Source organism: Perna viridis, chromosome 7 (genome assembly GCF_037379345.1).
Source record: "Perna viridis isolate PV_CMFRI_1.1 ecotype Kerala chromosome 7, ASM3737934v1, whole genome shotgun sequence".
Classification (NCBI taxonomy): Eukaryota; Metazoa; Mollusca; class Bivalvia; order Mytilida; family Mytilidae; genus Perna; species Perna viridis.
In genome coordinates this window covers 1,133,358-1,205,446 of record NC_142451.1, presented here as the reverse complement: position 1 = coordinate 1,205,446, position 72,089 = coordinate 1,133,358, and the positions used below count along the sequence as shown (strand labels likewise).

Below are 72,089 nucleotides of genomic sequence, written 5' to 3'. Positions count from 1 at the left end.
ATTTTTTTAGAGTAAAATGTTGATTTAAATACAAAAGTGTTTGAATATAATCAATATCAGTCAATGTACTCTTTTATATATGTGTGTGTGTGTGTGTTTTCAAGTCATGTGAATATCTTCTATCTGCATGTGTATATGTTGCCTTGTATAGAGAGGATATATATAGGCCTTGCCAATCCTACTCAATTTATTTATTGAATAAAATATGTTTAAATCATCAAATCAGAGCTAACAAAAATTTTCAAACTAAGTTGTTTTTTTTATTAATGTTTCTTCGGGAGCGTTAAAAGGTTTCACCTTCGATTATGGTTGTATTATCAACTTGGTTCTGTATACTTATGGCAAGAAAAAACATCAATATCCGGTTTGTACCTGCATTTTCAGTAGCTGAAAAACAGCATAATGGCAGCTTCATTTGCGTATACTTGCATGTGTGCGATTGAGAACCAAACCAGTCTCGGAAAATATTTGCTAGTTTCGATAATTAAATACAAATCGAATCATAGCTTTTCCAAGATAGGGTTGACCTTATAGTATGCAGTATGGCGCCCAGATGATTACGAAAATTATATAATCAATATTACCCATAATTCTCGGGTCATAAAAATTGCGAAACGAAAACGAACCAAAACGAAACGAAAGTAATCGATAAAAGAAAGAATCGAAACGAATCAATTCGATAAAATAAATGAAATCGTAATAAAAACATAATTACACGATATAAATCGAAACAGAATGAAGCGAAACTAAATTGAATAAAAGAAATATTTTAAATTACAAGAACCATAATGTTTATCCGTGCCGGACAATGCGACCCAAAGACATTTCGGACCATGAAAACCAATACTTCCTTATGAATGCCGGACATTTCGGCCAATAGACATATCAGATCATGACAATAAGTATAATGCGTTAGGACATATATAATTGCAAAAATTACCATATTTGAAGGTTATAAATATAATATATCAAATCTGAGGACAGAGCTGACAAAAAATATCTAAGTTGTTTTTAATTAATGTTTCTTCGGGAGCGTTAAAAGGTTTCACATTCATCATATCATGATTATGAAACTAAATATTATTGCTTACAATTGAGGTGGGGATTAAATTTTCGATAATTTCGTATGATAATTTTGTTTACAAACAAAACTTAAAGTAAAGGAAACCCACCATCATACATAGTTGTTTATTTGTTTTGACTTTGTCATTTATTAATGACGTAATTGTAAACGTGCTCGTTGTGGTTGAGTTAGCGTAAAAATGCCAGGAATTTGGCTGAGAGTGTTCCCACCAATAGGAAGGAATGTGCGACGCCTGGATGCTAATCCTGGACCAAAACACAAGCCTCCAGTTCGGGCTATTAGTAAGCCAATCGTTTATTTTATGTTGATGTTCACACTTGATCTAATGAAGAAATGTGTTAAAGAAACAAATAGGTACGTTTACATATTGATGACCTTTTAGTAAATATATATTTTGGGAATTGATAGTCCCAAGTAGGCTTAAAATCTCATTCCAGTTCCAAGATGGACTAATGGACCTTGGTCCCAGCCACCGACTTTAAAGTTGGTAAAGAAATGACAGTTTTTTTTATAATTTTTGTAAGTATTTAAATCGGACTCGATCATTATTATTTCTTGTCCGAAAGAGACTGAAATCACATTGTCGTCTATGGGTAAAAAGTACCGTTTTAACCAGCTACCAGTGCCCCTTGTTTTTTTCTATTTTTCTACAAATGCTTAGACGCATACATTTAACAAGCCATTTAATTGAAATAAATTAAAAATAGTAATCAATTTGGTTACAAATTGCCTAATATCCACTTCACACACATACGTATTTTTCTTACGAATACTTATGAATATCGATTCGTAGTTATTCCCAAGCGTTCGTATTCAATTATCCGTATAAGCTGGGAACAAATCGTAACGATACGTACAATGTATTCCGGCCATAATAATCTTTCGAAAACTCTTATGCATTCGCAAATCGCAATGAAACGTAAACTAATTATCGAAAATAGGTTGCAATCATTCAAAAGTGATAGTTATATTCGTTACCAATTGTAAAACAGTCGCAAATCACTCTCACAAACCACTCACAAGAGTGGCTTTTTCGGAGAAATGCGTGTTCAACTAGTTTTACGAATCTTGTAAATTTTTTAGATTCATAAATTTCGTGTATGATTGATTTCCTTACACATATTTTCCTTTAAAAGGTGGAGATTTAAGACAACATAAACAAGCATAAATACAATACAAATCACTTCAACACGCCCTTCATACAATCAAGTGAGTGAAATGATCGTGAACAGATCGATAATGTATGTCAAGTATTGCAACATGATCGTGAATGGAGCAGGTTAAGGATCGTGAACACCCATTGATTTTTTCTTTTTCTATAGTTTTATAAAAGTCAAAAATGTATGTCAAAATGAAAATTAGTTGCAAACTCATTTAAAAAATCGAACATGCTATATATTACTTCGGAATGTTGGCTTTGCATTTTCTGAAAAGTGGTTTATAAAAAAAATAATGACGCATTACTCTATGCTTTGCAAATTGTAATAATTTGACAGATAGTAATTTCTTCTAATTTAATTTAATTTAATTTTTTTTTTTTTGGGGGGGGGGGTGTGGTAATTCCGCGGTTTATGCTGAAATTATCGAAAATGCAACAACGTTTGTGAGCACGATCCTTGACTTGCTCCCATCAGCTACGACCTTGACACATATCATCGATTTATTCACGACAATTTCTCGCGTTTGAAGTGTGCCGATTTTCTTCATACCGTGTAGAAAATATAACATAAACTAGCATAAAAAGTATGTTATATTTAAGGATTTTTTGTTCAATAAGACAAAAACAAAATCGTTTACCAAACGTCTGGATTATTAATTATCCACGTACATGCACTTATTTTAGGTATGTTTCCTTTGATTACCGCTATAACCTTGGTTCCCTTGATTACTCTTTCACAACTCATCAAAAGTAAAATAGGACATATAGGTCAACACTCGAGACTCATCTATGGACAAAAGAAGGCCCAGTCACAGTACGCGAGTTCAAGGGTTTCTTAGCTGTTATTTTGAATATGGGGTAAATTAAAAAGCCATCCATTGAACAATATTGGCGGGAAGGAATAAAGAGTCAATGTACACCTTGGTTTCGGTAAATGTTCACAAGAAACCGCTTTCAGCTGTCTTTTAATTTTTTTCATCCAGCTGAAAAAAAAATCTAAAGGTCAAAATGGATGTAACCCGGCAGGAAAATTCCAACCATTAATAGAACATTTCAATATGCGTTCGAAATATTTGTACACACCCGATCAAAAGCTATCTGTTGATGAATCTCTGGTTGCAACTAAAGCCCGGTCTGTCATGACACAATACATTCCAACCAAGCACTCTAAATTTAGAATCAAACTATGGATGTTAGTTGAAGCGGTGACGGGGTACATTATAAGAATCCTAGTGTATAGAGGAAACAATATGACCCTGTCCCTGCAGGGCATCATCAAGGAACAGATGTCGTAAATAATCTTTGGGCAGATTGTGATTTTTTTTTCGTCCCTAAATCTGGCCGGACATCTATTGTCCGTTGGCACCTATCTGACAGGCACACAGCGGAAAAACAGACCAGTGCCCGGTATAATAAAAAATCCGACTCTCAACGCTGACGAATCGGTATTCGCCAGAAGTGGCAAAGAAGGAAACAAGAAACCCGTGAGACTGATAAGCACATTTCATTCGGCTAAAATAAAAGATGGCAAACCAAAACTCATAACTAAGTACAACAAATACATGGGAGGATATGGAACGCCTAAACTGTCTGATGAGATACACATTTGTTTATGTGTTGTCAATTTTATATTACTTGCTGTGGTTTTATAATTACATGCGGCCATTTTGTATTTACGTTATGTAGGAACATCTTTACATGTGTCGTTTTGTATTTACGTTCTGCCATTTCATCTTTACGTCCCGTCATTTCGTCTTTACGTTCTGTAATTTTGTCTTTACGTTCTGCCATTTTATGATTACGTTATGTCAACATATATTTACGTTATGTGGATTTATCTTTACGTGCAGTGGTTTTCTTATAACGTGAGGTCGTTTCATCTTTACGTTATGTCGATCTCTAAATACTTTATGTGCATTTTCTTTTCTTTATGTGCAGTGATTTCTTCTTTACGTGCAATGATTTCTTCTTTACGTGATGTGGTTTCTTCTTTACGTGATGTGGACAAAAATTTCATGATGACGTGTGACCCCGGAACTTTTCGATCGTGTAAACTTAAAATCAGTCCGTAAAAGGCAAGATAGACGTCACAACGCCGATTAGAAAAATGCCGGACGAAATATACTTGGGTAGTCTATCCAGTCACCCCAGAGTATTTATTCTATAGTAAAAACAATTGCTTATTTGTTATTTACGTTCAATATTATCACAATTGATACACCTGGGACTCTGTTGATGACTTGTGGCGATTTTCGTAGTCAGAATATTTTTTTTTAATTCCAAAAACATGGGAATTTCGACTCCCGCGAAAAGTTGCATAAATTCGACTCTACAAGTTATTACATGACTAAATTTAATTTTCTGCATTAATAAACCTCCAAAACTAATTTTCAAGAAAGAATTTTCAAAAATGTTAAAAATATTACCCCTACCCCTAGAAAACTGGTTTCAGTATCAAACATAATTCTCATTCACAGCATACCGACACCGTGAAACTCATATTTTAGGCATTCATAATTAAGATAATGATTTACGCAACATATCTGATCAATTCAAAACCAAACTTTTTTGTATTTTTTGCTACTTTTTATACCTCGTCGAGGCAACAATCATTTTTAGCTCAGCTGTCCGAAGACCATGTGAGCTATTGCCATCACTTGGCGTCCGTCGCCGTCCGTCGTCGTTAACAATTATACAAAACTCTTCTCCTCTGAAACTGCTTAGTCAATTAGAACCAAACTTGGTATGAATGTTTCATGTGGTATCCTACATGGAACTGAAACGGGGATTTTTGTTTCGGGGAAAACATGGCCGCCGTTACTAATAATAGAACATAGGGGTCATACCGTATTTTTTCGCATAGATCTCCATAACCGTTAGATTTAGCCACATTTTGTCAGGCTAAAAGTATTTTGCATCTATCTGTGGTCAAATTTTCGTTGTAATCTGTTAAGCCATGATGGAGTTATTGCCATTTTTCCGTATTTTTTTTTGCTATTTTTAATGTATAAATTATTTTTTTTCAAAATTTTCTCCTCTGACACTACTTGACCAACTGCAACCAAACTTGGTATAAATGTTCCTTGTGGTGTCTTCCATAAAACTGATGTAGGGAGTTTTGATTTGTTGAAAAACATGACCGCCGTTACTAAAAATAGAACATAGGGGTCAGACAATCGTTTTTTTTTTTTGCATATATCTATAAAACCGTTAGGTTTTGCCAAATTCTTTTCATTGCTGAAATGATCCTTATTATAAGGCTTACTAAAGTCTCCAGGGAGAAAAAGTTGTCAGACGTTTCCTTGTAAGAGTTATTGCACTTGAAAGGTGAAAAATGATTATTTTTTTTTACAGATTTTAGCCAATATCTTGAAAATTATGATAGAATAAAACTTTGAATTGTAGAAATGATCCTTATGATACGACCTACAAATGTTTGTGGGGTTCAAACTTTTTGGATGAACTCTTGTTACATTTTTTGCCCTTGAAAACAAAAAAAAAATATTGTTTTAGCAGTTTTCAGCCAATATCTTGAAAACTATAATAGATAGAATGAAACTTTCAATTGATATAAGAATCCTTCTGATAAGTCCTACCAAAGTGTTCATTGAGTGAAAACTGTTGGACAGCTCCTTTTTAGAGTTGTTGTCCTTGAAAAAAATTTTTTTTTTAAAATAACTAGGTGAGCTATTTGGGGTCCTTGGAGCATTTTGTTTACGTTTTTTATACTTCTAACTTCTTTTTTTTCTGCCATACGAAGTAAATTCACATACTTATGTATCCATATGCTGCCAAATGTCTCAGCTTTACAATGATACCAAGAAAGTTGCGGTAACACTTGGGTTTTGTATCAAAATGAATACAATGGAACTCTGTCTCATAGAAATCGCTTAAGTTGACATATTTCAATGTCAAAACCCCTAGAATATTTATTCTTCAGTAAAAATGGCTTACTAGTATTTGTTATTTATGTTCGGGATATTCACAACTGATACTTCTTGGATTCTGTTGGTGACTTGTGGCGATTGTCGTAGTCAGAATTTATATAACAAGAAAAAAAAAATAATAAAAATAAACAATTCAAAAATGGGAATTTCAATTTTACCGTAAAAAGTCGCATAACTTCGACTCTACAAGATATTACTCGACTAAAAAGTCTCAAGTTTCGATAGAAATTAAATTTCCTGAATTAATAAACCACCATTAACTGATTTTCAAGAAAGATTTTTTTTTAATGTTTAAAAATTTAGCCCCTTCCCCGAGAAAACTGGTCTCGGTATCAAACGTATTTCTCATTCACAGCATACCGACACTGTGAAACTCATATTTTAGGCATTCATAATTTAAAAGATAATTATTTACCCAAAATATCTGAACAATTCAGGCGCGTGATTTTTTTATAGAGTTACAATTACTATAAAATCGTAAAAAGTGGAATTTACAGAATTTCGGAATTTCTTCTATGTCACCCGTTATTAACTTTTTTTCAGAATACCGTAGTTTAAATAAGCTTTTGTGTGATACAGCAGATTTGTATATTGCCAAACTTTCAAATTGTCCAGGTAATTAATATTTGAACTTTTCCAAGTAAAGTTCGTGCAAAAATTACCACCCCCACCCATGAAAAAAATACCTAAAAAAGAACCAAAATGTTAATTTTTAACATATAAACGGCGTACACTGGGCATGTTGCGGGCGATTGCTTTCATTATCGATGCATCCAACGTATTTGCTAATTTCAGGAGCGTAGGCGACAATAATGTGTTTTTTCATAAAAAGGGAAAATTCCGGAATTTCATTTTTCTTCCATTTCACCGTTAATTGGCGTATTTTTTTTCAAATACCGTAATTCAAAAGAGCTTTTGTATATTAAAATACAACTATACACTGTAGTAGCTTTGTAATGAGCCCAATATATATAAGTACTTGAACTTTTCCAAGTCAAGTCAGTGCAAAAATTGCCCCTACCCATGATAAAAAATATCTTAATACGGCCCATCTCCTATTGTATCTCCAAAGGCATGTTTGAAGTACGGTACTTAAAAAAATTGCACACAACAGGTTTTAAAATGAAAGAAAATATGAAATTAAAAAAAAAATCCCCTCTTTACTATGAAAAACACAATATTTGCACATTGAAACTGGAAACAAAACGCCTCTGAAATGAGTAGAAATGTTGAATACGTCGATAATTAAAACACTAGTACCCATCATGTCTTTTTATCATCGATATTATGCTAAATAAAACATTTTGGTTCATGTTGAGGTAATTTTTTCATGGGTAGGGGGTACTAACTTGACTTGGAAAAATTCAAATATTTATAACTTGGGCTCACAAGAATGCTACTAAACTATAAAGTAGTATTTATTTACAAAAGCTTTTTTGAAGTACGGTATTTTAAAAAATATGCCAATTAAAAGTGAAATGGAAGAAAAGTGAAATTCCGAAAATTCCTCTTTTTACGAAAACACATTATTGTCGCCTTGAAACTAAAATAATACGCTCATAAAATGAGCAGTAATGTTGGATATATCAATGATGAAAACAATAGCGCCAAGCATGCCTATTGCACACCGTTAATAAACTTAAAACTAACATTTTGGTTCTTGTTGAGGTATTTTTGTTCATGGGTAGGGGTAATAATTTCTTACCTTATTTGACTTGGAAAAGTTAAATTATTAATTACTTTGGCTCATTTGAAAGCTTAGGCACTATATACGTGCACTGTATCACACAAACACTTGTTTAAACTACAGTATTCTGTAGAAAGATAATAACGGGTGATAAAGAAATTCTGTAAATTCCCCTTTTCTTGATTTTATAGTAAATGCAATCCTATAAAGAAATTCAAACGCCTGAATTGATCAGATATGTTGAGTAAATCATTATCGTAATTATGAATGCCTAAAATGTGAGTTTCACAGTGTCGGTATGCTGTGAATGAGAATTATGTTTGATACTGAGACCAGTTTTCTAGGGGTAGGGGTAATATTTTTAACATTTTTAAAAATTCTTTCTTAAAAATTAGTTGTAGTGGTTTAAATTAATGTAGAAAATTAAATTTAGTCACGCAATAACTTGTAGAGTCGAATTTATGTAAATTTTCGCGGGAGTCGAAATTCCCATGTTTTTGGAATTAAAAAAAAATATATTCTGACTACGAAAATCGCCATAAGTCATCAATAGAGTCCCAGGTGTATCAATTCTGATAATATTGAACGTAAATAACAAATAAGCTATTTTTTACTATAGAATAAATACTCTGGGGTGTCTGGATAGACTACCCAAGTGTATTTCGTTCAGCATTTTTCTAATCGGCGTTTTTCACACGATCAAAGAGTTCCGGGGTCACACGTCATCATGAAATTTTTGTCCACATCACGTAAAGAAGAAACCACATCACGTAAAGAAGAAATCACTGCACGTAAAGAAAAGAAAATGCGCATAAAGTATTTAGAGATCGACATAACGTAAAGATGAAACGACCTCACGTTATAAGAAAACCACTGCACGTAAAGATAAATCTACATAACGTAAATATATGTTGACATAACGTAATCATAAAACGACATAACGTGAAGACAAAACGACATACTGTAAAGATGTTCCTATATAACGTAAATACAAAATGACCACATGTAATTATAAAACCACAGCAAGTAATATAAAATTGACAATACATAAACAAATGTGTATCACATCAGACAGTTTAGGCGTTCCATAGGAGGAGTTGACTTGAACGATATGATGACAAGTTTTTATGGAGATAATGGAAAGAGTGTAAAGATGTGGAAAAAAGTTGTTTTTAATCTATTGCAACGTTTTCTCATAAACTTGTATATTCTTCATACCAAAAACACAACCGATACCCCTGTGACGTCAAGACTTCGATTCACCGAAAGTGTGATAGAAAGTTTATCGGAGGAACGTCTACAGCATCAAGGGAAAGTCGATCGAAATGTTCGTAGATTAAAACCAAATTTAGCCAGAGCAACCAAACCGAAGGAATGTATTGTGTGTTCAGACAGGAAACGAGATACACGCAAGAGAACAATTTACATTTGCTCACAATGTAGACATGGAGTGCACCCTTTATGTGCCAAAAACATAAATGCTATGGTTCCGAGCAATAAACAATCACTTGGGAAAATAATATGTTTTAAAACTTTTTGTAATTTGTAGTTGAATTAATTTGAAAATATAATTGTATATGTTCCAAACGCTTCGTTTTAGGTATCTGTGTAAGCGGAAACCAGAAAATTATCCAAGTTTACATAAAGGCGCGTTGCCGCTAACATGCTTTAAAAAACTAAGGTTTTTTTGTAGGTAGACATTTTTTTTTACTTTTTCGAAAGTGTTTGACGAAAAATTACCAAAAGCTTTAGGGTAGATACAAAAGTGGTCGGTAGTAACAATGGTATTCTTTTAGGCCTCATGTACAGTCTACGATATACACAGCAAGTGAAAATGACAAAATAAAAACGTTACAATTAAAAGTGAACTAGTTTTGACGTAAGTAAATACTAACAAAATAAAGCTGGGTACAGTATTAGCGAAACCGGATCACACTGTTTACAGAGCAATATGATCTTACGTGGAAAAGCATGCAAAACGTAATACACGCGGCGCATTTTTAAATGTTCCCTTTCATAAATCTGTTCATCTTTCATAAATGTATCTTTCCTAAACAATTTTTTTTTTCTGAAGTTGGATAGCATTCATTTGATCTCGACATGTTCGTTAATTTTCGATAAAAAGCGAGGATCGAATGAGAAGTAAAATTCCACCAAAAAAAGTATTTATTGAAAGCATGCATTAGTGTCGTACATTTTCTTAGATATTCTATTGAATTCAAGATAAATCTAACCTTTTGCTCTTAGAATGCTTACAGCAAACTGTCCGTAACCGGATTTAAATTGAAGATCGAGTGAATACCCAATTTTGCCAGATTAGTGGAGACACGGTAGGTGTATACAAGTTGAAACAAGTACTATCTTTAATAATAAAAAAGATAGCCGACGCAGTAAAATTTTACTCTTTTTACTTCTAAGTGTCTACATTTCTTTCAAGAAAATAACACATTGCATGTAATTCAAATTTTCGACACAGTTTTTTTGAACACCGCCGCAGTATTTGGCCAATCGGGAAACAGAATTGCGATCGGGTGACCTGCGTTTCCATAGAAGAGCGTCCTTAAGGTCAAAGGGTAAAAGGGGAAACTATACCGACTGCGTCGTAAAAACAAGCGGGCACGGACTACATCTACGAATTCGGCGACGTATTGTAACGTTATTTTCTTTGTTAACGTCATAAAATACCCGATTGAAAACTTTTTAAAAACAACTCGGCCTGGCAGTGAAAGGTAGTGTATTCCAAAATATGCCATGGCAGTAAAAGGGTTAATAGCGTTGTAGAGAATTGTTTGATATAAAGTGTTCTATATGCTATTGGTCCTTACTTTGTAATGTATACTCCTTTTTATATACAATTTTTTGTTGGGATAAAAAATAGTATGGTCAAATAAACGGTTTAAATAGTATAGTAATGAAGAAAAAACTGATTGTTTTTTTAGTTTGAACATGCAGGGGTTCTTCTTCTTGTCGTTCGCCGTTACACTTGAGTGCCAGCCTCCTCAACAAATCTGGCCGTCTTCTGTAGGTTTTCCACAGGTCCATACAGTTTCTCTGTAATAGGGGTTGGTTTATCCCATATCTTCTCTCTCTCTGCCTGGTTCAACTTGCACGTCTGCAGAAGGTGTTCTGTATTCTGCTCTGCTTCTCCACAGGGACACATTGGTGATGGTATGACCTTCAAATCTCTGTACAGATGTTGGTTGAGTCTGATGTGTCCTGTCCTGAGCCTGAAGATTGTAGTTTGCTCAATTTTTTGTTGTTGATGGTAGCTATCTTGCTTCTGAGGGGTATTGTGTAGAAACTTGATGATGGTCTTCATCTCTGTGTAGCAGACAGGATTTTCCTCTTGCTGATGTTGAGCGCCTTCCTTTGCTAGCTTATCTGCTTTTTCATTTCCATTGATTCCACAATGTGAAGGTATTTACTGTATGGCAGTTTTAAGGCTCTTGATGGAATAAATAGCTCTTTCAAGTTGAGGTAGTTTGTTGTTGGTCAGTGCTTGTATTACGGAGAGGGCATCTGTTAGGAATACTACTTGCATATTTTCTGCACTTTCCTTGATGTACTTTGCCGCATGGGTGAGTGCTTCTTCTTCTTCAGCCTTGTAGTTGGAGCAATGTAATCCTGTTGGTATTGCCATTGACTGTTGTACTCCATTTGTGTATTCCATGTAGATACCGGCCCCTCCCTTTGTTGTCGCATTTGTGGCTGAACTCTTGTCCACAATTCTGATGGATAATCTTCTTCCAACATGCTCATTGTTACGGTTTTTCTGACGATGTTTGATTGTTCATCTTTGGCACTGAGTAACGGAACTGTTGTCTGAATGGTTACATTGTCCTCCTTTTCTGCATATAGTTTGTCATTCATTTTAAAATCTATAGGTTTGACATGCTTAGGTAGATGTTCTTGGTGTTTTCCTTGCAATGCTCTTGTTTCTAGAGTGAAGCTGGGTCTTTTGAGTCGGCCTGATGATAGTTGTTTCAGTCTCTCATTCATGGGGTAGTTTGGTAAGCATTGATATTTGGTGGCCTGTATCATAGCTTTACATTCTCTTCTCTTACTTAATGGTTGTATGTTTGTAATTTCCTCCATACTAGCAATAGGTGTTGATTTCATGGCTCCTGTGATGATGCGGAGTGCCTGATTCTGGACTTTATCTAGAGTCTGATGGTGAGACTTAGCTGCTCTCATCCAAGCACTAGAGCCATATTCTAGATGTGGGCGTACATTTCCTTCGTAGACAGATTTCAAAACTTTCTCATTAGCACCCAGTTTGTACCAGCAAGTTTTCTCATGATGTTTAGTTTTCGTCTGGCTTTGGCTTCTGCTATCATTATATGCTGTTTCCATGTAAGTCTTTTATCGAAGGTTACACCAAGGTATGTTTGCTGTTCTTCCATTGTGATATCGATTTCATCCATGGTCAGTTTGACAGATTGGGTTTTAGGTGAGAGTGTAAAGAGGGTTGCTGTTGTTTTCTCTCTATTGATGGTAACACACCACTCATTGGCCCATTTGACTACCATATCTAATGCTGTTTGTATACTGTACCTTGCAGTAGTTACATACTCTTCAGAGCAGCAGAGGACAAGATCATCTGCGTAGAGTGCTGATTGTACACCATTTGGTAGCTCTGGAACTAGATCATTCATATAGAGTATGAAGAGAGTTGGTGGCAATACTCCTCCCTATGGTACACCCTGTTTTAGAAGTATTTTTCGGCCATGCTTCCCATCTACGAGTACCCTTGCCCTTCTATTGTACAGATATGAGTTGGTCCATTTGTACATTCTTCCACTTACTCCAAATGTAAGAAGTTTCACAAGAAGGCCATCTTTCCAAACTTTGTCAAATGATCCCTTAAGATCTACAAAGACTGCTAGCGTTACTTTCTTTGATTGAAATGCATCCTCGGCTACTTGAGATAAATGTGTTGTCTGATCTTCTGTGCTCTTGTACTGTCTAAAACCAGCTTGTTCATGACCAAGAATGTTCTCCGATTCCAAGTATGTCTGTAGGCGCTTGTTGATTGTACGCTTCATTATTTTTTTTGCAGCAACTGCTTGTTAGGCTAATTGGGTGGTAGCTTGAGGCTTTCGACTTGTTTTCCCCTCTTCAGTATTGGCATCATTATGGCTTCTTTCCGACATTGAGGGATTTGACCTTGTCTCCAGCTCAGGTTGAGAATTTCTAGCAAAGTTGTTAATGCTAAGGTGCCAAGGTGTTGAAGCATTTCATTGGTGATGTTATCTGGACCTAGTGCCTTTTTCATTTTCATTTTTCTGATGGCTGCCTTCATCTCAAACATGGTGATATCTCTCTGCATAACTTCATGTGTTGGCACCTTTGATCTTTCTCTCAATTGAGTTCTTACTTCTTTTTTCCGTGATGGTGGTATATCAGTGTTGCTTTCTTTCTCATAGCCTTTGGCAAATTCATTTGCTGCCCCTTTCCCTATGGTTGTTTCTCCTTCAACTTCTAGCGTGATCTTTTCACCGTTGCTTTCCTCATCACTCAGTGCTTTTGTCAAGTTCCAAAGCTTTTTGTATCTTTTTCCATATCCATAGATGATGTTTTCTCTCTCCACCCTTTCCTTTGACATTCAATCTTTGTTCTTAGATGTTTGTCCTTGCTCTTTTGGAGTTTGATGTTATATTCCTGACTGGGATTTAATTTTGCATCATCCCTTGCCCTTGTGAGTGTCTCGTGTGTTGCCTTTATCTCACTGGACCACCATGGCTTGTAGTCCTTTCTTACACCTCTTGGTATACTTTCCTTTGCTGCCTTTAATACAACAGTGTTAAATGCTTTCACCACATTGTTAATATTCTTTCCCTCTATTTCTATGTCCCTTGTAAATTCATCTGTTCTAGCTTGAAACATACTCCAATTTGCCTTCTTGTAATTCCATCTTGGTAGCTGAGCATACTCAGATGTTGTTGTTTCTACAATGGATATCATGACAGGTCGATGATCACTGCCTCCTAGCTGGTCACATACCTTTCTACTGATTTTTGGTGTATATTGTCAGTACAGAAAGCTAGATCTGGTGTGGTGGTTGTATGCCATCGACAAGAATAAAAAGTAGGCGCGTAAGTGTCGTCGTTGACAAGGGTTGACACGCAGGGGTGTCCCATGCCACAGCACATTTTTCATTATTTTCTCTTCAGTGCCATGGCTTGTTTTTTCACTTTCAAATGTCTGTTCAGTGACGTTGACAATGAACTAACGTCACAGAGCGATATCAGGGAAATGGCGTTTTCACCACAGGTGCTTACTCCCTTTCACATATTTAGCCCAAATATACGTGATATATTCTAGTCAGGCTACATATTTGAGAGTGGGAGCAAATATCTGCGTTTTCACACAGAACGCACTTATCGATTGTACAAGGCACTTGTAAAAAAAATGCAAGGTATGGTAGCAAAAAGATATTTTCATTGTTACTGGTTTCCGGTAATCGCATTTTATTGGTTGAAGTCCAAGAAAAGGAGCCATACACACGACTAGAATGATTAACATAAAACCGACAGACAAGAAAAAAAAGACGAAGAAGGTACACAGTTTTCCGCTAAAATGAACGTGGAGCCAGTGTAAATAAAATCCTCGGTTAGAAATTCCGTTTCTCCATACAGGCACTGAGTCTTGAAATAGCTTTCGAGACAGTTTTCAGCCTCCAGCACTGCTGGAGTAAGGTAGCCTGTAATACATGATTTTTATTTATTTTCAAAATTATACACATATTAGTAAAAAAAAAACACACAATAAACAATACAAGAAGATAATATTATGTATCTAGATGTATAGGAGAACTCTTGACAGACATGGACTTCATTTCCGAAATCATATAGCTAACTTTACAAAGTTGCTTATTTCAGACAAAAGTTTGGGTTTAAACGTATTTTAGTTTATTGAATGGTTGGTCAGTACCAAATGAAATAACAATGCCACTTATCTTAGAAAAAAGGTAACATTTTGATTGCTTCTAATAACTGAGTCTTCAAAATCGCTAATCGTCAAATATTCTCTGCCACTGATTTTGGCTTACTTCCAACATCCGAAATGACACAAATGCGATATGCTATAAAATCGGATCCTCCGCTAAAATCATCGTTCCCTTGATATAATTGCGTACTCTCTCGTAATCGTGATGACCTGAATGTTTTCAATTAAAAACTTTTAACTGGTTACCCGGAACCAGATTAAACAACTGGCGCTATATACATGTATGTATATTGGGGTCCAGATGATGTATAATGTAATGACCTAAATTGCCCGAACCTACCCACATCTCCCTATTTCCAGTGGCAATCAAAATTTGTCGACCTCATCATCCTTGTGTCCCATAGTTCATCATCATCATCATCATTTCATGTTCATTTTATCATCCATTTCATGTTCATCGCCTGAATATAGCTGAAATATTGTGCTCGGGCGTTAAAACCCAACAATCACCTATATAGTCAATTTTAATGAGCCCCTGTGTTTGAATCGGAAAATGGGTAATATTACATAAATTCAATGCTAACCGATCATTTCAACTTTTAATGTAAGCCTCCCATCCTCATACAAGCAAAACAAAAACCCACATAGACATGTGTATGATATTATCTAAAAGAGGTACATTAATTTTAGCGAACTTCGGGTCGCTTATTGACCAGGAAACCAGATTAGGAACCAAATAAAAAAAAACCGGCAATGAATATTCATAGATATCGGGCCCTGCTAATATATGTGGCCTATAAAATACCATGAAAACTGATTTATTCAACGGGTGTTTTCCTTTCCCCGTTTGTCTACCTCGGACTTGACTTTTTATGAGCAACTCGGCGGTGCTTCTAGAAAAGCAGAAGACGCTTACCCTACCGGTGCACCTGTTCCATGCTTCCAGTTTTTAGTGGAGTTCGAGTTGCTCATTTACTTTTGTTACTTTGTTTTAATGATTTTAGTTACTTTATGTTCTTTGTTGTGTATGTCTGTTTTCCATGTCTGGTCTTTGTCCCTGAATTACATTCTTTTGATTACCGCTATAACCTTTGTTCCCTTGATTACTCTTTGTAACGAGACCCTGTGTCTGTTACACTGTCGAGCAAGAGATATGGATGTGAACAGTCGGGTACTTGATCGTGAATGGAGGATGTTAAGGATCGTGAATAACAAATAATCGATGAATCACACGTCAGATCAGTCATGTTTTACTAATATTGTATTTTAATTTATGTTATTGAAAAAAGAACGTCTGTCAAAATGATGTTATATACACATGTACACTATAATTCCAAGTAATAGCCAACGTCCAAAACCAAATAGTTTTCACATACTAGCTTTAGGCATGGGACACCCCTGCGTGTTCATACTCCAAAACAATGTAAACAAATCACGTATTTTTTTTTAATGAAAACGAAACAAAGATTTATTTACTTGGTAATCAGCATGAATATATACATATTCACTTTGACTTGACCCTAGCTCTCGTTTCAGATTACAAGTTCCAAATGTCCATTTACCAAAATCATTTGTTCATTAATAAGACAAAAGAGCACTTTTGTGATCGTGAAGAAGGAGGCAAAGCAACGTCAAGTTCGTAAATGTGATCGTGAACAAATTTCAAAACCTTTTGTCAGTACTAACAGAATGTTTTACTTATCTACAACGACTGATTTCATTTCATAAATGAATATAAAAATGTCAGAATTTTTACTAACTACAATCAAATATATATATAAGCTAATTAAAAAAAACCTCCTACATTCTGAATACAATTTGTCTGAGCATATACAAGGAAAATACCGAATGAAAGTAAAGAAAATCAAATGAAAATTGCGATTGAATGTTGTCATGGAAATGTTCTTGGGCAATGACGTCAGCTAGCGGACACCAAGCGTAAATGACCAGTTGACTATGAGTGATTCTGAAGGAGACGATTTGTCCGACACAAACAGAAATGGAGGGGACAATGATTTGAAGACCGAGGTTGACAGCAGCGACGAATTAAGACAAAGAATGATATTCCCGTTGTGGAACCTCTACAACCATAGTTCCGAGTTCTCCCACCAGTATTGGACATGAGAACTTCGCTGAAGAAACAGGACCAAAAAATAAATAAGTTCATTATGTTGCGGTCATATTATACTGCGCCCGGTGAAGCTCTTTTTGTTCTTTTTTTTTCTGTTTTTAATAATATCCATTGTAGAATTGCATAATTGCGTTTTAAGCAGCTTCTTATAGGATTTACACATTTGAAAATTTCACATTATTTGGTATAAGTAATTTACGCAAAAAATCAACTATAGATTTCTTTTCTACTTAAAATTTATTCCGAGCAATTAATATATTAAAGTGTGTTGCATCTATTAGAACGCCGCATCTACATGTACTATTTACAGAAACTATTTCTAACTCAAAATAAAACCCAGGCTATCGTAATCTGCTACATATTTTTTTTGAATATGGAAATTTATCATATTCATTCATTAAACATGTCATAATCTGCTTTCCTTTTACACTGATTCTCATAATTACGCTTCCTCTACATAAAATTCTGGATCCGCCCCTGCGATCGGTTAATAAGTTAGCCTGAAAATTATTTTTGGTATTGAGAAAAATATTTTATGGGGCTTGCACCTATTGTTAATCAAGTTGACACACCTATTGATTCCAAGAATTCAAGCAATCATTATTCGTTATAATTAAACTATATCAAATAATCCATATACATAGTCTATTCCTTATTTGGCGCGATTTTCGTTCCACAAGGAAGCACTAACAATGACGTTACGTCACAATATATACTAAAACATCAAATAAAAAAAGCAAGTGGCACTGAACGCAGTATGAAAAAAGTGTCCCAAAAGTGGCCCATGTCACAGTGATGGTTAACTTCGTAAAGATTACCAAGCAGAAAATGTATTTCGTTTTCTACAAAATTTTTACAAAGGGGACATATTTATTTCAGGTTCAGGATTGTCTTCCTTTTTCAATTACCAGTTGATTTTTGCAAATCATGGATCTACAAGTATATCAGTCAATATTAAGTTTATTGGTTTATCCAGTACCGAAGTCAGAAATTATGAATTATGAAACGGGATGCACTTTTTCACGGTTTCATCTTTCAACGTCAGTGCACATCCAATTTTAGATGATTTTCTCTAGGAATTCAAAATATTTTAGGCAAAGGATGGTGCACTTGCACCCATGCCATGGCACCCATCTAGCTACGGCTATGTTATCCATGATCTACATATTTTTTTTGTAAACTCCCAAGAAAGCTATCTTATATTAAAATGTTCCATTCATGACATGTAAAACGAGACACATTATTGATAAGATAGAAAGTTCAATTTTATATCATCCTTTACTTCTGAGAATTTACTTTCACTTTCGATTTATTCTAGAATTTGTTCTTTGTGAGGTTGCTAATGACTCAGTCGAAAGAAGGAATGTCATTGGTCAAGATAGAAAGAATCTTTCTCGAATATTCTAAATTACGTCACTTTCTTTTCGGGTATAAAATTGCCGCAGCGTCACGCGGAATTCACTTGAAAGAAAAAAAGAGGGCGTACAAGAACAAGAAAGAGCAAAGCCCACAAAACAGGTAATTATACATTTTTTAAGTAACATTATACAATTCAATGTTAATTTATCTTAGCGAAGTAAATGAATTTTCATAGAAACTTGATCTGTGTTCACCCGGCATTCATGGCCAGCAGTGATATCAGCGCGTTTTATACTCGGCGTCACATAAATAACATACTGTTAAAATTTGAATAAAAATATTTTCTACGACTTTATTGACACCAACCGTCGTTTAAATTGTCTTAAATGACTTGCTCATTCGTTTAGCCAAACAGCTTCTCAAAAACAAGTCGCTGATTAGCTTAAATCATGCGTAACAAATCCTTACGGGAAAATCCCATACTAATATCCGCCATGTTGGTTTTTACGGGACGATTTGTTTACAAACGAAGTGCGTAAGTTCCCGTCGAACTCCGGTGACAATCGTCTGCTTGATCAACTTCTCGGTATTATACGTTGTTCGCGTAAAATAAATCCGAGATATCCGAAATAACGCCGAATTGCATTCTGGGTTCTTCGGTTTTTGGACAAACCATTTAAACGTAAACAACATCTCCTAGCAACCCGATCACTGTAAACATGGCCGACTTTTTGCAATGTAAATATTGCCACCTAGAATTAAAATCTGACCGGAATTTAACGATTCAATGTTTAGGGAGAAGCCGTTTGGCTAAACGAATGAGCAAGTCATTTAAGACAATTTAAACGACGGTAGGTGTCAATAAAGTCGTAGAAAATATTTTTATTCAAATTTTAACAGTATGTTATTTATGTGACGCCGACTATAGTAATAGATCTATAGCCTAACATTTCTGTAAAAAAATATCAACTGATTTTATGGGTTCTTGGTGATATTCATAGAACAATTCCTTCAGTGGTTCTTAAGTATCCAAGCTGTTTTGTAAGATGTACCAGTTAGACAATTGATGATCCGTGATTGAGAGGGCACGGACCACGTGGAAAGGGAGTGACCGCACTGGGCTCCGGCATGCATACGCAGGTTGCTTTACGAATCCACCATGTCTTTAAAACTAAAACTATCTGAATCACAGCTTTCCTTAATAAGATAGCAAATTCTGTAGTTTCGTCATTAGCTGAAAATATGCCGGAGGGCTAGTAGTAGCACTGAATGAATTTTTTTACAAGCTTTTTTATCGAGTTGCCATGTGTTACTTCATGAAAAGGTTGGAGGTGGAGTTGTACACATGTATTGTTTGGTAAAGTTGAGTTCCTTGTTTCAATAAAGAAGATCTGTACACCTTAAATCCAGGGGATATTTCATAATAGTGAAATGTTTTCTATGACTAATATATCATTTCCATACTCAACCTTATGATTATTAAACATACAAATTGTTGAAATTCATTTATTAAGGGGTAATATAAAAAAAAGTGGGGCTTGGTTATTTTGTGGTGTAAATAAAGAGTTTATGGTGTTACAGTTGTTCATGATTGGGATAGTTTTTGATAGGAGTCCAGGATTTGTTTAGATAGTAATGTTCATCCGGGATGTTTTCAGGTATTAAGCATCCTGAATGATATTTCGTGGGATGTTTTACACACAGTTTTTTGTTCAGGATATTATTTAATTGATAAATATCAATTTTATTAAGAGTGAATTCTGTCCACTCTTCATGTGTGAATTCTGTTTAGGATATATTTAATACTGTAGTATGAAACAATATCGTGTACAATTAGGAATAACTCTTTCTTTTTCATAATAAAGTAAATATTGTTCAAGTAGTGGAAACAATATAATTGTTGTGGAAAAAAAGAGCAATAATTTTCACAGGTTAAGATTTTGTGCGGATAGAATTATATTTTGCAGAGTCCCTATTTGAATTAAAGGATAGGCCAATATTCCTTTTTCATTCAAATAATTGCAGGAACATGGCTAAAGCACCAGCAGTTGGAATTGATCTTGGAACCACATACTCCTGTGTTGGAGTATTTCAGCATGGTAAAGTTGAAATTATTGCCAATGACCAAGGAAACAGAACAACACCGTCATATGTTGCTTTCACAGACACAGAACGTCTTATTGGTGACGCTGCAAAGAATCAAGTGGCCATGAACCCAGTTAACACAGTTTTTGGTAAGATAATAAAGCAAGACTAATAGAGTAGACACTTGAAAAATCCAATTATAACATTCAATATGATATGGTGAACACAAATCTTGTGACAAGAATGAAAGTTTTAATTGCATGAAAATGAACATAACTTAAATCATGATGATAAGCCAGTGAAAGTAACCATACCAGTTTGATGATTAACTGATTTTTTTTGTATGTGTTCGTGTAGATGCCAAAAGATTAATAGGAAGAAAGTTTGATGATGCATCAGTACAGTCCGACATGAAACACTGGCCATTCACTGTTATCAATGATTCTTCAAAACCAAAAATCCGAGTTGAATATAAAGGTGAACAGAAGACCTTCTTCCCAGAAGAAATTTCCTCTATGGTGTTAGTTAAAATGAAAGAAACAGCTGAATCATACTTGGGAAAGGTAATTTACTGTTTCAGATTGGCCATGCAACCTGTAAAGAGTACATACCTGATGTATTCCTTCTGTTAAGATTTGAAACCTCAGACTATAGGTAATACAAATTTGATCTGTCTGGACAATGGCAGATTTGACTTTTATCCCTCCCCCCACCAAAAAAATGTGAAAAGTTGCGGTGGATTGAATGAAATTTGATTCAATTTTAAGGTGAGACATTTGTTGGACCTTTAATACTTGCGTACAAATGTACTTCTAGAGGTAGTTACTGTGACATCAATGTAGATTTCAAGATAAAAATATTAGCAAGTCTTCTCAAAGAAATTAAATTGTTAACCATAGTCAATACCATGCCATTAACTTTTATCAAGTAAAAAAGTATATTTAGGAAATGATTTATTCCATTGAAAAAAATTTTTCTAGACAATCACCAACAGTGTAGTCACAGTACCAGCTTATTTCAATGACTCGCAAAGACAGGCAACAAAAGATGCTGGAACCATCTCTGGAATGAATGTGCTGCGTATCATCAATGAACCTACAGCTGCAGCTATTGCCTATGGTTTAGACAAAAAGGTATGATTTCTTAGCAGTGCGTTCATGTTACTTGATGATTGTAAAAAAAAAAAATAGGTAGGATTTAAATTTACTTATGATTTTGTGAATTTTTTCTTCCCTGTATTTAGTATTCTGTCCCAGGAAGTAGTCTTATTTTCATTTTGAGCACAATTATTTTTTCTTGTTTCAATAAGATCACACTTTTGAATTTGTGTAATTTTCAACTGTCAGAATAATGTTTTTTTTTTCTGTTTTCAGGCTACAGGTGAAAGAAATGTTCTCATTTTTGATCTTGGAGGAGGAACTTTTGATGTATCCATTCTGACAATTGAAGATAGTATCTTTGAAGTCAAGTCCACCTCTGGAGACACTCACTTAGGTGGGGAAGATTTTGACAACAGAATGGTGAATCACTTCATCCAAGAATTCAAACGCAAACACAAGAAAGACATTAGTGAAAACAAGAGAGCTGTTCGTCGTCTGAGAACAGCCTGTGAAAGAGCAAAGAGAACACTTTCTTCAAGCACACAGGCCAGTGTAGAGATTGATTCTTTGTTTGAGGGTATAGATTTCTACACCAGCATTACAAGAGCCAGATTTGAAGAGTTGAATGCTGATCTCTTCAGAGGTACTTTGGAACCAGTAGAAAAGTCGTTGAGGGATGCCAAAATGGACAAAGCTTCAATTCATGACATTGTACTTGTTGGTGGTTCTACAAGAATTCCCAAAATCCAGAAACTTCTGCAAGACTTCTTCAATGGAAAGGATCTGAACAAATCCATTAACCCAGATGAAGCTGTTGCTTATGGAGCAGGTAAGAATTCTAAATAGATACTTATTGACTACACATGTGTCATAAGTTGCCTTAATACAATTTCCAAAACGAATGTTGCTATGGCTAGAAATGAAAGTGAATATGAGATGCATCTGTTGATTAAAATGTGATTTTCATGTACATTATATTTTATTTCAGCTGTGCAAGCTGCCATCTTGTCTGGAGACAAGTCAGAGGAAGTACAAGATTTGTTACTGTTAGATGTTGCACCACTTTCTCTTGGTATTGAGACCGCTGGTGGTGTGATGACCTCGCTTATCAAACGTAACACAACCATTCCAACTAAACAGACCCAAACTTTTACCACATACTCTGACAACCAGCCTGGTGTGTTGATTCAGGTTTATGAAGGAGAAAGAGCTATGACCAAGGATAACAACTTGCTTGGGAAGTTTGAGTTGACAGGAATTCCTCCAGCACCAAGAGGTGTACCACAAATTGAAGTCACCTTTGACATTGATGCCAATGGTATTCTCAATGTATCAGCTGTCGACAAGAGCACTGGCAAAGAAAACAAGATTACTATTACCAATGACAAAGGTAATTATAAATTAGAACGGAGTTCAGAAAATTTATGCAAGATGCAGACATTGGAAACAAGTCTTAGTACAAATAGTTTTTCACAATTAAAAAAAAAAAATTAAAAAACCCGAACTGACCATGTATGATAATGATGAAATATACTCCTTTCATTTGCGGTTTCCACCAGGAGACAAGGCATTTTGTCTAGTGATGGTTGTTAGTCCTTCCTTTAAATTCTGAGCTATCATGGTCGTCAGTTGTGAAAATAATAGAAAACAGAATATTCATTTTCAGTACATTACTTAAGGGATTTTTAAAAAAAATGTAATTCGATATTGTAGGACGATTGAGCAAAGAAGAAATTGAACGTATGGTCAATGATGCAGAGAAATACAAGGATGAAGATGAGAAACAGAAAGATAGAATAGGTGCAAAGAACTCGCTAGAGAGCTATGCTTTCAACATGAAATCAACTGTAGAAGATGAGAAACTGAAGGATAAAATCAGTAAAGACGACAAGAAAGTTATCATGGACAAATGTGATGAAATCATCAAATGGTTAGATGCTAACACACTGGCAGAAAAGGAGGAGTTCGAAGACAAACAAAAGGAGTTGGAAAAAACATGCAATCCTATTATCACCAAACTCTACCAGGCTGCTGGTGGTGCACCAGGTGGGGCAGGAGGTATGCCGGGTGGTATGCCTAATTTCGGTGGAGCTGGTGGACCAACTGGTGGTGCTGGAAGTGGTGGTAGTGGTGGACCAACCATGATGGAAGTTGACTAAATCACTCATCACTAAGAACTCTGATGTATCAGACTTAGTACATCTAATCTGTCAATTTGCTTGTTAGTTAATTTTGATTATCAGTGTTGCAGATGTTAATTTGTGATTATCATTGTTCCAGATACAAATTAAGATCTTGGATCAATATCTTACAAAATCAAGTCCTAGACTTACATAATTTCCCCATCAAATGAAAGCTTTTGTTTTGATAACATTATGAGATTAGTTGTTGGGAAACAATTTTAACTTTTTGTCTGTGATAAGACACCTCAGAACTTACATTTCACTTGTCATGCATTTTTTTGTAACATCATGTCTTCATATTTGTTACTTGTTTGGTACATCAGTGCTGTATAAAACATGGAAAAAACTTACTCTTGACTTAATTTTCACTAGACACAATTACTGTTATTGGAATAGTTTCATTAGCTAAAAATTTTTACTCAGTGGGGTAACATACTGAATAAAGAAATTCCTTCAGTATGCTGTACTGCATACCTTGGATTCTTGATATGCTGTTAAAAACATTTTAGACTATCACAATAGGAAAGTCTTGGAGAGCATTCGTGCATTGTTAATAATACAAAATTTTAGTGTTGCGAGATAATACCGTCCTAACTAGAACTAGATGATAGTATGCATCCTTTGCTACTGAAGGATCAGTTTCAATTAAACTCCATTTATTAGCTGTTGCCATCACTTGGTGTCCGTCGTTGTCGTCTTCAATAATTTTCAAAAAAACTTCTCTGAAACTACCTGAACAATTTGAACCGAACTTGGTATGAATGTTCCTTGAGGTATCCTGCATAGAACTGATGTGGGGATTTTTGATTGGTTGAAGAACAAGGCCACCGTTACTAAAAATAGAAGAGGGGTCAGACAGCAGATTTTTGCATATATCTCCAAAACCGTTAGGTTAAGCCGAATTTTGACGTCGAAAAAGTGTTCAGCAGGATGAGATCTATCTAGTGAAAATTTGTCGACCCATGTTGTGAGTTATTCCCCTTTTGAACGTTTTTTGCTGTTTTTAATGTTACTATTTTAAAAAATCTCAGAAACTACAGAATTAAATGAAAGTTGGTATCTTTGTTTTAAAGGGCATCCTTAACAACATGCTTATTTGGATTTTTGATCTGTTGTAAAGCATGGCTGCTGTTACTAAAAATTGTAGGGGTTGGACAGATTTTTGCATATATCTCCAAAACGGTTAGGTTTATCCAAAATCTGACATGGGCTTAAATTATTGAGCATGAAGAGATCTATCTGGTCAAATTGTAGTGAAAATTTGTTTACCCATGTTGGAGTTATTGCCCTTTTTTGGGCGTTTTTTTTTTTTTTCTGTTTATGTTATTACTTTAAAAAATCTCAAACTGCTCTACAGAATTAAATGAAAGTTAACATTTTTGTTTTATAGGGTGTCCTTAACGAAATGACAGGTTTTTTGTCGCGGAAAAAAACACAGCTGCCGTTTCTAAAAATAGAACTATGGGGTCAGACAGCAGATATTGCATTCATCTCCAAATCTGTTAGGTTTAGCCAATAGCTTTCAATTGCTGAAATGATCTTGTAAGGCTTATAAAGTGCCCAATGAATCAAATGGAGTCAAAATTGTCTGACAACTCCTTGTTAAGTTATTCCCCTTAAAAGGCAAAAATTTAACCATGTGAGCGATCCAGGCCCCTAGGCGCCTCTTGTTAAGTCTACTAATTCTTTCCTGATGATCATTGCCCTGGTCAACAGTTTCCATGTTGAGCATTTGCTCTTGGATATAGTGTACTAATCTGTTGTGAAAGAGTAATCAAGGGAACCAAGGTTGTAGCGGCATTCAAAAGAATAATCCAGGGACAAAAACCAGACATGCACATCAAAGAACAGAGTAACCGAAATCACATACAAAGCAACAAAAGCAATTGAGCAACTCGGACTCCACCAAAAATTGGGAGCATGGACCAAGTGCACCGGTAGAGTAAGCGTCCTCTGTTTTTCTAGAAACACCCGCCGAGTTGCTCATAAAAAGTCAAGTCCGGGGTATACGAAAGAGGAAAGGAAAACTGACAAGTTGAACAAATCAGTTTTTACAATGCGCAGATGGATACACCATAACGATCCACGAGTTCATGATGACGGCCATAAAACGTTTGTAGTGATGACTTCAATCTTGTAGCAACATAACCCTGTTCCAGAAGCCTATTTGAATTCTAGGGATACAATAAGTGTACGCTCAGGCATAACGTATGAGTTGTGATATGAACACTCCATTCGCAAATAAACCAATGAAGATGCTAACAGTAAAAGCATTTAAAATCCTTGTTGAGACTACCCTAGGAACAGCTATGCCTAAACTTGAAGAAAAAAGGCAAGTGCAAGCTTCAACTTCAATATTTCTCTGCTTATTTTGAACACAATTACGACTTTACTGACATGTTTTAACTTTCACTTTAGATGGCCATTTGAGGCTATAGAAGGTTTTGATTAGCCATTTCTGTGATCAAATCCTGAGGTTTTTGACCTCAATACCCTTGACAAATTATTTACATACAGTTGCGTGAATGCGACCCTCAGTCCATTAAACTAAGGGATAATAAATTTTGGCCTACATCTTAATGAGCGAGAATGTATACACCAAATGTGGCCACATTCAAAATTTGATGGATGTAGGTGTAAGGCACCGACCATTTTTATATTGAGGGGGAACCTGGGATATTTTTGAAAAAAATATTAATTTCACTATGAAGAAAAATAAAAAAAATATTTTTGCTGTGGCAAGAAAAAAAAATGAAGTTCCTTAATGGTGAAAAAAAATAATGTATTCTGTTTTTCATAAAAAAAAGTTAAGGTGGAAAAAGAAAATTTAAAAAAAAGAAAAAGTAAGGAGAGGAGAGGAATGTAATGTACACATAGTGAATATACCATAAACTGCCATTCAACATGTTAAATTATGTATGAAGAAGTATGTAACAAATGTCTTTAATATTAACATTTTACGGTTTATAGTCGAAAAATTAATTATGTTATAATGAGCAACTAAATGGATATGAATATCCAGAGATATTTTGTGTTATATTAATCCAGTATGTTAAACAATTACTACCTATAGTTAAAGACAAAGGAACTTTTGCAGTTTCTAAATGATAAGAAATTTTCTATGTACTTGCGACATGACAAGCATGTATACAAGCATGTTCAGTAATGAACTAATTAAGGCGGCTGAAAATGTTCACTTTAAAACTGAAAAAGGAAGTCTATGCTATACTTTTGAGCATTGAGAACTTACTTCTAATATTATAATTTGTTCTATTAGAATTAGTTCTTAATGCGATGTGCAATGATGACAGTCCCTAGCCCTGTCATATGTGACATACAATAGTAAGAACGTATTAACTTTATTTTAAAAAGTTCCCAAACAATCACAACATAATCAGCTCCGAGATGATGGGTTTATGGTCTTTAATGGGTTTGATCAACTTTAAATGTTATTTAACATTGCTAATAAGAACCTGAACTACTCAAATTTACTTATACGTTATCTAAGTCCTCAGTAAATTTCTTAGAGAGAGTGCAATTAAATCCTAATGGAATAAGGTGAAACCTTACGACACTTAGGACTTAATAGTAGTCTAATGTGCCTAATGCACAATCTTAAAAGTTTTAATTCATTAAAAAGTTACTCGACTCAAAATATACAGCTTGTGCTGCCCACTAGCAGAGCGTATGCTCCAAGACTTAGTCAATAAAAAAAATAATAAAAAGTTATTAACATTTGTAACAAAATACTATCCAACAATACACATAATCTCGTATTTGTTACGAAAACGCTGGTCTTATATAATTAATGACCCTGAATTCTCTCAACTTTTAGAACCACCACTAAAGCAGACTCTGGTCAAACCTTTATAATGCACGTCTTTCATGAACAATTAAACTATAAATATTACTCCATATTACTTTTTTTATCTGTTGAAGATAAAATCATCACATGTATATACCATTTTTTCATATATGCATCCTTTACATAGTACATATAATTACGAAACTAATTTTACACTGATCAAGTCAAAAGTTGATATGTTATTTGACCATGAGGTCAAGGGTCAAGTTCAAATGTCAACCAATCTAGTACGAGGGGCCTCGCCTTGAGAAAACATAACCCCATACAAATATCAGATGTCTAAGTGAAAAGACGAAAGAAAATTATAGCCCGGACAAAATTTTGTATGATATTTGGCCAAAATTTTGTATGTCATTTGACCTTGGAGTCAAAAGCCAAGGTCAAAAGTCATCCAATCTAGAACATTACACTATAACTTGATGTGATTTAATTAAATGTCAAACAAGTCAGATATCTAAGTAAAAGAACCAAAACGTAATGGCACAGACAAAATTGTGTGTCATATTTTGCCAAAATTTGTATGTATGTTATTTGACCTTGAGGTTAAATGTCAAGGTCAAAGGTAACCCACTCTGGTACGTAACACTCTGCCCCGAGAGGATATACCAACATACCAAATATTAGAAGTCTAGGTCAAAAGACAAAAAAGTTATGGTCTGGACAAAGTTTGTATGAAAAACGTTAAGAAGAAGAAAAGTCTTTATGGGGGTGATTTAAGGTCCAAATGAGCAAAAAACAAATATATGCTACTTATTTTTATTTTTGATATGTTTCAGTGGAGAGCATCTACTACACATCCATGCATACATTTAATTAATATCTTCTTGCTCTTGTTAGCAAAACAGGTCTGAACATGGCCTATTTTTGTATATATCAAATTGTCAAAAATTAAGAATTTGGTTGCTACGGTAACCAGAGCTAAACCAACCAGATTGCTTTGTACTTTATTGTAAATTGTTTTCTATAAGACACACTTCATTAATATTATTTAGTTTGGTAAATTTCCACCATTTGATATAAAAAAATACATTCAAATTGTGATATTTTTGTGATTATTAGGCCCTAAATTGGTGGTTGCTAAGGAGTGGTTGTTGCTATGGTAACGGTGAAAACATTTTCATTTTCTCATTTTATTCATTGTTTTTCTTATATATCCAACTGATTTACAGTCTATTTGGATAAAATATCTGACATCAATAAATCACTTTCATTGAAAATTGCATGATTCTTAGGCGGACTGGTACTTAATATTTTCACTTTATGATCTGAAGCCAATGCAACATTCGTGAAATTTACTTGTGATATGAGTATATGTATTACAAATTACATTCGATTTCACTGAACTATAATTTTTCATCCACCGATGAAACTCTCCTCCCTTAAGACTCTCTCAATGATTGCAAACTGGAGCGTGGAGACATTATACGAAACCGAAAACCTGTCAAGGCTGATAGAAATGGAGCGCTACAACCTTGATATTTTGGGACGAAGTTAGATGGGCATCTTCTGGGGCAGTCATGCTATCTTCAGGGCAAACTCTTTTTTATTTTTAATTTTTTATTTGTTTTCAAGAATAGTCAGGATTTTACAAATACCCTCTACAAAACCACCTGACTAAGGTTTATGAGGGTTTTACAAATATAAATACATAGGTAGTTTATGAAAGCTAACAGATTATATACACTATTTCTTATATTTTGGCTATATATACTGTTTTCATTTTATATAAAAAATATATTTATAATCTATTAGGGTACCTGTTGTCATACATCTATCACTCACACATTTATTCTTGTTTATCTTTGTGTCTTGATAAAACTATACCAGGCATAATAAAAAAATACCCGAAATTAAATTATTGTGGGTGGGGAAAAATATGATGTAGCGGGGTCCAGAAATCATTGAATTTATGTATAGTGTGTTTTTTTTCTCTATGTATTCCTCAAAGGAATGATATTTCTTAATTCTATTTATCAGTTCTCTGATAGTGGGCATTCTTAAATCAAATTTACATTTGTATATATGGTTTCTGGCTATGATGAACAATAAATTTAAAAATCTATCATCAGTATATTCAAGAATCACTTGTTCTTTCTTTAAAGTAAAATCTTCATAATACAATTGAAGATGAAATGTAAAAGATACCCAATAAGAATGGATAATATGACAATCAAAAAATAAATGTTCAATGGTTTCTTCATTTGTTTTAAAAAAATCGCAAAACTTGCTATTGACAAGTTTAATTATGCATAACCATGAGTTTGTGGCAACAACTCTATGAAGAAGTTTAAACAGAAAGTTATTCAGATAAGGATATCTACATGATTTATGCAATACCTTGTAATATTGAGACCAGTCTATGATCTCAACTTCCAAAGTTCGCTCCCACTTCAAAAAAAATTTGTGAGGGCAAGTTTACTATATTTTGAACCTGTTTGTACAAAAAATTTAACTTTTTGTGTTTCTTGATATTTTCAAGAAAAACATCGCATGGTTCAAAAGTGTCAGAATTAAAACATGTCAATCCTTGCGATAGTCCTTTCATCCATGTTGGAATGTTGGATAGCAGACTCTAATAATATAAAAAGTTGTTTGTATGTGTTAAATGCTTGATTGCAGGATATGTAAGAAAACTCTTATCTTGGAAATTGAAGATACCCTTAATATGTTGAACACCATAGCTCTTCCAGTTAAGAAAATCTTTGAACTGATCTATAATAACAAAATTGAAAATATCTAATGAGAGTACATCTTTTGGGTTCTCTTTTACCAATGGTTTTACTTTTGACAAATTGTCAAGTACATCTCTCCAAAAAGGATTTTACACAGAATGCAACTTCTTTTAATTTATTTTTTTGGAAATGTAGAACACGGTCTCCTTCAAATGTTTTAAGTTCAAACAGTAAAATATATTTGCCAGTCTCCATTTGGATTTTCCATAAATTTTTTAATCCAACTTATCTTTAGATAAGTTATGAATGACTAGAGGTGAACCATCTTTAAACTACCTTGAGAGTATTCACCTATTAAAGTATTTCGCTTAATTTTCTCAGCTTTACCACCCCACGTGAAATTATAAAATAGAGTGTGAATCTTGTTGAGTTTTAACTCTGACAGATTTGGTAAAGCAGTGAATAAATGAATGAGTTTTGACAACGCCAAACTTTTGATTACTGTAATCTTTCCTAACATAGTGAGCTTCCTATGGTGCCAACTCTTAAGGATGGATGATACCTGTTTTATTTTTTTTAGTAAAATTTATGTCTAATATTTTGCTTAGATCAAGTGAAAAATCTATGCCTAATAGTTTATAGTTAGAATATGACCATTGAAGATTGATCTCTGGACATATTATTTGATCGGAATATTTTTTATTACCTGTCCATACAGCTCTAGTCTTGGATGCATTCATTTTCAACCCAGAGACTTTATAGAAAGAATCAAAACATTGTAATGTAGATTTTAATGAATGTGAACCTCCATTCAAGATCAGAAATGTATCATCAGTGTACTGAACTCTTTTTGACTCTTTGTTATTGACCGTAATGCCTTTAATACTAGGGTCAGATTTCATCTTTATGGATAAAAGTTCTACAATAATAAATAAGTAGGGGGACAATGGATCCCCCTGTCTACAACCCCGCTGAAGCTTGAAGTAACTAGAAATATGTCCATTCTTTATAACACTGCTATATGCATTACGATAAAAAAGTCTCAAACCATTTACGAAAGGAGTTACCAAAATTAAAGCTGTTGAAAGCATTAAGCAAAAAATCCCATTCTATGGAATCAAAAGCTTTTTTCGAAGTCAACTAAAAGTAGTAAACCAGTTATATCATGTTGTTCTATATAATGCATTAAGTCATATAACAACCGAGTATTTTCATCCATAAATCTGCCTTTCATAAAACATTTCTGGGTATCACTAATAACGCTTGGTAAGACCAACTTCATTCAATTTGCAATTGCTGCTGATGCTGTTTTTGTATCTATATTAAGGAGACTTATTGGTCTCCAATTAGCTATAAATCTTCTATCTTTACCTTCTTTTGGAATACATGTAATGATACTTTGGTACTGGAATTGTGAAAGATTTCCAGTTTCATAGCAAAATGTAATGATCTATATACAAAAGATCCAATATTTTTCCCCCCAAAAAAATATAAAAATCAACTGTATATCCATCCGAACCTGGACTTTTGCCATTGGTCATGTTTTTTAAAGCTTCAGCACACTCAGCATAAGTTATGTTTCCCTCACATAAATCCCGTTGATCATCAGTGAGTTTGACATTGTGATTAAAAAATGTTTCATCCTTAGCATTTATATTTTTCTTTTGATACAAAGTTTTATAAAAGTTTCGCTGCTGTTTCAAAATTTCATTCTGATCAGTTATCAGCTCTCCATTATCATTGATAATCTCTGAAATAGATTTTAACACAATTTTTCTTTTCTAATTTGCAAAAGTATTGTGAACATTTCTCTCCATGCTCGTGCCAAGTGGCTCTTTGATCTAAGTAATAACCCATCCACCATCTTTTCCCTTTTTCTCTCGTTTATTGTTCAACAACGTGCTAGTTTGCTCCGAGGGGTTAGAATTCATATTTTCTAAATTAAAAATATCTCTCTCAATTTGATTGTGCTCCAATTTTTCTTTTTTTTTTTTTTTTTTTGATTTTGATATACTGTAAGATATTGAAGAACTCCTTATCTTCATTTTTAAAACTTCAAAAAATGATTGGTCATTACAATTAAGCTTCACAGTAAGGTAGTCATCAATATTTCCAGACATAATATTCTGATACCGTATCAGTTATACAAGACTTTACTAATTGAACATATTCAGTAATTGAGAATTAAATTTCCAATACCCTCTACCCCTTTTTGAAAGACTTGCAGAGAAGGTGAAACAAATGGCAGAATGATCTTTTCGATAACCTGGTATTATTTTTGTATTTTTCATCAAAGCAAAAATATCCTCACTTATTAAAAAATAATCAAGTCTACTTTGCTTTATAGGATGTGTTTTGCCGCGTGTTTTGCCGCCAAGTGAACTTTTTCATCAAAATAACAAGTTCTCCATGGGTCAATCAATTCAAGAGATTCAGACAACTCTTCTATCTTTTCCTTCGAATTAGAATTAGGATTTCTGTTATGAAGTAAATTATAAGTATCTAAGCTATAATATTGGGCAGTATTCCAATCAACGCATACAATGATTGAAGTATTCATTATTGACAATATGTTTTGATGAATTTCAACAAAAAAGTCAGGCTTATCTATATTATAACCATATAAACAAACAAGTGTTGTATGTTGGTCATATAAACTAATATCAAGTAATAAAAGCCGACCATTACTATCAATTACAGATTTATGTACTTTAAAATCAAGACCCTATTTAAATAAGAGACAAATACCAGCACATCCACTATTAGGTACCAGTATCGTATTGCATATCCCTGAGCAGGTGTACGTCAAAACATGGATGCTATAAAAATATAGTGCATTTTCTTTTTGCCACTCTACAAACTAATATTTTGTCAAAAGATATGAACAATGACTTATAAAATAGAGCAAACATCACACTGTAAAATGAAGAACTTTTTTTAAAAGAAAATCTAACATAATATCATAAAAATGTTCCACTGAAAAGGTTGGTTTGGTGAGTGCAAAACGAAAGTGAAAGTAGGGAAAATGGCTATTTATAGTTCGAGACTACTTTTCTGTCCGATCTTCGTGGACTCACCCTATTTTCTTTGCGGGAAATTATTTTTTCACATGTCCTTAGAAATGCTACATAAGTGAAAGTTTTATTGAATCAATTTACATATTTTTTAAAAAATCCTAAAATTATGCACTTCACTATAGAAGTCTATGGGAAAATTAATACGATACTGAGACCATTACAGCGACTATAATAACAATTATCTCCCCATTCATCTCCCCATAATTTTTCAACTTCACTAGTGCTATGTGTCTCTTGTAAACAAGATATAGATGCATTTTTGCTTTTAACCCAGTTAAAAATATCTATTCTCTTTTTAGGGATTGACATTATACCCCTAACAGTCATAGATAAAATTGTAAAATTATCACCCATATTTATAGATTATAGGTAACAAAGTACACACATTTGCAAAAGCATTTTCTACAGTATTATATGTTAACAAAAAACCCAAACATATAACTTACAAAGACAAACACACATATTAACACACACACTAAAAAATCATAAACTCACAAAAGATGGTCACATATGGTAACTCGCACAACTCTACCATATGACTGTTTGTTATATCGACTCAGTTTATTTACTTATGTAGGCATTTCACTTCTTGGATGAAGAATTAAAAGCGTTGTTTTCATTTTTCTTTAATTCAACCATTCAACCCTTGACCATGAGGTAAAGACCATTTCTCATTAAAATAAGAAAATAAATTGAACAGAAGGAAACACTGATATTGGTTGTTGAAAAAAAATTAAGAAAACAGTTATCGATATGATTATCTCCCTTTGACTTAGACCTCCACAAATAAATGTGGCTTTATCACATATCAGTTGATTCTTAAAATATAGAAGATAATAATAGCAATTTTTTTTTATCATAAATGTATTAACATAAATTACTTTCTTTGACAATAACCATTCACCTGTTATTTTAAATTCATCTGTAAAGCTGGTGTTAATTTAAGTTAATTTAAATAGAAATATTGAATAGTTAATGACTTATCCTAAAGGCATTTAAACATTTCACTTTCTAATATAAAGTAACTAAAAAGATAATATATTTAAAAAAAAAACCCAAAAAACATTACTTACATTTGATTAAACACATAGTTAGAATTAATTTTTTATAAAGTTTTAAACTTTTCTCAACTTCTCCTCAATATTGTCTAACAAGTCATATCTTTTTCCTCTCCCTTCTTCAGTCTTAGCGTAAACACTGCAGTTATAAAATCATACATTTTCGAATTTTTCAGTGTTCTCTAGTCTTGTCATCAGTCCCAAGTTCTTTAGAGTTACATCATCATGGAATTGAACTCCCTTCTGAAGTCCTTTTTTAGCTCCCATTACTTTCACCATGACTTCGGTATTTCTCATCTTAACAAAGACAGGTCTATTGTCATTGTCTTTTCCTGGAATTCTATGTATTGCTAGTATATCCTGAGGTTCGATGTCGACTTTCAATCGCCCTACGAATAAGGACCGGAAAAGTCCCAGGACCGAACCAAATTTCCACCTTAGGTCTTGAAGATCAAAACGAAAAAAAAAACTACAACATCTCGAATGATTGATTGATTGTTGGGGTTAAACACCCGAGCAGCAATATTAAATGATATTACTAATATCATTTTATAAACGATATTTTATAAAAGTAATCATATAAAATAATTAAATGTTCTATTTCGAAAGTAAATCAATGAAAAATTAAATGAAAAAAGAATAATTCAAGGGTATAAACTAATGTTAAAATCACAAGATAAAATCAATGAATCAATCTACAAAATCAAGTCTGAAAACTACTATCTAATTTTATTATTTAATCAGGGTAATTTGTTCCAAATTAAGAAATAATAAGCAAAATCAGACCAATAAGTACTGTTGCATAGTTCATCTTCTACATGTATTTTGAAGAGGAACATAGTAGCATTAGCCCAAAAAGAGGGTGGCGTAAATGAGAACCTGGTCCCTCAACCCTCTGTACAATTTCTGTTGCTTTTTTCTCTAACAAATAAATGGTCTTATTACACGAGAGATGTGTAACATAAGTGTAAACTTAACAGTTTAAAGATTCACTGTCTGCATGAATGACATGACATGGCTCCAGTCTAGTATAAAATAAGATTCACTGTCTGCAAGAATGACATGACATGGCTCCAGTCTAGTGTAAAATAATAGGCTCGTTGATTTTGTCTTAAATAACTTTAAAACTTGAAAAATTCAATTGAGTGAGCAGTAGTGTATAAAACTATTTTATTGATTGAATATGTCTTTGTTTTTAAATGGTTGATAGTATTTCCTTTCTATTTTTAGCTCCAAGTAGTCGAGGTGGTGATGATGAAACAGATTTTGCCCGTCCAACTTCTACCAAAGTACTTCAGGCCAAACGTGTTAATTCATCAACTTCTGGTTCTAGTTCAACATTCAGAAAGAGTAGTCTCCCTGCAAAGTCTTCTTCAGGTATGGAGGAACATACTGTTATTATTATTGTAGATGGTCTTTGTCTGTGAATTAAATTTGAAGTTCTAAGAGTAAGTTGGTTCCTGTTTAACATAGTACCTGCTACACATTTTAAAATTTATGAATTCAAATGAGGAATCCTTATTTTTTTTTTTTAAATAAACAATTGATACATGTAATGCTCATAAAATTATTTAATAAAATGCATAGCATAGTTGTGTTTGGCTTTATCCCATTGGTAGATCCATGGTAGAAACATTAGGCAGTTTCATGACTTCCTTATCATTTCTCATTAAAGCACCTAACAGCTTCTCATATTACTAACAACATGTTTCATTAAAGGGAGCTCACTCCAACGTCGTCGTTCCATTTCTGGACCAGGTAACTATGTGTGCACCTGTCTCTCTGTGTTTGGTCACCTTTACCATGTGTTTACTGTCTATTTTGTCCAAGTAGTTGATAGATTACATCGGGAAGTTTTGCTATAATTAAAATAATAATTTTATTGACTATTCATTAATATTGATTAATAATTGGTACTATTTAGTATGTAAGTAAATTTATAATGTTCTTGTTTTAAGAAGTAATTGACATAAAGATGTTCTTTTTAGATATGAGCAGATCAGCGATTCTCAAATTTTAAAGAAAATTTTAAATCATGATTTTTTTTGATCAATTTTACCATAGTTAGTAATTCGGAATCTTCTTCCTGTTTTCCTCCCCCTAGTGGTAGTTTTAGAGGGTGGTGCATGGAATCCTTCACACTTGCTGTTGTCTTATCATCAGTTTTATTACAAAGTTCTAGACTTCCTGAAATGAATTTGATAACATTTTATCTGTTAACTTTAAGTTCTAATACTGATTCATAGCTTCACTTGAAATAATTCAAAATGGTATACTGTTAGACCTGTCTAAACTAAACCCTTTCCAGACTAAAGGAATGTTTAGTAAGATAAGAGTTCGATTTACAAAGGTTCTGAATGCAATAAAACTGATTGTTGTCTGGTTTACACAGAATTTCATTATTCAAAATTCAAACAAGCTTCGCTGTGATTTAGCCCATTGAAAAGAGACAAGTGAAACTAATAGCAACAACCATGATGGAAGCTAATACATGTATATCACCTTTTGATGCAATATTCTAGATTTGTTTGTTAAACAGTAATAAAGCTTTTGTGTTTTTATTTCAGTGTCTTCAGGCTCAGGTGCAGTGGATGAGGAGACCTTCATTAAATCATTTGAAGATGTTCCTTAAGTACAGGTAACTATTTCACAAGGTTGACAAGAAAGTCTCGTTTTATTCTCTGTAATTCCTTTTATTAACCTTATTCTACTCAACATGTGGTTAATAACTGACTCATATCACTACAATGTTGGAAGTTAAGCATTTAAATTTTTCAGCATTACCTGAAAATTATTAAAGTTTAACTGTTGATTGTAGGAATCAGCTGCTTGTAGATTAAGGTTCTATTTTTATCAGCACTATTAATTATAAAATTAAAAAGGAAATTCTCTTTACAACCAAAAACAAATTTAAATTGATAATTAGCTGTAATAAGTCCACTTTACATGCATTTTTATAGCATTTATAGAACATCAATCTCTAAACTGCCTTAAAACCATGTGGTAGCAGTGTGGGAAACCATTTTTTTCCCAACTTGCCATTCTGGCTAATGGAATATTGATCTTGCTAGCCAGATATAAATTCAACTAGCCAAATTATTTCCATTCATTCAAAAAATGTCTATGCTCTTCACATTTTTTTGTTTTTTCTCTACTACCATCTGTTTTCTCTTGGATTTGACTATCTTCTGCCTTTCCTTTTCTTTCTTCAACTATCTTTTTATTTGTTTTTAAATTTATCAAAAACTTTTCCATTTTCAAATATTCCCTCCTATTGAATTTTTTCATGTACTTTACAGTATTAAAATAAGTACTCCATTTCTGAACTCATATTTTAAAAATAAAATTATATTACAACAGATTCATCATTTGCTTCTTGTTCATTTTTATTTTGACAATAAACAACGAATTTGCAAGGTAACATTTTATAAAATACCCAGATAATCTCATTTGAATACTAATATGAGATCGGAACCGTTTACCGGAAATTAAAATGGCAGATCGTAAACAATGCTTTACAAGTCAATAAAATTGTGCATATCATGCCAAAATTCACTTAACATATTCAAGCTAAACTTCTTAAAATGTAGGGAACATATTTTTAATGTAATACTATGATGTTAACGGATGTTTTACTAAATAACCGGTTGGCTAGTTAACTTTCCTTGGAACTCGCCAATCAAATGATGGTCGCCAAATTGACGAGTGTAAGCTAATGAGAACTCACCAAATTACACATCTACTCGTATTTGGCAAGCTGGCGAGCGGTGGTTTCCCACACTGTGATAGAAGTGATTGTTACTTTATATTGAAGATTCTATTAGATTTTAACTGGAAAAGTAACATAAAACAAAGGATAAAGTTGAGGAACTGATATTGAGAAGTATTTATTATAACTCCACTTCACCAGTGGACGATATATTAGAATCACCCTATACATCCATACTAATTTTGTTGCTGTCATCTTGGCTTTCAATGGATGGATTTATTTCAAATTTGGTGTGTGACTTTATATAGATGGGGCTTGTGTTGTTAGCCATTTTGGGCTCTCTGGTATCAAATTCCTGTACAAGTGGGAGTATACCTAGTACGACGTGCAACTTCATATTAATATGTAACATCACTGTTTAAGATTTATTATCTCCATCTGATGATTACAGTGATATTTTAGTTAATAGATTTATTATGACGTTGTTTTATAGATATTTTCTGTACGGGACCTAACAGATGTAATGAATAAAAACAAAGAAATTCTCTCTGATGATAAAAAGGATTGGGAGAAAAGAAATGAAGCTGTAAGAACTATCTTTATATTTATAGCCCTTATAAAGTTTATAATAATTTCTTATAGAAAGTATTGGTTCTCATTTGCACCAAATTAACAGTTTCTTGCTTCAGATTAGCATACAGGATTGTTACATCAGATGTGTTATGTAAAATTGATTGAAACTTGTAATTTTTTTGCCTTGAATTTTTTTCCACATTAATTAAGGATTCTTGCAAAAATTTCAAATAATTTATGACATTTCTGTTGCATTTCTATAATAGATATTAATGGTAGAGAAAATCAGATATAGAAAGTTTAAAGTTTTAAAAAAAAGTTCTTTTACCCATGAAACTAAATGTAATAGATGATATTATTTTGGTAAGTTTCCAATAATATACTTATTATTGAATGTTTTTCTTTAACAGATAAAACAAATACGGTCTGTGATAGTACAAGGAGGGTATCAGTATGATGAGTTCTACCATTTGTTACGGAGTCTTGAACCTGCATTTGCAGTTTGTACCCGTGATCTTCGCTCTCAGATTTGCAGAGAAGCTTGTATTACCATAGCGTAAGTACTTTTAATGTTATATTGAGATCAGAAATTCACAATTTGCTGTGCATATTGAAACATTCCAAACTGAGAACATCTTTTATAATTATCATGAATTATCACATTACCAAAATTTTGGATTTTAGGAAGGTCTTTTGATCAATAATCAAAGTAAATAAAATGGTAGGATGGAATGTTGTCGTTTTCATGAAGGAGTTTATGTAAATGTCATGAAATGCAGGTATAGCGTGAAACATAAAGTCTTTGTATAGCAGAATTTTTGACAAGTCAATCCTGGGTGACTAGGTGCAGTTCTAATATTAAAGTTTGTTCTATAGTAAATATGTATTTCAAGTTTATTCTGCTTGTAATGAAAGACATTGTTAATTTTCAGGTATATGTCTCAACAGTTGGGGAGTAAATTTGATCACTTCGCTGAATCTCAAATGAACCATCTGATCAACTTGATACCAAACAGTGCTAAAGTTATGGCTACATCAGGCATTGTATCCATACGATTCATTTTACAGGTAAGTCAGGCATTGTCTCAACAGGATTTATGATACAAGTAAATCAGGCATTGTCTCAACAGGATTCATTATACAGGTAAGTCAGGCATTGTCTCAACAGGATTCATTATACAGGTAAGTCAGGCATTGTCTCAACAGGATTCATTATACAGGTAAGTCAGGCATTGTCTCAACAGGATTCATTATACAGGTAAGTCAAGCATTGTCTTAACAGGATTCATTATACAGGTAAGTCGGGCATTGTCTCAACAGGATTCATTATACAGGTAAGTCAGGCATTGTCTCAATACGGTTCATTATATAGTGAAACCATTCCAAACCAGACCCTCAGAAAACCGGTCTTCCCTTCAAACTGGCCATTTCAAAAGTCCCTGCTGATATACCTTAAAACCTGTGTGTTTTGTCTTCAATAGACTGGCCGCTCCCTAAAGCTGTACATCAGCCAATTTTCAGAGTTTTAGCTACGTCTTTTAAATGAAAACAACCTCTCAATTACGGCCGCCCGGTTATTGTTCACCTGTAATAAATGTGTCAACAAAATTGTAAATGATTACATAATTTAAGTAATTAATAATTCATTCACTGACAGGTTTGCATTTCATCAGTGGACAGATGATAATTGAAGGGCACAGTAATTTAAACAAGAAGTATTAATCCAGACATTACATTTTGGCTGTTAATTGGTGTGTACACATGTCAGGCAACCGGGGTCATTTAATAGTACGATCTTTATGATCTTTTAACTGTTAATTAATGTGACCTGAACCCAAGGCAAAACAACACAGGGGTGAAACTATTAGACTTTGTTGATGGGTAATTTAGGAAAACAATACAAATGATTAATTACCATCAAAAGCCCTTTGATCTTTAATACATATTCTTTCAAAACCCTGAACATTATTTTGTCGGCAGTACCATTTGTAAAATCAAATCATTTACAAATGATGCAAGCTTGGAAATGTAATAAAAGGCCAAAAGTTTTTAATCGGCATTAAACATGTCTCGACCAACAAACTGACAATATGTAGGGTTATAGAAGACATTAAAGGAAACAGCTGTTAGAATTCATTGCTATTTTTCACAAAACCGGCCACCCCCATAAACTGGCCATTTTTTTTTTGTCCCAGTGGTGGCTGTTTGGGAGAAGTTTCACTGTACAGGTAAGTCAGGCATTGGGTCAATACATTCATTATACAGGTAAGTCAGGCATTGTCTGAATACGATTCATTATACAGGTAAGTCAGGCATTGTCTCAATAGGATTCATTATACAGGTAAGTCAGGCATTGTCTCAATACAGTTCATTATATAGGTATAATATTTATCGTAATGTTAAAGTAAGTACATAATTGTAACTTCCAACTGGTTGTCTTACTTGTTAATTCCTGGTATTAAAAAAACTCTGCTGATCACATGTTTTTTGTGGGTTTTTTTTCCTGATCTTGATCCTTATCCAATGAATGAAAGTTTGCACCTTTTTTTTGGAATGGATGCTTTGAATCATGCATCTATATCAAAGTCTAAAACGTTAAGTGAGAAATTTCTGCTACTCAGCTGTGTGTGTAATATTTATATTGAGAAGTGATGACCTTGTGGTCAAAACAATCTTTCTGGTGATAACCTATCAATGCCAGTGATGTTTTTTTTTTATTTTCAGTACACTCATTCCCATAGATTAATACCATTCATCACATCAGGGATGACATCTAAATCCAGTACCATTAGACGGTAAGTAATGCTGTATCTATTCTCTGTCTTTATTTTTTGCTATCCACATGAGATAAGAATTTTTGAAAATTTTAATTTCTTGAAACACATGGACTGTGCTTTCAGTGCTTTACTCATACAAAGAAATTTGTATGTGTAAAAGGAACAGATTGCAGGTTTCACACAAAGCTCTAGGTAATGTCATAAGCTGTTAGAAAAAAAAAATAAAAAACTTTCAAAGGTGATGAAATTGCAAATTAAATCTGTATTATTGCTCAGAGGTCTTAGTGTGTATGTTATTGGAAATGCCTTGGGTTTTTATGCGACCACAAAAAAATTGTGCATGTATAAATAATGGCACAGTCGCATTCGTCATCATGGGTTTTTAAAATTTTTTAACTTAGACTTCATTTGAATTAGAATGTACTTTAATTAAAAAAAGTAGTTGAAGATGTCTTTATTTCAGGACTTCCTGTGAATTTTTAAACCAAATTTTACACACATGGTCAACACATGTATTAGAAAAACAGATTGCCAATCTTCAAGATGCCTTAAAGAAAGGAATTAATGATGCTGATAGTGAAGCTAGGGCATTCTCTAGAAAGTAAGTTTGAAATGTATCATCTCTCTCGCTGAGGTGAGGGCATTCTCTAGAAAGTAGGTTTGTAATGTATCATCTCTCTCGCTGAGGTGAGGGCATTCTCTAGAAATTAAGTTACTAATGAATGATCTCACTTTAAGCTAGGGCATTTTCTAAAAAGTAAGTTAATGAAATATGTAATGATGGTGATAGCTTTGACTTTTTCTTCCAAGTTTTGGTACCTTTAATTATATGAATCAGGAAATATAGGGTTTAAATATGTGATTAAATATATAAATTCTGCTTCGTTATTTTCAGAGCCTTTTGGGGATTTGCTGACCATTTTAAAGATCAGGCTGATGCTTTGTTAAATTCCTTGGAGCCAGCCAAACAAAAACAAATTAGAGGTGAACTCAGTGGATCCTCAAGCAATAACTCATTAAATAGTGCCGAAGGGTTGACCTCACGACCTCGATCACACAGTACTGACAGAGGATTTGACTCAAGTACCCTAGGGTAAGCAGGCTATTGCCCTATTAGTAAAAAGTCGTCAAAATTTTGTAATGTATCTAAACCTGTTATTTGATTTATTTCAGAGTTCATCTTCCAAATTTTTTTTTAACATGGTCTGAAATAGAAATATAACAAAATGCACTGTAATGGCAATTAATTGCATTCCTTCACAGAATTCTATGGTAATTTGTTTTTAATGTTTTAGAAAAACCAACAGAAATTGAAGTACTATGGCTATTTATTTTCCCTCAAGAAATGATATTTTATTTAGAGGAGATGTCTTTTTTCTTAAGAAAATATTTCTGAATTCAATGTTCGAGACTTGTTGAATGAGAAGTGAAGGGAGATAACCAGGATATGTTCTGTTTATTGATTACAGGAGAATAGGAAAGAAGAAACATTCAAAGTTTAGTTCTGCCAGCAGTGATACAGGTGGAGCAGGTAAAACACAATTACATTTAATGCTTAATGTGTATATTCATTTTTTTTTTAAATCAATATTTGGTTATTAATCCAAGATGAAAATTGGCTTAAATTTTAATGTGGTGAGTTCTATAATATTATAACTGTACAATGCTGTAAGTCTTCAAATTAATGAATTTTTAAAGTACTGATTTTAACAAATGGTAAACAGGTTTATTTATTTTTAAAAAATGGTGGTATCAAAGACAAATTTGCATGTGGCAGTGATCAAATTATAGTCCATACTAGCATGAAAATTTAAAGTTTCTGAAAACAGACACCATTTATCTTAGTGTAGTCTTTGATTGACCAATGCTTTAAAATTATCTCATTTCAAATGGCGATGAAGATATTTGTATAAAAATGTTGATTTTTATTTCATCGTTGTTAAGATCTCATTTATATTTTATATAGTATTGTAATGGAAGTAAAGTAATTTGATTTCCAGTTACACATATACCTTTAGATGATGCAAATCTTGAAGAAGATGGGGATTGAAATTGAATTTCTGAATAAGTCCAATTACATGGTGTCTGTTTATGGAAGTATACCACATAAGTCTATGATTTATACAGATAATGGTAGAATAGAATCAGAAGTTTTGAGAACTAACAATAGTGAATTGGTACCTAACTAGTATGCTTCAAAGCTTTGAGCTCTAGAAATATTATTAATAAGGTTGATCATTTCAATTGTTTCATATGAATTAATTAACAGTGCAATAGGCACCTGGTAGTATGAATGTGTGCATCATATCTTATCTGTGGGAAAAGGAACTACCTGGTTCAGGATAATTCTACCTTGCAGGAGGGTCAATAGGTGTATACTACCTGGTTCAGGATTATTCTACCTTTCAGGAGGGTCAATATGTGTATACATAATAGAAGTATATCAACCTTTAAATGATTTGAAGAACAGAAAACAAATTTACTGACAAGCACCTTTGTATAAAATCTCCTTCGTGAGAGACTTGATCAGTTGAACACATTTTTGTATTGATCAATATATTTCCATAGTGATAAGTAAAGTACTACTGTTAATCTTATACTTGACTATTTGCATGAAAGAATTTGAGTTGGAAAGATAATTGTTATGTCCCTAACCCAAATTATATTTACATCATAGGTCTAGATTTCCCATTTTTTGACAAAAACCCCTTCCACTGAATTGTCTGCATTTTATTTATCCTTTGTGCTTGTGTTTGCATGTACTCTGTTGACTTTCTTCTTTCACTTTCACGTCCAGATTTGGATGACACTCCTAAAGGTAAGGTGATCACATGACTCCCATGTGACATGCTATCAGTTGAGTGCTTTTACATCCATACCAGCTATTGCTGTGGTTTGGCCTATAGCCTTTCACATACTAATGTATTCCTTTCTCTTCAACTTTTACCCTTTCTTAGCATGAAGCTAAGCATTGATTGGCAGATAAAAAACACATCAGTTTTTTTTTTTTTTTTTAAATGAAGGAAATTTGTCAAATTAATGCATGCAGAATTGGTTGAAAGTCTTGGCATCTTAAAAATGTGATAATGTTTTGCTGCATCTAAAATTTTGCAAATGTTTGAACTGAAGTAGACAGGTAATAATGATATGTTTTTTTTCTGTTCAATCATTGCTGAGAGCTGCTTTTCTGTATCCTTTTACCTTATGACTCTATTAAAATTTATTAATTTTATACATGTACAATTTAATTTTCTTTTTCTTCCTTTTATAACATTTATTTCTGTTAATATGTTTGTTTTATGTCTGGTGATAACTTTCAGACCTTGACAAACCTCTTTACGATTTATATGGGCGTAGAATTGGGCGCTCCAACAGTGCAGCAGATTTAAACAATCCATATGCTACAACACCCCGTAATCGACGTACAAATACAACATCAGGAAGGACAACTCCGGTGTCAATGTCTGGTCGCATGACACCAACATCTCAAATCTCTGGCCGAATGACCCCAACGTCTTCAATCTCAGGACGTATGACCCCAACATCATCAGTTACAGGGAGAACAACTCCAAATCATATGTCATCTTATAACTCAACGTATAACTCACTGCGTAAGGAATTTTAACTTGTTTTGAGAATGGTGCCTGAGGCATGAAAAATGAAAGTTTGGTCACTAATAAAATCAACATTTTTGTTTTTACCACAGATTTTTTTTATATAGGATTAAATGGTATGAGGTTAAGCATGGGCCTTTACTTATTTTTGTTTCTAGATTTGCCTATCTTTAGGGTACACTTCTTGCTGAATTAATGGTTGATAATTGTTCAATTGCATGGCTTAAGGTGATGAAAGGATATGGATGCATGTGATCAGGGAATGGTCATGGCATGGTTTGTACCCAATGTTAGAATGGTTTACATTATTAAATCTAAGATGTTTTGTTAATTTTTGGATGGATTTGATGGTTGTCTAATCCTGAGTGATGTAACTAAGTTAATGTATTTTGATTGTGACATAGAGCTTTTTAAAGTTCAGAGTTGATTTTCATTGAAAAAATGCAGATTGAAATGTATCAATGTGGAACAATTTTGTCATAAAGTTTTTCCTTTATTTCTGCAATTGGTGTGGTTACAGCCAGTCTAAGTAATATTTTCCAAATTGTAATTATGACCCTTAAGAAATGACTTTGATAACCTGTGGGAAAATGTACCTGCTCTGTAAATTACAAAATAAAAAGATAGAATTTTCCAGTTTTTAGGGTTTATTTGCTTCCGTTGTCTTGAAACCAGTTCATTTATCAAAGTTCTATGTTTTTCTAGTTGATGACCCAGTGTTTATGGTAGTCACTAATAAGTCTGTATTACCTAAATAGAAGATTATAGTAAATCAATATGGTTTATCTATTTAAGGATCAGGAGTAATATAATGGTCGTCTCTTTCATACAAATCTCTGATCTTGGCAGAGTAATTGATATGTAACAGTTTTCTTTGAGATATTAGTGAATAAATCCTGATTTATGATTTAATATATATGTATATGGCTGACGACATGCAAGACATTGCCCTTCAATACTTTATTAACTTTCCCATAGTCTGAAGTAATATCATTTCTAATGTGGGTTACTGTTGGACAGAAGTCCAGAATTCAATGGAGATCTTTCAAGATGTTGTTCTCAAATGTCACTTATGGCAGTGTATAGTTGTCAATTTCTAACTTTTTTGTAAAGTTATGACCTATATACTGGTAGATGTTCCTTCAGTTTTCAGTACATTTTGATGAAATCTTATGAGAAAGGTTCTCTTATTTTCTATATTTATAATGAGTTATTCAAAAATTGTTAAAATTCTAAGGGTAAATGTTTTGTCCTTATTGATCAGGGAGAATTGTAAGTTGTTTGAAAATATATAATTGGGAAAATAATTTTCTCATAGCACAGTGAGGTCATGTGAAAAATTACCTTACAAAAGAGAAAAATTGCACACATTGTAGGAGGTTTTTTGACTCAAAATAATTCACCTGCCATTAAGGGGCTATTTACAGGTACAAATGATGGGCAGTTAACGAGAAGTTGATTTTATATTAACAAGGTAATAAGTCAAAAGTAATGTAACAGTTTACCTGTGCTGATTCATATTAGTTCAGGTTAAACCTAAGAACTCTGGTGATATCACATAGTGATTTGGTCCTTAGTTTTTGTATTGTCCAGTTATCTACCTACTGACCATTAGTATATGTTGGTACAGTATTGACATCTATTGTACTCTGAAGGGATTAACCAGTGATTCACAGCTTAAGACTTTTATCATGAGGTTTAAATTGCAACATTGTTGCAATGTTAGCTATTTGAATGGCTTCAGAAAGTAGTTAAATATTTTATGTGAAGTAGGAGTTTGCCAATTAAATAGGTTGCTGTATTTGGATGTAAAATTTCTCAGCCTTCTATTGAAGGTGACATAGAATATGATGGTGATATATCATATGGAGATTATTTTGTATGGGGATCAATGTATTAATCTATTAAAGTTTGTAAAATGAAATGGCTACTACCTCTTTAGTGTTTAGGATAAAATTTTCAATGTAAGATTCTGTCAGAAAGGAAATTCCACTTAAAGGAAAGTTTGTATGGTCAGTTTAATCATGTTATGAAATGTCAAACTTCAAACAGATTTATGTAATAAAGTGATGACTTTTGTCAGCATGGTTACACAACATGGATAGTTAACATGTCAGTTGGGATATTTTTACACCGACAGTTATTCCTTTAAAGACAGTATAAGTTAAAAAGAGGGTAGTCCTTCAGGGGTGTTTTAGTCAACTTGCTATTCATAATTATAGCCACCTGTATTTGTAGAGCAAGATATTTACCCAGTCGAAGGGATTGCCAAAAGTGTCAATAAGTTATAATTTGTGTTGTTTTTATTTGAACGTTTCCTTGACCTTTCCATTGACCATCAGATAAAAGGTTAATCCTGTAATCACATAATCGTGATAATCAGTTGACAAAGTGTTTGTGTAATTAGCCGTAGGAGTAATTGTTGATCAGGACATCTGTTTAACCTCACAATTGGATCAAAACACCAATTGATTTAATCTATTAAACTTCTGAAATTGTTGTTTGATCAACATGGAATTTTAATAATGAGTGATTTATGCTTAAAATGGACAAATATGGGAAAGTTTGGTATTTATATTGGATTTCTGGTCACTATACTTTAACCATCCTCTTGGATTTGATTGTTTTTCTGGATTTTGATGTATAAACAATTTTATTGTTTCTTGGTGTTTTGCTGGCATTTATTGGATAATTAAGGAAAATCAATTCTGAACAACTTAAACCCAGAATTTTTCAGTAAAAGACTGAAATGGCTGAGAGAATCGATGCTGTTTTTTATTGTTTAATGGTACAAAAATGTGTTATGGTGAAATGTTAAATATTTTGATTGGTAGATAAATATGCATGACAAGTTTTGGAGCAGATCAATGAGAATTTGAAACATGTATGGTCAAACATCTAAACTGGATTGTTTTACATGGAATTAATATAGTTTTTGTGATTAACAAGTGAGTGTGATATGGTTTAATTCTGGCATTGATGTAACTTGACTTGAGATATGCTTACTTGATTACATGCATGTTTTATAACTGGATGTAATTTTGTGGAAAATGATTATGCCGGCACAAGGAGTCAATGAACTCTGGAATAGACCAAAGAAAGTTCATTTTGCTCTTTTTCCGTATGTAGTTGAAATTCCAGCACGGTCAGACATAGAGTGTGAAATTTATAATGATTCTGGAGAAAATCATTATCAGGAGGTGTCAATCTATGGCAAAGAAATTCAGGATGGTAATTTTTGTACTTATGTGTTGTTGTTGTTGTTTTTTTTTGGTTTTTTTTAATATTTATAAGTATGTAGCATACACATATTTATAGTTTACACTATTAAGATGGGTTTAGATGGCTAGATTATCTGGTACCTAGGGACTGTACAGTATAACTGGAACCCAGTAACTTGTAATCTCTATATAATGCACTTGTAGAAACATATTACAGATATTTTATGCTTAATATGAATGTACATGTATGAGCTCATGTATAAGTTTCCCCACTAACTTTCACATAAAGCAATCTATGGGGAGATTATTTTCTCTCTGCACGAACCTTGTTATTTTTGTGAATTAAAATATCCCAAATTTGATTTTATACAGTATCAAGTTTGAAAATTCCCTTAAAAATCCAACTTCTTGAGTAATTTTCTGAGTTCAGGATGTCAAAATTGGGACAACGAGATTTGGTAATGAACATCTGTAGACAGTATCGATGTCATTGTTAAACCTTTTGTTTAATTTTAGATTTTCTTTGTTGCTTTTATGTTGGGCTTTGGTTTTTCTTTTGTTTTATGTGTGTTTCAAAAAGTAAGTTGATTGAAGGGTGTACATTACAAATTGCTCCATTTACAGCAAGACAGAGGAGTAGCAGTCAGGCAGTGTCATCAAGTCGACGAGGGAGAACCTCAGGATCTTCACAATCCCAGCGTAAGTAGAAGGCTACTGGTCCTTAAAATATGGCATCTATGTATCAGTGGTGATGGTCCATCTCATTATATGTGTTCAATTGATCACAGATTCAATATATTGTAATGTTTATATTGTGAACTATAAATGTTATAGTGTACATGTACTTGTATAATTCACATCAAATGTTGAGGAAATTTTGGCATGGAGTATTACGACTAGATTTAAACTGATGTAGATGAGGCTGAGAGCAGGTTAGCCAGACCTTATACTGCATAGACTTGACAGACTTCTCTCTATCTTTCCAACTGTTCTTTAGTTTGTGTGTTACCCTATTATGTTGCACAGCTTTGTGTGGTAGCTTTCACATGTTGTTGTTAATGTCCATTGTTATATATTGTGTTCTATCAATAGCTTTCCTGGGCTTTCCCAATGATATAGGCCAATAGGAGGTAAGATTGGACATTGATGGTTTTGTTGTGGAAAAATTAATGTACATGCATGTAAAAATAAAGAAAACAAAGCATTTTTATAGAAATGTGAAAAACCCATAAAACTCACTTCAGCTGTTTTAAGAAATGTAGGATTTTGTATTGGAAATCTTATAGAATGTCAGTAAAGAAAAAGTCATTTATTGAAAATAATTCAAATTTGAGAAGAGTTTTGTTTTATAATAATATTTTCTGTTTGCAGCCAACAGTAGATCTAACTCACCTACATCCCGACTCGGCTATATTTCAAAGACACCAGCCAAACCACGCCGATCAGGGGTTGTTAGAAGCCAAGGTGCTAGTAGGGAAGGTAGTCCTAACAGATATGGTCAATCAGGTCGGGAGAGACGATTAAGTGGAAGTAAAATACCATCATCTGGTGGAAAAACTAAAGGTAAATAAGCAGTGATCTAACAATACTATAAGGATGAAAAAACTCATGAAGGTTTATCCTGATTTCAATGGTGGCTGTACTTCATACCAAAACATCTTTTTCATAAAAAGTATTTTCTGGCGGATATCCATAGAAACTAGGTGACCAGTCTAATGTAGTAGGTTTTTGAATTCCTTTGTGATGACATATGTGCAGGATTTTTTTTCCTTGCAAAGGAATTCCTAGAGATTCATAAGTCATAGGTCAAATGTGTAAGGATTACCATTAGGAATATTTTATGCTCTATTAGAGTTTGCAGTACAACATTTATTTGTTACTTAAGACCTGGAGTATTATACATTTTTCCAAAGTAAATTAAAAAAAAAAAAGAAAGCACGAAGAAGGTTCCTTATTATTTTGTTTCTCTGTATAAATCTTTGAAGACTTTGAAGACCCATGGGTGGCCTTGAACTGGTATTTTTCATTCAGCAGGGGTTCTTGTCTCTGACATATTCACCATGTCTACTCTATATTTACAGTAACTCATCACAGAGTTCTAAGGCATGGTTCAGACGTAGAGGATGCTTTGGCTGATGCTCTGGTAATCTCATTGACTTTAATAACAACATAAAAACTTCTCCAAGGAACAAGTAGAGCATTTTTGGAAAATAACATGTGAAAAAAATAATATAGAATAATTACAAGATAAACTCAACTTAATGAACATATAAAGAATCCAACCAAAACAACATTTTAGTTTGTTGGGGTTTAATGCCGAGCAGCAATATTTCAGCTATATTCAGACGACAACATTTTAGACACTACACTTAGATGTGTATTAGGTAGTGTCAGTCATTGATTTGACAATACAGGTGATGTATCAGCAGAGCCATTAAATGTGTATTTACCACTGTCAAAACTAGATTGACAACTACAACTCTACAACAACAATTCAATTATATCTGTTTTAATGCAACCATCAAATATATCTGTGAAAATTAGAATGATAAATCTTTGGAAGATCAATCATGGCATTGATTACAATGTTGACATAACATTTAAGAGAGTTCTATATAACCAGTGGAAAGTTCAACTATAGAGAAGTTAATGACATATATATTTGGACTTTTTATATACATTTTTATCTGTACTTTTAGAATCGTGGTCGTAGATATGATACATACGACTCTGATGACGCTGCCAGTGAGAATTCAAGTGTATGTTCAGATAGATCATTTGCATCCCTTGGCAAAACTTCAGAGGTAGGTACACTGAAATAAAAATATTACTTCATGATAACTTGTTAAATAAAGAATAATTGGTGTGATCATTACAGTTAAAAGTTTAAGTCACTATGTTTAAAGTTTTGAATAGTTTGTTTTATTGTGATAAAACAGAATGTGTTAAAAAGTTTGTTTTTGTATTGTATTTTATTAACTTAAGATTTAAGCATATAAAGGTCATAAAACATGTAATCATAAATTTCTTTCTAAGACACTTAAAGTACTATGAGATTGTACTTTAGAAGTGATACCCTTAACATCATTCCCATCACCACATCCATATAACTCAGTGTAGTATCTCAGTTCATTTCTGTGGTCAAGTTGATTCATTTTGTTGCTTTTTGCTTTTTTCTGCTGCTTCGTAAAGGCATCATCGGAATTTGAAAAATGGTACTATCGGCTTTCCACGCCCACGCAGGTACTTAGTTTTGTATATCTTGTGTTTCCATATAGGTTTCCTCTGAAATCATACGAGTGGTCATTCATGGTATTAACTAAAATTGGAAAATGTTTTTAAAAAAATTTATATAATAAAACTTTAACAAAAAAAAATCACCAACATTTTAACAATGTTATTATAGATTTTTGACATTTTAAGTGAATTACAAACTTATCTATCCAGGGGCATGTGTAGCATATCTGGTATGGCAGGAACTGCTGGAGCACTACAATAATTTTTGTTAGTTCGTCATGCAGTACCTGAATTTCTTGTAATAAATTCTTAAAAAACAAACTGTATTTTACTCGGTAACTAATTAAATCAAGTTCAAACATGTTATCATTACCCCTTCCATACCAATCTAGGGTGCTACGTCTCTGCTATGTACCTGATTTAAGTACCAGTAATGTTATGTAATTTGAAAGTTGCATTGTTATTATGTACCATGAATCACCATTGAGGTATGATACATTACTCTCTCTGTCATGATTGTTTTTTTGTGGCCATTTATTGTCAAATTAGTTTGCTGGTTTTTCTTGCGTTTGAGGAATTATTTTGTATTGTAAATGTGGTACTTTTAGGTTTGGTTACTTTAGTTTTGACCATGTATTTTTTCCTTTGATTTTAATATTGTAAAACATATATTATTGTTGTGTCTCTTGATATCAGTGTTTAGATATTGTAATCTCATATCAAAACCCAGAACGTACACGACAGACAAACTTAGTTTTGTCTGAATGAGACTTCAGACCCCTGATTTTGCAGAGGTCTGTAGCTTGTAAAAATGGTGATGGGCTTGTAAAGTTAGCCACTGCAGACCAGCAATCGCTATGTATAAATGTCTGAAATATGTATTTTTGGCCTACGTAGCTATTTAGAAACCCATGAAGTCTGTAGTAACTGATCTCTGATGTAAACCAGGTTTGTCTGTCTGTTGATCTCATCATCATACCAAATAAAGAAACATCACACTTCTTTATAATTAACTATTTTGATAAACACATGCAGCAACAAAAAGAAATGGAATCTTCCTCATCACCTCCTACAATAAAACCTGAAGATATAAAGGTACCTTGTTGTCATGGTTACTGTTTCATTATGTTTTGCTTTATTTCAACTATTCATCTTTGGGCTTCTAATTATTATTTTTATCTCTGAGCCCAATAATTTGTTTCTGTTTTTTGTAAAAGATGTACATGGGAACTTGTGTGATTTTGTCTGTTTAGTGTAAGATGAAACTGTTGTTAAATGTTTCTACGTCTGTATTACTTTAAACCAACTTATTTTTGCATTTGACAATATCAATTCAATTTCGCTGCTGTTTATTTTCTTGACTTACCGCTCTGTTTAACATTTATTCCATAATGAAAGAAGAAAATCATGGTAATATATTTTCGTGATTTTTTTTCTTGGTTCATTCACAAAGTTAGTGAAACGAAATCATGCATGAAAATAAGTTGGTTATCAATACATGTATTGTATTATATTTTTATTTTATAAACATATTTTCTTTTTTAAATGACGACTTCATTGATAATTTTCTTTCATTGTTTGGAACTGAAGTTTTTTTCTATTGTCATATTTGATATATTTTAAGCTGTATACAGTAAGTGTCAATATTTAATTATATCAACGTTATTGTATGGAAATAAACGTTATGATAATTTTTGTACTCATGACTTGAAGAGAGTTCATTTGATGTATTTTAGACCAGCTATTCATTTAGAAATTGTGAATGATTTGTTAATATCATCAAAGATTTAAGATTTCTATATTATCATAATATTAGCACAGGAAACATTTGTATGGCCCAACTACACCATGTTATCAATTTAAGAATAAATACATTAGGGAGTTCATTTGTAACATATATGGTTTACAGTTATTATAGATATGTATATTTCACTTTAACTTGATATCAAACCATGTTGAATGGTTAACGTTGTTTGTATAAAAGGAATAGCATGGTATTATATAGAACTATAAAATATATGTCTTCTTTTTATGTGAATTTTTTATCAAGTCTAGAGCATTAAGTTTTATTTTAATGTATGAATTATTTTGTTTTTAGGACACAGCAGAGATCATTTCCTTGTTAGGAAGTACTTCATCAGCTGACAGGAAGGATGGTTTAATTGCTCTCCAGAATTTATTACGATTAAATCGATATTTAACGTAAGTTTTTTTTCTCTAGTATGATTAAATAGATATCTAATACTAGATATCTTAATTTCAAAGATTCACGGAGATTTAAATTCCCATGTGTAATTTATTTTGATGGAGACCAAAATAAAAAATTCAGAAAATGATAGAAAGCAAAGAAAACTGAAACAGTAAACTAACAATTACTGAAAACTGTAGAAAAAAAATAGAAAATATATTTTTAGAAGCAAACTTGGCTTCACTAAAAATTATTGGTGCATGACCGAGGTGCTCATGTGAGGAAAACAAACTCTGCTTTTCTTAAAAGTAAAACCATAGAGGATATTCATTATCCAGACCAGACAATGGAAACAGACAAAATGCCTTAAATAACACAAATTAACTTATACTAAATACACTGAACAATCAATGTACAATCCAAACTCAAAGTGGAAGTATGGACTGGTTGCACTAAAAGGGTAAAGACTCTTAAAGATGTAGTAAATTGCATGTACCGGAAGATTGATTATTTTGATATTTAATTTATACAATCCATTAAATATTTTTTTTTTTATTTACACTTCAGGCGGGTAGAACTACGTAAAGTTATGGAGATATTTACCCGAATGTTCCATGACCCTGCCAGTAAAGTAAGTAGAATTTGTTTACAATGCTTAACAAAAACAAATTGAAGTAAAAATTCTTTTTTATTTTAAGTTTTTTTTTGTTCTGTCTGCCCATCCAACTTCGGGGCTTAGTAAATAAAAGATTGGAAGTGCTCCATTAATCTGGTCAATACATGTAAGACATTTATCATTATATACAAAGATCAATAAGATTTCTCATGATGCAGATAATATGATGACTAAACATTTCTCTTTGGTTTGTATATTAATGTTTTGATATTTATGAGTGTATTTTTGTATTTCAGGTTTTAAGTTTATTTTTTGATACCTTAGTAGACTTAGTTATAGTACATAGTAGAGACTTACACGACCATTTATATATGGTCTTAACAAAACTGATAACTAAAACTGGTGCAGACATGCTGGGCTCACAACAGACTAAAGTACAGAAATGTCTTGATTCTATAAGGTAACTTAAGTCCTAGAGTGAGTGATGATGGGACAAAAATTTATCTTACATAGTTCTTTATATTTCTTTTTCATTTTTTTGAAAAATGTTGAGGTGTAAAGATATATGAAACTGTAATTTCATCGTTTTCTATATTTTGAAATGAAACTCAGCTGGGCTACCAATAAAAAGTAAAATGTAAATTTGTATTGTTGATTGGTAGGGTGCAGAAAATAGGTTCCTTGTTCACTGCTGTTCAGAGACCAGAGTCTATTTTAAGTTCTGTTGGATTATTGATATTTCAAAGATTTCATGTTTAAACCAATGTTGCCATTCAGTGAAGAGCACCTTGTTGATTTGTCCTTATTTATGCCTTCTTTTAAAACATTTATATTTTTTTTTTAAATCTAACTCCAATTTATTTTCTAGGGATAACTTTCCATTCAATATGCAGTTTAATGTGATAACCAAATTCATAATAGATCAGACACAATCACACAGTTTAAAGGTAAGAATTTTGAGGGCAGTATATACATGTATTGTGTTCACACTTAGAATATATCTGTACACAGGTGTGATAATTGGAATATATCCAACACAGGTGTGATAGGAAATCATATAAAGCTTATGACACCAAGTATTCAACAAAAAGCTCTACATAACTCTCAATAGATACATGTATTTGCTTATGGTATTGTATATGGATGATTTGTGACATTCATTACTGTAGAACTGGTTTCCTGCAATCATCTTATTATTTCCAAATATTATTTTTTTAAATTAGTTTGATGACGAGTGTTTTAATAATTAGAAGAACTACATTTTTCATTGTCAAAATTCTGTTTAGTCTTTAAAACATGTTGAATAAATTTGGCATTGTGAGTAGTATGAAATTGATTGCAGTAGATCATTCTGCATCTGATGCTGCTACAAACTGATTGTTTTTGTTGAAGATTTTAACATTTCTTTTATTTTTCTTTCAATTTTGTTTTCTGTTATACTTTGAAACTAATACTTTGTAGAATTCCAATGTGAGAGATCTATCAGAAAGTCTAATCTCAGCCAAAGTATGTCCTGCAAAATCAGCTGTAGTCTAGTAGACAAGTAGTCTCCCTTGAAATGAGTTTTCTAATTGAAATGTTAACATGTTAGCTTCTACTAAAATCAAAATCACAACTTATTGATGATGTGGTGGTTGGGTGGTGTTCACATCATTATATCACGTCGTGTTGTTTGAATTCTTATTGATTTGGCATTAATGTCAGTTTCGTTTAGAAATTTAAAAAAATAAAAAGAAAAACAGTAGAGAATTATTTCTTCTAGTAATGTTAAGTACAAGGCCAAAACAGTCAGATTACATCTCCAAACTTTAAGATTCCTTGTTTAGAAATTGCCAACCTTTGTGAAGAAAGATTTAGTGACATTTTATAAAGTACAAAAATTTTGTACCGAACAATAATCATTTAATGTACATTTCACTTGTTACACCTTAAATCTGTTTTTGATTATTAGGCACTAACTGCTCAGGTTTGTATGACAATGTCCAATAACCCCATAATTCTGGTATCCAATACAAAACCTAAAAGCATGGGAATCATTAATTAGTAATGATAACTATGTATCATTAGGTATGGACTAAAATATATATTAATGAATTACTAATTCTAAAAATAATCAAAACAGAATTCTTTTAGAAACAAAGTGCAGAACACTTGAGAGCCCCCTTGAAAACCCTCTTGAGACCCCTATCCCCATGCCTCCGATGCACTTAGCTTTAGAGCTACGACTGGGTAATACACAGAAAATTGCTTGATTTATACCTCAATGCAGATGACATTACTTTATTTGCTGTCCATTGTGATGTTAGTAAATATAATTATGTGCCTTAGTAAAGAAAGGATTGTTAATGTCACTATATTTACAATTATTAACGTTAGAAGTACAGTACATAGGATTTTAATGATTTGATTCAGTCTGTTCAGTGTCTAGTTTTCATTATTTCACTTCAGTGTATCTATGATATTGTATCATGTTATGTATGAAAAGAAAAACTTGAAATATATCTGTTTTTCTTTCATGCTTTCTTGCAGCCGAAGGTAAATCATACTTTCTTCACCTTCTACCAACTTTTCTTCATTTTACGTTGTAATAATAACTGTTGTGCAAATCTGAAATTAGTTCACAGGAATTCACTTTTCACTTGTATATACATTTTAATTCTAACATGGCCAATTTCTTCAGATTTGTTCCTGATTATGATTTACAGAAAGCTAATGGTTACAATTTTTTGGTCTGTGTGTTGTATGTAGAAATTTGGTGTTGATTTCTGCTGACAAAATTCTGGGGATTTGCATGCTAAATTGTAACCATTCATTCCAGTAAAAATGTATATAGTTTAAATTCTATAAAGATTTTTATTCTCATTCATAAAATCTTTTTCCAACAACTGCACCTTTTTATATTTGTATATTCTTTTGAAATGAGTGAAAGTTTCATTTGATCAAAATATATCTTCACATATACTTACACATTATGAAGAAAAGTTCCTTGGTCACTTGGTGTGGGTGCCTGCTGCTTTGCCTATTGTGGAGATTCACATGGGACTAATCAGAATTTTACCTCTGTTGCTTCCCATGTTTGGTAATAAGTAAATTTCTCAGTTAATTATAAATAGAGCTTTTCCTGAATTAAATGTACAAAATCTATAATGTTAAAAACATGAAGTTGTCTTAGACTTTAATAATTTTAGAATCCTATTGTAAAGTTTTAATTTAATTAATTTGAGGTGTATTCCTCTTCATTTAGAATCCTATTGTAAAGTTTAGAATAATTTGAGGTGTATTACTCTTAATTAAAGCTGTTAACAACCAGATACTTTTCCTTTGCTTTGTGTGTTTCTCAGAGTGTAATACCTTCCCCCATGTTTAGGTCAGATTATTGGTCAGTAAAAGGGTGGGTGTCGCTTTATATGAATACAGAAGTTATTCATGATAACATTTTTTACATAATTTTATAAGATTGACTTGAAAGAATAAAATAAAGTAGTCACAATAGATAATGCTAAATCTTTAGGTCAACCTGTTCTGTTGTGTATAGTTGATTTATTTATAGCAGGCAGGGATGCATGGTTATGGAATTCAATACTTTTCTCACTATTTTCAGTAGAACAAAGTAACAACAGTTGATGAGGAAAGCTGTGATAAACTTTAAAAAAAAAAAAGAAACATTTAATTTATTTCAGGTGAAGTCAAGCCTATTGAACTTTTTACATAGTTTGGTCCAAGTGATGGATGTGTCAGATTTAATGAATTCCGCAGATTCTCGATTAGCTATCTCACGAATAATTAACTGGACCACAGAACCAAAGAGTGTTGAAGTTAGAAAGGTATGTTATCATTAAATCAGTATCAGTAAAGAAATTCCTAAAGCAAAATATGTGTAATAAACTGCCAGTATCTTAAGTCATTTAATCTAGTACAGGAAGATTCTTTATCCTAGAATATAGCACTGGTTCAAGTGATTACAATGTTTGACCATTTCTTGTCATCATGCTGAATGTTAATTTATTAGTTTGATATTTCCAGGGTGCTCAAGTGGTATTAATAGCATTATTTAATCTGAATCCTCCGGAGTTTTCCATGATGTTGTCATACTTGCCTAAAGCATTCCAAGTAAGTAGTACATGTCTGTTTAGTTTTGTGGTTTCCATTTATAAGCATATTTAGGTTTTTAAATTTCACCCTTGCACAAATGTGGATGGCTTGAACATCTGGATTGTCAAAAAAAAAATCAACATACCAACCTTTTCTTATGTATAATCTATTTGGATTTCTAGAACACCAATTTCTGAAACATTCAAATTTAAGTTCTACTTTCATATTTTTTTAATCTTAAGGAAACTTGTCAAAAGTTGAGTTACTAAGATTTAACCATGTTCTTACTCTAAACTGTAATGGAAGGGTTAAGGTGAAAACTACTTAGTACTAGAACCCAGTGTTTATGTAATTATTTTTATTAATGATAAGTGGTTAGAATTAAAGTTTAAGCTCTTATTACAGGTACATGTATTTCAGTATAGAATACTTTATGGAATGAAATGTTCAATGTGATTTGAAGGTAGAAAATGTACAAAATTTTCAGTTTTATTCCTGTGAGAGTCAACCCAGATTTACTGCTTTATTTATCTTATTATTTTATCTTTACAGGATGGTGCAACGAAAATATTACATAATCACATTCGTAGTGCTAGTCACGAAAGTGATGTACTGTCTCCTAGAAACGTTACCAGTCCTCCTCAAAACAGAAGTAGACCCCCATCACGGTACAATTTTATTACTTCCTTGTAAAAAAATTGCTATGAGATATAGTACTATATCTGTCTGTCCGTCTGTCTACACAACCACCATTTAAACATGCTTCTGTCAACACCTTTTATTGGATTTGTAGTCAATTTTTTAAGGAAAATATAGAACTCTATCAGTGTTCAAGAATGTAGGTAAAAGAAAAAGTTCACAATAGTATTTAGAAATTTGTTTAACATCCTGCAAATTTTGTGTATTCTTTGACTGTGAGAATGTAAAACCTAGTGAAGTTAACAAAGTCAGATGTTTAAACACTTAAATATTATCATTATTCTAGTACTATAACAATGTACTCAGATCCTTTGCTTGATCCCTCTGAGTACATTGTATTAATAACAGAACAAAGTGTTTAAAACATAAACATAAAATGTTGTTACAAGATTACCTGCTACCAATAGCTAATAAATCTTAAATTCCAGGAATGAACATCCAGACGAGTTGGAAACAGAGAATATGAATCCTGAGGATATTTATAATTCTATTAAAAAGACTTCAGCTGACATTCAGAATCTTTCTATAAATAGTAAACTTGACAGTTATGATGGTGTTAAGAAAAAAATGGACTTTACTTCTCAGGACAGTGGTATTCAGGATTTACGGAATGATAGTCCTGATGCTGTCGATGGCAGGAAACCACATTATAATCCTTCACATTACCAAGATGAGGTGCGTTACCTCCCCTTACTACAAAGGGAATTGAATTAATGAATTTGAGAGAAATGATACATAAGGTCTCACTAACCACTTCCGGGTCAAATGGCCACCCCCCTATGTAGTACCAAAAACACACTGAACCTAGACATATGCATTGTAAGTGCATTATTTGTGTGTATTATGATTAAAAGTAGTCAAAATAAAGCTGAGAATGTGTACTTAAAAATCATATATGTAATTAACTACAAAAGTGTATGAATATTGTTTACATGTGTGAGTAATTTGCCTCCATGCTGTCAGTTAGCAGAACAGGTAAAAATGTGGATTTTCAGTATTATTTATTCAAGTAAATTTTGTGAAGAATTTCTACTATTATTGTACCAATAGCATAATGATTTTGGAAGCCTTATTTTCCAAGCTTCGCAACGGTATGCAGCTTTAAGATGTCATTTGTCCTGGGAATTCACAGTGAGACTTTTTGAAAATTACTTTTTTAACATGTGAAGTAATGGAAACGTTAGAAGTGGTTAGTGAGACCTAAATATAAAAATATAAATATGTTACCGGTTTCTGCTGTTGTGATATAGGATAAAGGCAGTGGTTCAGATTTGTGTTGGTCCCAAGTCCAGGACCCACAATTTTTTTTATCTTAGTCCTGGACCCTCAGCCTTTTAAATTACACTTAATTGTCAACTTCGATTTTCCTCAAGTAGACCATAGATTTGAAACTTGGAAATGTCAAGGACTTTCCACTCTTGAAAGTATTGAACGCCTGAATTGAAGTTGAATTTATACCTTTGCTGTAAACATACATAAAGAAAGAGCAGGAAATCAAAAAAACATGCAAATCATACACTGAAAAACAAGTGTAATTACGAGTTAAAATAGAAAGACAATAGACTTATTACTTTTATGACACCAAGGTCTCAACATTACAACTGTTTTAAAAGTTTATGGTGTTTTTAACAGTTCTTTTATATTCACCCAACTTGAAATATAGAAGTAGTTGAGAATGGCAGTTATTGTCTTAGAATAATATACACTGTTGAAAGTGTCATATTATCAGGTAAATAAAGAGACATTCATCCTGATGTTATACATTATCAATTAAATCTCTCCATAAGAAAGTTAGACAAGGTAGTGCTGGGTGACCCATTTAAAATCCTTATGAATACTGATTTTTTTTCTTTTTCTTTAAATAAATGATATGATTCCTTTTCTTTTTATCAGAATACATTAAATGGTTTGAACCGATCACGATTGGCTGATCCTGATTTTGATGAAGGGGAGTCTTTCAATGAAGGTATGTATGATCTATAGGTACCTGGTCTGGTTGGGGTAGAAGAAGTTTTCTCACACTGTCAATATAGACTTATCTGTCATTTGGCATGAGGTATCTCTTCATTAGGTAGTTTCTTCATGTGATAAAGTGAATTTATTATTTTAGATCGTATTTAAACTTGAATAGGTTATAACTTAGTAATAGGAATACCTTATATATTTTGTGAATACAATAAGTTGGCCTTTTTGTTTTAGTTATAATGTTTTTGTTATAGAAATAGAGTCTTTCTGTCTTCCTAAAGGTTTGTGAAACAAATTATATCCAGCCATATCCTGCTGTAATCTAGATGTACCATGCTATTTGGGAAACAGATTTTACTGTTTATAGACCAGTTCATTTGGGAACCTGGATTTTTGTCTCTATTGTAGAGTCAGGATTCAGAAATTAATGTTCCTGTTTGCATATTGTTATCCTGCAATCTTGTTCAATCAAAATTTACAGGAAAAAAGTATGGATATGTTAAAATACAACAAATGCATCAACCTATAATTAAAATACAGAACAGTAAATCAGAGATTAAGATAAGGTGACAAAAATTTACAGCGTGTAGTATAGTTAACATCAGGAAATAAGAGTCTTCCATTTTGATCTGATGAAATGCCTTTGGTAGTAAACTGGACAATCAACAAGGAGATTTAAACTTTCTTTTATATCAGATATTTAATCTAAGTTTAATAAGAACTTTAAATATCCTTGTTTAGTTAACTACATAGTTAATGACATCAGGGGATTGTCATTTAATCCAAGGAAGACTGCCTCTATTCCCTGAAGTTAATTATATTACTTGCTATAAAATATCCTGTTGAAAATTCATCAATATTGAGTAAAGGACCAATTTGACATCATAACTTAATGGCCAGGAAATCATTGTTCCCATTCTAGTGTTAGAAATAACTGGGATTATGAGGGGTTTTTATAAATAAATCATGTATTGCAGGATAACTTTGTGACTTTTTTCTTATTTAGTATATTTCTGCAGATTTTATAGGAAGCAGCTACTTCTTTAAATACTATTTTTTATATAATTTTACAGTAGACATCATTTATATTATATATTTGACATATGTAGATGAGTGACCGTGTTGCTTGATTCAACCATTCAGTCATATAGTATAAGATCATTCATATATTCATGGCTGCTTGTGGAATTTATTATAGGTTTAGGGACTAACTTTATAACATCACCATGCTTCAGTGCTAGTCATTCTTTTGATAAAAGCTTGAAGACACTATCTTTTTTACCATCAATAAAATGTAAACAGAAGTTTATTATACAGGATACTATCCCCATGATTTCTAAAATTTCAAATCTCCCATATGATTGTTTATACTGATTATAAAATTTTCCTGCCCTACAGAGCCGTGGAAAGCCTTATTAGGAATATCTCAGTACGAGCCGGGTAATATTTTATTGTGTGGTGGTGTTTCCAAAGGATTGTGGTTACCTCCCTTTTATTAACATTACTGACACTGGCTTACCTGTTTTCATTGTTAAATACAGAATTTAGAACTGTGCAGGGTCTGTTACTTACTGTTAATCAATATTTTTTTTCCATTTTTATGGCTAAAGTTTTCAAAAAAAATTTGTTGGCTCTTAAGACCTTATGGATTCTTATGCAGTAGTATTTGTAAGAGTCATGCATACTGTGTAATATGTGTGACACCCAACAAAAGGCTTCACATTATTATTTTTTGTTATAAAGTTTTTTTGTGGGTCTTAATGATAAAATTCATGATCATTTATTCTAATCTGTCTGTTCACATAGTTTCTATTGCATATAGTTGTCACTTACAGAGTTATTGCCCTTTCTTTTTAATTCTACAACACAATCTATATAATGTTTATCTATGAAGAACAAGGGTTTTATGAAAAGCCACATGTTACTTTCTGTTAACTCTAACATTTTAAACAAAAAAAATGAAAGTTGGTTATTATTGTAACAGGTCAGATAGTGTCAGTATATTATAAAGATCAGACTTTGAACTTTTACTGTACTTTGAAATAAATATTTAAATGAAAATCCCAATATTTTCACCAAGAACCTAAAGTTGGTAATACACAAAGTTGACTTGTTCTATGTTGTAATAACGGCATGTATCAAATAAATATCTTGTCTTCTAACTTTTACATCTCATATTAATGTTTACTGCCGGATATATAGCAGGTTTATTTCATTATTAGGTTAAAGAATAAAAAAGTCTTCAAATGTTGTAAAAAAGTCAAGAACCAGAAAGGTTTTTGAAATATTCTATTGTAAAGCATATGTTAAGGAGAGTATTTCATTTGATTTTCATTTCTGTGTTTTTTTTTAAGTATTGAAGATTTTTTTTATCTAAAAGGACAAAAACTTGTTCTTCAAAAGACTTTTTGAATAATGCAAAGATGTGATCATTTTAAAACTTGACATTGAGTTTTTGAAAGCATGGTGTTAGAGAGTATCAGCATGAAAAATTACACTAGACGTGTTGTTTCAAATTAAATATGGCATGCAGTTCCTAAAGATGAAAATTATAAATTTTGTCAGCATCTCACAACTTAATTCTATATGCTGTTCATTGCATGATAGTTGCTTTATATTTTCTTTATTCAATGCTAAATAATTATCTCATTTGAAACATTTGATATAATGATATTGAAGATAATTTTTTTTAGTAATGCCCAGCTCAATGCTGTAATGTCCTGCCAAAATCAATACATGATATACAGTTAGTTGCTGTGCCAAGAGACTAATTAAGCTTATCTGTAGCAATGTATATGTTTTCATGCTTAATTTTGTGTTTACTAATTGTTCATTTATATATCATGAAAATCAGGATCAATGTTTTTGTTTCCACTCTTTTATTTGGTTTCATTCTGTCAATGCTGAATCTTTAGTTAAATTCATCATTCATAATTTTCACTTATATTTTTTTTCCAGATTTTTCAGAAAACGACATAATCTCTGATATTTTAAAAGAGTTGTCTAACCATAATGAAAGGTAAAATGTTGAATTTTTTAATCCTCAACATCAATTGATAGAAAAAATAGCCTAGATTTTAATGAAACAAATTCTTGGCAAAGTTGTTCAAACTTATATTATTTATCAGTTGAATGAATGTTTTTCCGACGCAGTTGGTATAGTTTCGCTTTTTACCCTTTGACCTTAAGGACGCTCTTCTATGTAAACGCAAGTCATCTGATCGTAATTCTGTTTTCCAATTGGCCAAATACTGATAAATTAGTGGCGTACAAAAAAACTGTATAGAACATTTGAAATTACATGTCGTGTTATTTTCTTGAAAGAAATGTAGGAATTTCGAAGTAAAAGGAACAAAATTTTACTGCGTCGGCTATCTTTTTTTAATGATAGTACTTGTTTTTAAATGTGACTTTATTTTTGTTTTCTATTGTTGTTATTGTTTAACTTTTTCTGATGTTAACTTCCCTGATCAAACATCAACAATTACAATGAAAGGACTTTAACATTGTCAATAAACAGAATGATGTCAGATTTGTAGCTCTGGACAGAAAATCATATCTCGCCCTATTGAGCTCATTTATAATTTCTGTCTCATCTTCGAAATTGATGTTATTCTGTATATCTTGTTGAAAGGTTGTGTTATGCGGTTTGAACTCCACATAAATGATAATTGGTATAGTTTGAATTCTTTCTAATAGATAACTTGTGTAGATAGAACTAAACACAGTAGATATTTGATATAGTGTGAACTTAAAGTGTTACATGATTTATTTTCTAAAAGTCACTTTACAATGGATACCAACTGTTATAATTTTATTAAGTGGAAATATGATATGTATTTTCTGACTTGAGTTGTGTGAAGAACCAGCTAGATAAGTCATTTGTGTTACCTTTCAGGAATGATGAAAGAGAAGAATCTATGAAACAGTTAATCAAGTTGACCCGTGAGGGAACATTTGGGTTGTGGGATGAACACTTTAAAACAATATTGTTAATTTTACTGGAAACCTTAGGTGATAACGATGTAAGTATTGGGATGGGCAAGCTTGTTTAATTATAAGACACTTATTGTGAAGATAATTGATAGGTACCAATTTTCGTGGGTTAGGGAAAAATTATCAGTTCATGGATTCTTGAATTTGTGGACTTTAAACTCTATAGGACAAACAAATGATAAATTTCCTTTTCGTTAGGATAAAATTTCATGGTTTACCAAACCCATGAAAACCACGAAAATTGGTACCCCACGAACAATAATACTTTCACAGTATTACAGAATGTGTAATCTTGATACTATTCTGAAACTCTGTAAAATTACAAGCGAATATAGTAATGTTTAGACCAATGTGACTGAATGAGTGTTGTTATCAATAAGGAACAAGTTGTACTTATGACTGTGTCTAGAGTAAATGTAAGAAGTTTCTTATGGTGTTCTATTCTAAACTAGAATACACTTATATGGTAGTGGCACCCATAATTAAAACAAGTAGGAAGTTTATTGTAAAGAGATAAGTTTTTGTCTTGCCTGCAATGAATCCTGCAAAAAGCAAGACTAAGGTGTTGTGTTTCTGGTGTTCTGGTTAAGATTTTCATGTTATGTTTTCTGATTATGTCAGTTTGATATGAACCACTTATGCTAGGTCAATTATATTTGGTCAGCAGTTGCATTAGCGTCACTCTACTACAAATCTGTATTTTGTGCACATGCCTCCGCAGTCCATTGACTTCCAGATTATTACTTGGTCACAATTCCATATATGCAAACAATTAACTCATCATCAATCAAGTTTTGAATAACAGCGTCCATGTTTGACAGGCGAGACTTATCTCGGTGATTACAGTTTATTGGTTTGCTAGCTGTTGTTTACAGTATATTCTTTAAAAGTTTGATTTTTTACTTTCAGATCCAAATAAGAGCATTAGCATTGAAATGTTTACGTGAAATTTTACGTCACCAGCCTCGTAGATTCTGTGATTATGCCGAGTTGACAACTCTAAGGATTTTAGAGGCCCATAAAGACCCAGACTGGAGGGTAGATATCATTAGATTTATTACTGTTAATTTTAGGTTCTATTATTGAAACCAGATATAGTTATACAATATAATTATTAATACTGACATCATTGTTTTTATAATTTGACTATGTAAGAGTCTGTAAATAGCTATCACTAAAATGACATTTTGGCCTGGAAATGCAAATTTGAAACTTTTTCTGACCTGATGGTATTACTACAATGTGTACATGTATCATCAGGTGTATTGTAGATATTGTCTTATGAACAATTACATACATTACAGAGAAAAATTAAATCACTTAAAAAATAGTTTATAAATGTATTATGTCCATCCGACACAGATAATTGTTGATCTGATTTTTGAAGTTACTCCTATGAAGAAAGGGAAACAGTCATTCTGTGACGCCAAATTAGGAATTTTTAGATAAATTTATTAAAGAATTTATGAGTGTGTTTTGAATATTCAGGTACAGAAGGCAGCTGATGAGTGTGCAGAGACATTAGCTAATTATATTCCTCCAGAACAATGTATTAGAATACTCAGTCCTATAGTTCAGTCAGCATCACATCCTATCAATCTAGGAGCCATTAAAATGCAGACTAAAGCTGTAGAAAGAATGCCGAATGATGCCCTAGAGAAGAAATTAACTGATATCATTCCTGGTCTGGTCAAGGTAATTTTATCTCAGTTTTAATCTTTTTTTAAAAATTGCATCTTGGTATTGTTTGAAATTCTTTAAAAGAAAACTGTAGAAAAAGATGGCATTAGAATCATACAATAGAAGACCATATAAACCATGGTCTGTTGTCTGGGGTTAGGACCAATAATGGCAATGGTCTGTTGTCTGGGTGTTAGAACGGATGATTACAATGGTCTGTTGTCTTGGGTTAGAACCGATGATTACAGTGGTCTGTTGTCTGGGGTTAGAACCGATGATTACAGTGGTCTGTTGTCAGAGGTTAGAACTGGTGATTACAGTGGTTTGTTGTCTGGGATTAGAACCGATTATTACAGTGGTCTGTTATCTGGGGTTAGAACCGATGATTACAGTGGTCTGTTGTCAGAGGTTAGAACCGATGATTACAGTGGTCTGTTGTAAGAGGTTAGAACCGATGATTACAGTGGTCTGTTGTCTGGGGTTAGGACCAATAATGGCAATGGTCTGTTGTCTGGGTGTTAGAACGGATGATTACAATGGTCTGTTGTCTTGGGTTAGAACCGATGATTACAGTGGTCTGTTGTCTGGGGTTAGAACCGATGATTACAGTGGTCTGTTGTCAGAGGTTAGAACTGATGATTACAGTGGTTTGTTGTCTGGGATTAGAACCGATGATTACAGTGGTCTTTATCTGGGGTTAGAACCGATGATTACAGTGGTCTGTTGTCAGAGGTTAGAACCGATGATTACAGTGGTCTGTTGTCTGGGGTTAGAACCGATGATTACAGTGGTCTGTTGTAAGAGGTTAGAACCGATGATTACAGTGGTCTGTTGTCTGGGGTTAGAACCGATGATTACAGTGGTCTGTTGTCAGAGGTTAGAACCGATGATTACAGTGGTCTGTTGTCTGGGGTTAGAACCGATGATTACAGTGGTCTGTTGTAAGAGGTTAGAACCAATGATTACAGTGGTCTGTTGTCTGGGGTTAGAACCGATGATTACAGTGGTCTGTTATCTGGGGTTAGAACCGATGATTACAGTGGTCTGTTGTCAGAGGTTAGAACCGATGATTACAGTGGTCTGTTGTCTGGGGTTAGAACCGATGATTACAGTGGTTTGTTGTTTGGGGTTAGGAACAGATTATTGCAATGGTCTGTTGTTAATGGTTAGAAACGATGATGGCTATGGTTTGTTGTCAGAGGTTGCAACTGATGATGGCAATGGTCTGTTGTCAGAGGTTAGAACCGATGATTACAGTGGTCTGTTGTCTGGGGTTAGAACCGATGATTACAGTGGTTTGTTGTCTGGGGTTAGGAACAGATTATTGCAATGGTCTGTTATCTAGGGTTAGGAACAGATTATTGCAATGGTCTGTTATCTGGGGTTAGGACCGATGATTGCAATGGTCTGTTGTTAATGGTTAGAAACGATGATGGCTATGGTTTGTTGTCAGAGGTTGCAACTGATGATGGCAATGGTCTGTTGTAAGAGGTTAGAAAAGGTGATGGCAATGGTTTGTTATGTGGGGTTAGGTCCGATGATTGTATTGGCCTGTTGTCAGGGGTTAGAACTGATTATGGCAATGGTCTGTTGTTTGGGGTTAGGAACGGATCATTGCAGTGGTCTGTTGTCTGGGGTTAGGAGCGATGATGGCAATGGTAGTACATTTGTTTGTTTTATTTAGTAATGTGAATGGGGAAATTAAACTTCTAAAAAATGTTATTTGATCATTAGATTGATTTTTGTGTACATTTGATAGGCCTATGATGATCCAGTTAGTACTGTTAGAAAATCAGCTGTATTCTGTCTGGTAGCCATCCATACTAAAGTCGGAGAAACCATATGGAATTATCTGACTAAACTTAATTATAGTAAAGTAAGTAATGACTTTATACTGTTATAAATTTATAGAATTGAAAGAATGTGAAGTTAGAGTTGGTTATGTCATGTTATCTTTTTGATGAAAGTCTTTCTGTTGTTAATTACTAGTTAGATAGAGGAGTTAGTTATTATTTTAATCAAGTTTTTAGATGACAGTATTGGATTTATTTTATTTTTAATTTTAATCCTAAAATTTACGATCAATTGATATTTACTTGTTATTTCATTAATAAATCAAGAACTAACTTTATTGAGTTTCAGATTGTTTAAAAAAATATTTGAATGTGTAAGGATTTTTGTTTCAGGTAAAGTTATTGAATTTATACATCAAGAGAAATCAACAAAAGGAATCTGAGAAGAAGATGGGAGAAACATGAATGTTTTAAATCAAACTTAGGTTAATAACATTTCCAGTCATTTTATTCAAATTAAATGTGATCAAACTTCCAAGCCTTTCCACAAACCTCAGACAATTCATTTTGATTGGTTAGCTAAAGCCATGTGGTTATGTTGCCATGATGTGTTGCGCTATTTGATTGGACAGAAGTTGCTCACATCACTGACTGTGATCTGTGTGTGCTTGATCAAATGTAACAGTAATTTTAATTGGTTGAGTGAACAAATAGGACAGACTATGTATTTATTTCTTGTATACGTGTATATCGATGCTAGTCCTGTGTTTTTATCAAAATATTGAAGGCTTTGACCTTTTGTTGATATTAGTGTTGGATATTATTATTTAAGTTAATATATGCACATGAACTTTGACTTCCAATAAGTATATCCTCAGTATTATACCGCACTCTATAGTCCAGTAGAACTATTAACTTTAAAGTGTCTTAGATTCTTCATATACACAAGGTCTTTCTCTTTAGGTGATGTTTTGAAGGTGCTCTTTGACAGAAAGATAACATTATTTTCTCTTAAGATTACAATCACTACTATCATAGACCTTAGAAATATATTACATAAAAGTTTAGCATAACTTAATCATGACTAGTAATGATAAAATGTATTTTTTAAGTAATTTATAGGTTATTGTAAATGATAGTGACAATAAATTGACATAAAGATAAGCCAAGCTGAAGGTTATGGATGAGCCCATCAATAATCAACTATATTCTTGTCACTGATTTTGTCAATGTAAAAAAAGTTTGTTTTCACCACACTTTATTATATTCTCTCGGTAAATGATCTTATTGCAGTGATCTCCTCTTGGCACAAGGCATATTGTAAGTCCAGATGATTTTAAACTTTGATGATGTGATCTGTTTTATACTTTATTGTACTTAAGAAACACTTTTTATTGGTAATGAAGTGTATATGTTGTATTTGTTTGTGTCAAGAGTGATGGAACTAGAAAGTTTTGTATGAATGTTGTGGAAGTTTCATGTACTTAGCATGGTCGATTTTAATGGTAATTTTTTAAGTGTGTAAGATGGAGTCTTATCATATACTGCAAGATGTGGTTGTTACACTTTAAACAGGGTGTGCATAATCTAAGTGCTCTAATGGTTGTATGCCATCTATATTAAAAGAAAGGAAAGAAATATGTATATTTTTTTTTAAATGAAAAAAAAAATCATAAGGATTTATCTCATATGCTCCTGTTGCAACTTATTTTATACAATAAATGTTTTCCAAGGAGGTTTTGGGACCTATAGTCAGCATTATGAAATTGTGAGAACAATTTAATTTAATTGAATGTTGGTTGTTTAAAATTAAAGATAGTATTTAAGTGATAATTACTTCTTCTATTAATTTTTATGTACTTACAGAAGTGTTTTGTTTGATAAGTTTTTTAAGCAATTTAAGCTCTAGAAAGTTATTTAATTTTACAAACAATTTTAAACAAAATGATCACATACATTTTCCATCCATTTCCTATAACATAAAGGTTTTAGCTTGTACAGCATTTGTAAGTATACATGGTTTAGCAGTTTTTGGTTTAGCTTGACAGTGATTTGAGAGTTGTGAGGGAGCTATTTTAGGCTGTATGTACATGTATGCATGTGTGTATTGTTGTGCTTTATATGTACAATCTTGTGTAGATATCAATACACTGGTATAATAGAATACCAATAAAATAACTCTAACCTAGTTCTCTTGTCTCTATGCCAAAAGTTGAATGCTCTATGCTGAAATAAGTGATCCCAGAATATGTTAACTTTTTTAGATATTATCCCACAGTCAGATATAACAGTCAGTAAATGTCTACCTTTTGAATAGTTAACTTTACATTCCCACTTAACTCCCTTGCAACATCTTATTTGTCATTTACCAGTAATGCAAATTCAATGTCAATGATAAGATAATTTAAAGGTTTACAAATTATAATAAATAAAGAAATAATGAGGCATCGAAAAAGAAGGACAATACACAGACATCAGAATCCAAAGACATTGGCAACACATGAAAGCAGGAAACACAGACAATCTACATACACAATGTAGACCACAGAATACTATAACATAAATCATCTTATTTCTCTTGATTTATTGTTGTTGTCATTGACCAATTATACAAATGTAATGAAAAAGCTTTTCAGATTTTGTTTACATAATTGCACATCATATTAGGTGGACAATTTAGACATCAGGATCCAAGACATGACCAACACATGAAAACAGGATACAATTTACATCCACAACAGAATATAATACAATAACATATAAAAAGTGAAGAAAAAAAATCCAGAAAAAATAGGAACTTCCATTCTGAACTTTCTCTAAAAAAACAAATGGGAGTGAAATCAGGTGCTTTGGAAGGGTAAACATATCTCCTGGTTGTTCAATGAAGACCAATGGATGGCCTTGGGCTGACATTTTCATCCCAGTGCGGTTTTTGTCTCTGAGACATATTCACCATACCTATTCTCGTTACATCTTTCTCCATCAGTGGCACTGGTCACAAATACGAGTGGGTAAAATCAGTGAGACCCAAGATGATCCATTGTAAAAAATTAAACATCATATGAATATAGAAACAGATAAAAACAGACAACAGTGGTAGAGAGTTTTTCCATAGGTGAGTGATGGGCCGAAAAACCATCATATCAATGCACCCTATTATTTAAAGAGAGCCTTTTTGATTAATTTTATGGCTATTGGTAAAGATGGTGCGCCTATACGGACAAGTTGCTTACACTCAGTGGATTATGTTCAGACTAGTTTGCTTTGATGAAACAAAAGAATGTATTGAAAGTGTGACAAATAAAGTATTTTTTGGACAAGCACTTCCGCCATGTCATAATTACTTGTCAAAACCGGCATATCATTATTATGTATAGTACCCAGTCTTTTGGCCAGTTTGTTATAACCACTGTCTCTCGAACTGTTGGAATATTTTGTAAAAAAGGCCTTAAGAAATTTTCAGTGGAAGATAGCACTTGGTTATTGTAATTTCGTTTTTCGTTTCTGCGCGCCCGTTTCTGAGTATTTGGATTTCTAGCAGCAAAAATGGGACTTGTCATATAATCTTTAAAGA

General features: G+C 32.8%; 3 protein-coding genes across 4 annotated transcripts; 2 read left to right on the top strand and 1 right to left on the bottom strand.

Annotated features, from left to right (window-relative positions):
• Nucleotides 1-12,951: 12,951 nt before the first annotated feature.
• Nucleotides 12,952-13,482, bottom strand: LOC148610886 (uncharacterized). The gene has a single exon (XM_088595197.1). The coding sequence runs from the start codon at nt 13,480-13,482 to the stop codon at nt 12,952-12,954; it is 531 nt and encodes a 176-aa protein (XP_088451323.1).
• Nucleotides 13,483-18,416: 4,934 nt separating this feature from the next.
• On the top strand, nt 18,417-24,033 carry LOC148610885 (heat shock cognate 71 kDa protein-like). The gene is made up of 7 exons (XM_088590739.1): nt 18,417-18,474; nt 20,341-20,549; nt 20,758-20,963; nt 21,381-21,533; nt 21,774-22,329; nt 22,489-22,890; nt 23,214-24,033. The coding sequence occupies exons 2-7, from the start codon at nt 20,345-20,347 to the stop codon at nt 23,657-23,659; spliced, it is 1,968 nt and encodes a 655-aa protein (XP_088446865.1). The 5' UTR covers nt 18,417-18,474; nt 20,341-20,344; the 3' UTR covers nt 23,660-24,033.
• Nucleotides 24,034-35,590: 11,557 nt separating this feature from the next.
• LOC148610884 (CLIP-associating protein 2-like) lies at nt 35,591-70,703 on the top strand. 2 transcript variants are annotated; one of them, XM_088590737.1, is made up of 35 exons: nt 35,591-35,732; nt 36,923-36,993; nt 38,558-38,650; nt 39,048-39,193; nt 39,570-39,705; nt 41,362-41,432; nt 41,878-42,015; nt 42,310-42,507; nt 42,884-42,945; nt 44,212-44,232; nt 44,735-45,025; nt 48,874-48,948; nt 49,621-49,812; nt 50,331-50,392; nt 50,949-51,053; nt 51,442-51,492; nt 52,522-52,581; nt 53,585-53,688; nt 54,242-54,305; nt 54,587-54,750; nt 55,159-55,237; nt 55,752-55,796; nt 56,242-56,256; nt 57,971-58,114; nt 58,314-58,400; nt 58,935-59,050; nt 59,510-59,756; nt 60,975-61,047; nt 62,445-62,486; nt 64,005-64,065; nt 64,945-65,071; nt 65,952-66,080; nt 66,531-66,737; nt 68,482-68,598; nt 68,909-70,703. In XM_088590737.1, the coding sequence occupies exons 3-35, from the start codon at nt 38,588-38,590 to the stop codon at nt 68,978-68,980; spliced, it is 3,564 nt and encodes a 1,187-aa protein (XP_088446863.1). In that variant the 5' UTR covers nt 35,591-35,732; nt 36,923-36,993; nt 38,558-38,587; the 3' UTR covers nt 68,981-70,703. The 2 variants fall into 2 exon arrangements, with proteins under 2 accessions (XP_088446863.1, XP_088446864.1); XM_088590738.1 differs by having other exon boundaries at nt 35,732-35,803.
• Nucleotides 70,704-72,089: the final 1,386 nt, after the last annotated feature.

Excerpts from the sequence above, each read along its gene's own strand:
- LOC148610886 (XM_088595197.1), bottom strand. The coding sequence starts at position 13,482 with ATGTCAAAGGAAAGGGTGGAGAGAGAAAACATCATCTATGGATATGGA.
- LOC148610885 (XM_088590739.1), top strand. The coding sequence starts at position 20,345 with ATGGCTAAAGCACCAGCAGTTGGAATTGATCTTGGAACCACATACTCC. Across the intron at positions 20,550-20,757 it reads CCCAGTTAACACAGTTTTTG|ATGCCAAAAGATTAATAGGA; the intron begins GTAAGATAATAA and ends GTGTTCGTGTAG. Across the intron at positions 22,330-22,488 it reads AGCTGTTGCTTATGGAGCAG|CTGTGCAAGCTGCCATCTTG; the intron begins GTAAGAATTCTA and ends ATTTTATTTCAG.
- LOC148610884 (XM_088590737.1), top strand. The coding sequence starts at position 38,588 with ATGAATAAAAACAAAGAAATTCTCTCTGATGATAAAAAGGATTGGGAG. Across the intron at positions 49,813-50,330 it reads ATCTGGTGGAAAAACTAAAG|TAACTCATCACAGAGTTCTA; the intron begins GTAAATAAGCAG and ends CTATATTTACAG. Across the intron at positions 59,757-60,974 it reads CTTCACATTACCAAGATGAG|AATACATTAAATGGTTTGAA; the intron begins GTGCGTTACCTC and ends TCTTTTTATCAG.